Source organism: Durio zibethinus, chromosome 10 (assembly GCF_047325235.1).
Source record: "Durio zibethinus cultivar Kanyao isolate XHJ-2024 chromosome 10, ASM4732523v1, whole genome shotgun sequence".
In the NCBI taxonomy this organism is placed as follows: domain Eukaryota; kingdom Viridiplantae; phylum Streptophyta; class Magnoliopsida; order Malvales; family Malvaceae; genus Durio; species Durio zibethinus.
Window position 1 is genome coordinate 5047270 of NC_143171.1, and position 56793 is coordinate 5104062.

The window sequence follows — 56793 nt, forward strand, 5'->3', positions numbered from 1 at the left end:
AGTGTGATTGGTCACCCAAAAGTTTATCCTTTTAATAAAACTATAAAAACGAATTTAAAGTTTAAAAAAAAAAGATAAATTTTGATCTACAAAAAATCAGGTTGGGTTCGAGAGTCGGTTACATGTAGGGAAGGATTAGCACCCCACAACGCCCATAAATTGCTACCATTTAATTACGCGCTATTTTCGATGTTGGATAAAAATGGTTTTAATTTGAAATTTAACAATAATTCCCTTCATTTGGAAAAATAAAATTTTACTAAAATTTTTATTTAAAAATATTGAAAAAATCTTTAAGTTAAAAAATTATCTTAAAATTCTCTAACATCTAGGCAGAATTTAAAATAACTTTTTTTGCTTAAGATTTAACACAATAATCCTTAAAATGAAATAACAATCTTTATAGAAGATAAATGTTAGTGACTTTTCAACATTTAGGCAGAGTACCACAAATTATTTTCTTTGGAATGTTATTTTTATTTTATTTTATAATATCACAATTTTTTTAAAAAAAGTATTATTTATTTTTTAATTATAAAATATTTTATCATCAAATAGTAAATAAAAATTAAAGACAGAATAATGCAAATAATTACCAATGATAACACGTAAATGTATGTATGCCAATGAATGTTATATAGGATGAGATGCAATTTTAAAGTTGGATTCTTAAGTATAATGAGACCACCACAACTCTCCAACATCTAGGCAGAGTTTAGGTGTGACTGTTTATACTTAAGATCCGAATTTACTGTTATACTTTTTATTTATTAATCTTATTATTAATGCAAATTAAGAAATTATGTGAAAAGACTTAACGAAGTAAAATTTCCTAAATATCCCATCATCTAAGCGGCATTCGAAAACAAATTACTTCAAATTAAATTTTCACATATGTCTTTAAAATTTTTAGGATTTTGGATTTTATGGGGGTTTTAAAAACCTAAGATTTTGAAAATTAAGAATTAGTGTTTAATGTTTCGTTTTTAAGAAAATACAAACATCTCTAAAAATCTCCAACATCTAGGCGGATTTTCGAAGCAAGTTTGATTTTAATGATTTTTGAAAATTAATTAAAAATTTCTTATATTTTTTTTATGAAAATTTATTAATAATAATTTTTCAATATCTAGGCGAAATTATTTCTTTAAAAAAATATTTTTTATTCCCTCCAACATCTAAGGAGGAAAAACAATAATAATAATTATTTTTTTGAGCATTTTTAATATATATTTTTAATTATTACTTGTTTTTAATTTTATTATTATTAAAAAATAATTAGATATTTATCCTAATAAATTTAAACATTTTATCATGCATAAATATAAAAACTTAAAATAACAAAAATAATAGTATATATATAAAAAAAATTAGAAAAATTAAAAAAAAATTTTTTTACCTAAATCGAATCGGTCAACGATTCGGTCAACGCTGATCTGGGTCGGTCTGATCAGTTCGACGGTTCAATCAGCGGTTCGACAATCCAGTGGTTTATGATTCGATCCGGTTCAAACCGATTCAATTGGATTGATCAACAGCTGTTAGAAGAGCTGATCCACGGGTCAGGTTGTGTGGATCCTGGGTTGGATCCGGGTCAACGCCCGAATCCTCCTTGGCCTAAAACGACGTTGTTTTGCTCCTCAGTCTTTTATATATAACTGAAAATTTTTTTTTGTTCATTCTTTTTTTGTTTTAGAAAAAAAATGAGGGAGAGCTCTAGGGACAACTCTAGAGTTCTTTCACCGTCTGATTACCGGATCGCCGTGCCGACCGTCGTCTGAGTCATCGTCGGTGGTCGCTGTCAGCGGTCGTCGATGACTGAAAAATGCCAAATATTCTCAGAAGCGCTCTTCAATGCGCTCTTCCTATATCTAACCTTCTTTTTGTCGAAAACAACCCCGATCAGCGTAGATCAGGGTTCAAAGTTTCTATTTCCCTTTTTTTTTCTTTTTTTTTGTTTTGTTTTGTTACAACAAGACTGACGTGATTTTTTTTTTGCTTTCGCAAGTAGCTTTGGCGCTGGGTTCCTCCCTGCGGGGAGGACTGTTTGTCTTTGTTTCTTGTTTCTGTTTTTGCGTTTCTGTTTAGGTATGGGTTTGGTATGGTGTTTTAGGTTGTTGAAGGAAAAGGCTTGGAGGTTTTGAGGGTCTGTTCGAAGGCTTTTCGAGAGGAGTCTGTTCCTTGTCTAAGAGTTTTCGAAAAAAAGAGGGTCCGAAGGTTTTTTTTTTTTTAGAGGGGGGTCCGATAGAGAGATCAAGGGGAAGAAGTTGAGGTTTTTTAAGGAGTTCAACAGGGGAATAGGTGGTGGCTATAGGCTGGTGAGCGTGGGTAGTTAGTGGTGACTGCAAGGTGGCTGGTCCCAGGCATCAGCCGCCGTACTTTCTGTCATTTTCTGTTTCTCTCTTTTTTATTTTTTTTTATTTTTTATATAATTAATAATTATTTTTTAAAAATATATATTTATTATTGTTATTATTATTATTATTAATAGTAGACCTGGACAAAACCGATGTCTACATAAATAAACATATTAGTTTTTTAGAGCTTAATTAAAAGTTTAACTTCCCTTTAGCAATCTAAAAATTCATATGGTGCAAATAAAATTCAAGAGTTATTAATTAACTAATCATAATACTTAATAGCATATAATCACTATATGCAAAATATTTCCTTGAAAGTTTTGGAGTGAACCCATTTTGATTCTTCAAAAAAAAAAAAAAAGCTAATTTTGAGCTATATTAAAGCATTAATAGTCCTGAATGCATCAAAAAGATTTAAAGAAATGTGTTCTTAAAATAGTTTTTAAAAAAATCTACTTAAGTTTGGATGAATTCTAATATTTATCCTATTTTGCTTTGAATTCAATATAGAATAATGAGTGGCTAAAGTTGGAATCGTCCATATTAGCTGACAAAGATGGTCAAAAACCATCGAAACTTAAATATATGTCTATCTAATTAAAGAATTGGCTTCTTCATATTTTTGATTGGACAAAGTTACCGGCACACTCACGTCTCTGGCTGAATCTTTCAAACAATTGGTTGCCCGTAATCTAATCAAATCTAATGAATAATTCCATTTAAGATTCTTTTTTTTAGAAAATAAGAACTTTATTTTTGTCGTTAAACCAGAACCTTATGGACATAAAATAAATGTTTTAACTGATCGCAATGTTGAAAATTTTTTCTATAATTTAAGTATGGCTTTATAGTTGTATGGCATTAAGTGTAACATTAAGGAAAAAGTTTAATCTTTGGTGGTACTTTAATCATGCCACAACATAATGCATGCATCCATCTTCTTCTTAAAACTTGCTTTGGTGGGCGCAGCCATTTCTTTTCTTTGCTTTTCTTTTGTTAAAGCACTTAATTACTCAATCAACACCATGACTGATTAATATTTAGATGGATAAAATACTATATATTTGCAAATGAAAGTGCTAAGCTTATGATTATACAAATATAATCTTAATTTAATTATATGATCTTTCCCCCTTCTTTACTCCCAACTGAAACTTGGCCACTATTCCTTATCAGAATCAAGTAAAAGGCATATTTGATAGGATCTAAGCAACATTGCTTCCAACTTTGATGAATTGATGCATGCCTTTTGCTTTTCTAGTTTGGAATTAGAGAAGTATTACTTAGTTAAACAAATGAAAGTAATTAATGCAAGTAGAGAAGGAAAAAATGCGGATAAGGAGGAATTATTGATGACCATTTTTGAGGTTTTCCTTTGAGTTTATAACCTGCAAAAGGATTAGGAGCACATACAAATGTGTGATGGCTTTGGTTGAGTACCACGGTTGATGATGGACCATGACGGACAAAGCCAAAACAATGAAAAAAGGGCAGTGGGGGACTTGACCCTTTTCCATTCAACTAGCAAAAATTAGTGGATTTTGAGCTAACCAACAGCTTCATTTTGTTCTAATAAAGTATACAAAAAATTGAAAAAGCATCAATGATTTGCCCTTCAATGCTCAGTTGAAAACACAAAAGAAAACAAAAATCTCTCAGGAATTTTTGTTATGAAAAGAAAAAAGGTTTCAATGTTCATCATCATCGTCAATGGCTTGAGCCCTTAGCCCTCCAATAATACGGGCTTTTGTCAATGTGGTGGAGCCCCATGTCCCCTGTCCTCTGGCGTGCGGTTAGGTTAGGGGTCATTGTCTTTTTAAGAGTCTTGGTAGCTTAATTAGGCTAACCAGTTTTTTCAGATTAAGCTGTGTTTGACATAAAATCCAAAATTTCACACTCAAACAAGTCATAATAATTCAGATAAGAATCAACTTCTGGATAGAATAATGGTTCATGTTTTCCTTAGCAAAACCAGCTTCTATCTATTCACTCTTACATTGATTTCCACCTTTATAATTTTATTTTCATTTTGGCAAAAATTGATTTGATACACTAGCTATAATAATTCTATTTGTTTAGAGTCCTATGTCATAGCAGAAATTGAGTTTCTTTGACCTACACAACAGCAACTGTGGATCAAACTTATCCTATATGTCAATATCATCCCCCAATCCAATCCTAAGAAACTAGAAAAAAGTAACCACAAATGATATTTTCTTTCCCTTTTCCTTAATCTTTTGAGCTTTCTTGCCAACCAAACAAAGAAAAACAGAATTTATAACAAATCAAGCAAAGCACCAAATAGTTCCTAACTAAGTAGCAATAGTTGTTCAAACTTGGCTTATTGGATGGTAAGTCTGGTCTTGGGGATGTGAACAGAAGGAAAGATTTTTCAGTTCCCATTCACGGCAATGTCAAATTGTCATGGGGGAATGTACGGCCTATGTCTATCTGTTATGGTGGTTCTTTCTTGTCTGCTTGTGGCCGATGGGTATTTTATTTTGTATTTATTTGGGCACTTTGTTTTCAAAATTTTCTCCCTGGTTTGATAATGACCAATAACTGTTGAACTGTAATTATTTAATTTGTTTCATCAATTTTTGAATTTCTTATTCAATGGTGTTGTTGGGACCCTGCTTGGACTTGGTCTTTAAGTTGTAAGATGGTGGAGAAATCTGAGGTTGAGGGACCCTAATTGACTACACTAGGCAACACCTACTGGCTACCATCAATCAAGTTGCCAAGAAAATTAAGAACGCAAAAGGGAATTGGGATTTGAAATCTTGCATTTTGTCCCGCAACCAACTAAAGTCAGGCAAGAGATTCGAGATAACTTAATAGCGTTCTTCGTGTTTCTTCCAAGGTTTAAAACGAGAATGTAAATGTTATTGACGGTGACAAATATGACATTCCAACATTTTATATAATGATAAATGCATATATATATATTTGTGTTTAAAAATTTCAATTTTAATTTAATTGATTATATAATTATTTTTAAAATATAAATTTTAATGTCTAAATTTAAATTTTAACACAATTTTTTTCAGATGATATAATGTGTAATCTTAATTTTTCATCTCTTTTTCCTATAGACTGCTCCTGTCCAAAATTTACATCCAATTTGGTCTCATTCTGACCAAATTTTTAACAAGAAATATAATTATTGAAGAAATTTACTCAAATTAAGACTAAATCTTATCCCAAATCACTCAAAACAGAAGTTTAAAAAGAATAAACAAAATCGAAAAGCAGTCGATAATACAAATAGCTGTCATCCCAACAGTCTAAATGGCTACAACCTAGCTCTAATTAATTTTCCTTTGTTTTCTTAAAGGGTAAAAGAAAAGCACAGCTAGTGACAAAACTTATAATTCACCTAACACTTAGATTGGGGAGGTAATTGGCTAGGAATTGTTGTCGCCTAGGTTGATTCTTCAAGTTGATTGGATCGTCATTGAATAACGACAACAAGTTCAAAGGAACAGTTTGATGACATTGGTGAGTCAATAACAGTGAAATAGGAGCTTAATGCAAATTGGAATAAAGAAAATGGTATATTAGAATATTATTGTAAAAATGATTGCAAAGATTACGAGTCTTTGGGCAGGTCATTTCCCACTACAATCCCACATTTGAAAACTAATTATTACATGAAAATATGCTAACAATTTGATAATTAATGTGACTTTTAAGTGAAACCCAAGGTTTAAACTAATTATTTCATAAAATTAATTTTAAAATATAACATTTAATAAATTTGAGATTTAAAATTTAGTAGATGTATTTTTTTTTATTTTTAAATTATAATATATTTTGTAAGAAAATGTGATCTTAAGTGGGATTTTGTGATCTTTGTAATTCCAAGTCTCCATGCCTTTGGTTGTCTGCTTGCCGATTACATTAAGCCAAACAAAAAGTTGGAAGGTTATATGATTAAATTTCTTTAATGTAGAAATAGTAGACTTTCTCTAATCTCATAAAAGTTAGCTTCTCATCCTTAAAATGTAAGTTTAAGACTATCAAATGGAGCGAAAATCACAAAACTTTAATGTTGAAATATTTCTTTTGAAAACTATATATTATTTTGTAATTGAAAACTAAATTTTTAATTACTCCACCTTTCACCAAGTGTAGTCGTACCATATGCCAAAATTGATATATATATTTTTTTATTACTTAAAAGTTATCAAAATTTAAACTCAAATAACTGAAATAAGAATTTATCACTTTACTAATAGATTTTGTAGTCATTGATGCTAAAATTGAAAATTTCAAACACATTTTCTAAAATTGATAAACCAAACTTTGATTAGAATGTTGATATGTAACTAATACTAGTAGAATACATGGAGAGTCCTCAATATCGGTATATATAATCTTCCTAACCATTGCCTATTGATATATTTTATGGTAATGATCTTGTAATTTTACAATGCTTAAAAAATGAAGAAAATTAGCTCCAATTATGCAAGAAAAAAAATGTTAATTCCCAGCAGACGCAAGCACTGAGGTTGTGAAGATTTGCCCTTGAAAGCATTCATTTTTCATTTAGGCCTCACATGGCATATATTTGGGTTTAATCACATGGACTGGCCCATTTTGATGGAACCCAAACAAAATAAAATCCAATTGGAACCGTAACCATTTTTCCATGGAAATCTGGTTAGATTTCTCCTAGGTCCATTTGGCCCAGCAATTAATTGTAAATAACACGTGTCTTCAAACAACAACCTCCCGACAGAAGGCAATCAGCTGGATATGGCGGCGCCGCTATCCACACGCTTATATCTTCTGTCAACCATATCGAAACTATCGAACACTCCCCAACAACATTGTCACAATCGCCACTTCCATCAGCTGTCTCTCGTTGCTATCGTAACCAATGGATGAACAACGACAACCAGAACCAAAAAAGCGCGTGGTGGTCTGCGGCGGAGGCGTAATCGGTGTTTGCACTGCTTATTTCCTCGCCAAAAAAGGCGCCGCCGTCATTCTCGTTGAACAAACCTCTATAGCCTGTGCCGCATCCGGAAAAGCAGGCGGATTTCTCGCTCTAGACTGGTGCGACGGTGGCCCTGTCGCGTCACTCGCACGCGCTAGCTATAATCTCCACCGTTCACTCTCCGAAGAACTCAACGGCCCCGAATCGTACGGCTATCGTCCCCTCAACACTCTCACTCTTACAATAACCGAATCACAGTCTTCTTCTCCTTCCAGATCCAGGTTGTTGGGTGACTGCACAATCCCAGCTTGGGTTGATGGACCGGCACATCAGCCTAGAACAATTGGGTCGACCCAAACGACAGCCCAAGTACATCCTCAATTATTCACAAGAACACTGTTAAATGCGGCTGTCGAGAAATATGGTGTCGAGGTGGTGATTGGGAAATTGCAGTATGTGCGTGTTGAGGAGGGGAGAGTTGGATCGGTGGTACTTGAAGGGAGACGAGTTATTGAGTGTGACTCGGTTGTTTTGGCACTTGGGCCATGGAGTGGAAAGTTCGAGATGTTAGCTTCACTGTTCAGAGTTTACGGGATTAAGGTGCATAGTATTGTTTTGGAGCCCAAAGAGCCTGGTGCTATAACGCCCCATGCCCTTTTTCTCAGCTATCATCCGCAGGGTGGTAAAGCCATCGACCCTGATGTGTTCCCTCGTCCAACTGGTACCTTCGACTGTAAATTTCTGATTTTGAACTCTTGTTGGTAATTTAGAACGTGCATCCCCCGTATGGGATAGAAAGTAATTATTGGTAAATATATTTAATTTTTATATTAATTTTATTTATATTTTGAATAATTATATTTTAACAAAAATAATAAATAATTATTTTATTACAAATAATTATATTCATTTGAATATAGATAAATGATTGTTATATAAATCATAATTATATAAATGATTATAATCATTTAAATAAAAATTTATATATATTAATTTATTATAAATAAATCTTCAATATGGTTATATTTACTACTTAATAAATTTAAAATTTTATTATATCATAAAAGTATAATTATTTTTAAAAAAATATTTTTCATGCCTTGAAACAAAAGTTTTTTTTTTTTTTATTCCCTTAATTATTTTTCAAACACTTGTAATTGAGCGTATTTTTAGTTATAAAAGTGTGAATTGGATTGTCAGGGGAGGTTTATATATGCGGGATGTATACGGAGGAAGAGGTGCCAGATGATCCAGAGCTAATAGTAGGCAACCCAGAATCAATACAGATGCTAAAGAGAGTGGCTAGAAATGTTTCGAGCCATCTGGCTGATGGAGAGGCGCAAGTGAAGGCAGAGCAAGCATGTTTCTTGCCATATACTGATGATAATGTGCCAGTGATAGGAGAACTTCCGGGCGTCAAAGGGTGTTATGTGGCCACTGGTCATAGTTATTGGGGAATACTCAACGGTCCAGCAACTGGTGTTGCTGTGGCTGAGCTTGTGCTTGATGGACGTGCTACCATTGTTGAACTTACTCGGTTTAGTCCTGCTAGATTTGTCGGGCGTAGAAAGGTTGAAGTTTAAGATGTACTTGTATAACATTTTTCCATCGAAGGACGCTTTACCAATAAGTGTTTGTTGGTAATTTAAAATATGCTGTATCTTACATTAAATAAAAAAAATTTAATTATTAATGAATAAAATTAATTTTTATATTAATTTTATTAATATTTTAAATATTTATGTTTAAATAAAAATAATTATTGTATGATAAATGATCATAATTATTTGAATATAAATAAAATATTATTCATAAAAGTTATGATTATAAAAAAAAATTTATAATCGTTTAAATAGAAATTTATTTTTATTCATTTATTATAAATAATTTTTTTAATATAATTATTTTTACTATTTTTACTTGAAGAATTTTGAGATTTTGTTATATCATAAAAGCATAATTGTCTTTAAAAAAAATTTTCACACCTTAAAATAAAATTGTTTTATTATTTATATTCTTTTATTTAATTTTTCTAACAATTTAAAGATAATTATGAAATTCATAGTTTGCATGAAAAAGATACAAGAAAAAAAATCGACAAAGTTGACAAAATTGACTTTTAAAACAAGCATAGAAAGCTTTAAATAATTCAAACAGTTTCTTAGTGAAATAAATTATAAGGTAAGTTTCTTTTTATTATCTTTCTAATTTTTATCTTTTACCAAAAGAATTAATGATTAATAATTCATAAGAGATCTTGAGTCTTATGAAATTTTATTATTTTTTTAATTTTTTGATTCTGATTTAAATTATTTAATTTATGATTCATGATTTTATAGTATGTTATATGTGGATTTTCTTGATCATAATATTACATGATCATGAGCATAAAATAGAGGTGGAGTACTTGCTAACTTTGGTTATGAATCTTTTATTACCTTTTTATATTTTGTCAATCATTAAACTTTATTGTATTTTTTAGGTTTATTGCTAATAACTTTTTTGTATATCAATTAATCAAGTAGTGGGGGCAAATAAAACTTTAAGGAAAGTGACATTGTTACACGCCTTAAAGCTTTTCTTCAATATCTCATGATTTTTCTAGACCCCAATTTCTAACAATCTTAATGTTTTATTTTCACAAGTTTATGAGAACTTTTGATTAAAGGTTGTTGATAAAAGCAAAGGACATAATTATGATTTATCAACGGAATTTAATCAAAATGAGAGACGTGGCTTGAATATAGCATTTAGATGTGGCATGGAAATGAATTTTTTATCAACTTAAGCCTCTTGTTATTCATCTTTTTTTACAAGCCAAGGAATGAAAAGTTTACTGCTAAATAAACCAGGTATGTAATTTATGATTCTATATCACTGGGAAAAGAAATTAGAAATAAAAAAAGGGGAAAAAGTCTCAAAGATTAACACAAAACAATAATTTTATACTTACGTTGGACAATACAGTGGTTTATAAAATTGAGTTGTGTGAATCACAAAGAAAAAGTTTAAGGTATAACTCCATTTGTATTTGATAGCCAAAACAAATAAGACAAATAAACTCAATAATTTGGAATATAAATGTTCTTATTGTATAACTAAGATTGATGAAATTGGCTTACAAAAGATAAGAGATTAAATAGATGTTTGTTTAAAAAGAAAATATCAAACTATTGTAAATATGAGATTTATAAATGTCTGAGTTCTGAAAAATTATTCCCGTTGATAATACTATTTATAAATTGTTTGAATTTATAATGTAATAAGTTAATGCAAGTTTATTATATGCAATGAATATATAATTTCATGAAGAATTGTGACTAATGTACTGTAAAATAAATTAAGTATATATATATTTATTGTATCCCCATATTTTTTAAATTTTATGTTAGTATCTCTAACTAAAATTTGGCTAATAATTTAGGCTAATTAGATGATTGATTAAAATAAAATGCATGTCATTAAAAATATTGAAACATTTGTCGATATTAGCATTTTGAAGGATGCTCATCAATGCCTAATTAGCCATGTTTATAAATTAGAAAAGAACATGCAAACTTAATGTTTCAAAGGCACCAATTCATGCATGTGTTTAATTTCATTTTGTGATGGCATGGAGAATATTGGTATAGTTTACCATATATTACAAAAATGAAATGAATGGGATGAAATTTTCTTTCTTACACATATAAAAAAGATATGGACTATGGAGATAGAATGCCATCATCCAATTAATACATTATTGGTTAAAGATAATGAAGACATTTTTACTTCTTGTACCTGAAAAAATAGCCTTTGCCAAGTGTTAAAATGAAATGTGCACGAGTTTCTATGATTTTCAATAATTTCATGACAATGACAATGATGTAGTTGGTTATATACCATATTAGCATATGAGCTTAAATAATAATATTCGCTTGTGAAAGCTTAAAGCCTTGGAGTTTGCCAATCAATGATTTAACTAATACAAATTTATTATGAGTTTTTGCATGAAATATGAATAGAACTCATATTATAATTATTGTTTATGCTATTTTATAAAAATGATTCTTTGGATTCATGTTTTATTACTTATGTTGATATGGTGATCTAGATATGAACATATTGATCACAAAATAATTGTAAAAGTATTTGAAATTGAAGTTAAATATACTATGGACTCTTATTGTACATAGACATATTGGTCTTATGAGTAAAGTTTGAATTTATTATATATCCAAAAATGTTATGACCAATTAAAAGTGGTAAATAATATAGATACATACTTAGGCTGCACAATGATAGAGAAATAAAGTTCTCATAAAAATTTGAAATTAAGTTTAGAGGTTTCGATAGCCATGAACTTAGAATTGGCTATTGGACAATTAATATATGCATTTTAAAACTCATGAGAACTTTACTAGCAAATCTACATGATTCGTAGGTATGATAAGGATTATTATGATTGGCTTAGAATGGCCATAAGCCAAAACTGATGCCATAATCTTGATCATATTGTGGTAATATTTTGTTATGTATATAGTTTAATTCATGGATTATACAAATGACTTTTCATCTATGATTTTATTAAAAGTTTTGAAATATAACAAAAATTTTGAAGTATATTTACTTTATATGCTATTAGTGATTCAAAAATCTTATGAATATGAAAACTTTTATAATAGTAAAAAGAATGTTATTTAATTTATTTGGGTGATAAAAATGATTTTGTTCATGGTAATAAAAAATTATTAATAGTATCAATTATGAAATAGATTCATATAAGTATTTATGAATTGACATAAAAAATCTTAAAATGAGACTATAGACCCATGATTATATTTAAAATCTACTTATTGATGTAAATTATTGAATTAAAATATAAAAGTTTTAGAATTTTTATGAAAAAGAAATATTAAGATATAGAATATTTGCTAGTTATCTTTCACTAATAATGGATTTAAATACCTCATACTTTAAAAAAAAAAAAAACTATAAAATAGTGAAAAGATAAATAAAATAACAATTTGATTAAATATATATGATATCTTGATAATTAAATGGGATATTCTTTAATAAAAGAATGCATATTTGCACATGGTGGGGATGATAAGAATAAAAAAAATAAAAATACTATCATAGTATTGTAAGATTTTAGTATAATTTTATGCGTAAATGATACGAACTAATAAGTTTAGTACACTTATTAAAGTAAAATCATAAAAAGCTCTTTAAAAAAATCTAAAGTAATAAAGATATAATGGAAACTTTACCTATATAAACATAAAAGTGGTGTCGCTTCAATAAGAAGAATTGGGATATCTTTTGTAAATGTTTATAAATAGGATAAGCATATGATCATAATATTGCTAAAGCGGTTACAAATCTCTTATAGAAAAATAAATAAGTATTATGAGTGTTATATTTTCAATTATAACATTAAGAGTTGTGATTTAATTTACAAACACAATCAATTTCGTTATAATTCTAAGATATATTCGATAATTGAAGGTTTAAATCGAAATATACATTTTTACATTTATAATATTTATTTGTGTGGAAGGTTAAAGATTAAGCACCAACATTCCAAACTAGTGAGAGATTGTTGGTAGTTTAAAATGTGGTGCATTCCACATTGAATAGAAATATTTAATTATTGATGAATAAAATTAAATTTTATATTAATTTTATTCATATTTTAAATAATTGTGTTTAAATAAAAATAATTATCATACGATAAATGATCATAATTATTTGAATATAAATAGATTATTATTCTAAAAGTAATGATTATATAAAATGTTATAACCATTTGAATAAAAAATTATATCTATTCATTAATTATAAATAAATATTTTAATATAACCATTTTTATTACTTTTATTTGGAGAGTTTTGAGATTTTGTTATATTTTAAAGGAATAATTACTTTTAAAAAAGTATTTTTTACTCTTTAAAAAATAAATTTTTTAATTATTTTTTTTAACAATATTTTGTAAGTAAGATGAGTATCGGGAAATTTCACCTCTAACTACTTGATGCTTGACACAATGATACTGGAAACAGCCTCGTTTGCTCCAACTACTTCGAAATAAATATATACTGATGTACAAATTTGTTCGTGATAGAATCACTCGCAAGTAATCGATTTTGTTTTCTAAATTTATTCCAATAAGTTAGTTTTTTCTTTTTCTTTTTTTTTTGAAAATAAAGGCCAAGAAAAACGCTACTTTGCTCAGGCAGCAGCCTCACTAACAGCCTTACAAAAAGCAAAAGGCAATGATAGAAGTAAACTTTAATTGTCTTAACATAAGATGGTATTGTTGAAGAAAACTGGAAGCCATAATCCTCGTCCAAGCATTAATGATCATTGGGAGAGGAGAGACTGAGATTTGCAGTTTTCTGTTCTTGTAAGGGTTCAAGGGCCGATGGGTCACCCTTTCATCGACATTCGACCACCAATTAATTTGCATGGTTATAGGTGATTTGCCTAGTTCAAGGCCCAAGAAGCAAAGGTTAGGCGCAAGGAAGAACAAATTGGGTAATGGACCCGCTTTCATCCACCTATTTCCATGGTTAAATTGGTTTTTTAGATTGACCTGGAAAAAGAGGCCCATTTCTAAGGAATGAAAAACCATCAACACGGTCTAGGAATTCAGGGGCATGTGTGGAACCACGTGCCCACACGAAGATCAAGGCAACACTTACGGTCTCCTACCGACTTAGAAGTTCAACTTTCCACAAGCATTTTCTTCTCTTCCAAGTTTTGTATGCTTCCCATTCATCAAGGCAAGAGTCAGTTCTCTCTTGTATCAAACAAAAAATTTCAAACCCCATTTAATACATTTTGGAATGTTCAACGCCAAACATCTGTTGGGTTATATTAAATGTCCTTCATGTTCGAGTTGCAAAAAGAATCAGTTGGAGGTTTTGGAACATTAGATTGTATTAATGGCATTCACATTACAGTCTCACAGGATCAACTTTATTCCCCCAATGAAATGGTATTATGAACCCCAAGCAATCTCACTTCATTAAAAATTAGATTTTCTAATAATTTAATCTCATGTTTCCTTATCTCAATCTAGGACATAACTCAAGACAAAAAAACTGCTGAAAATCTAACCAAGGCGTTGACAGGCTGCCTGAAAAAAGGTTGGGTAATGAGTTTATGGGAGAAACTGTTAAACCTCGTCGGATGACCCGGCTGTATTTTAAGGCTCATTATTTGAAGTCAGATCAGACCAGGCCGTGACTTCCTATTCACGGGGCTAAATGCGTCTCCCATTAGTCAAAAGATTAAACAGTTCATGTCCCTCTTTGTCTCTCTTTGTGTTAGTATGATTGTACACTCAAAAAAGAGTGATTAATAATAAGTGGCTAACCATGTGGGATTACAGGTTAGATTTAACTTTTCTAACGGGACTTGATTTGGCTTTTTGGCAATGACAAAAAGCAGGGCGCCATTGTCCCACCAACGGCAGAAGATTGCAGGAATTTGGCAACCTAGTCATAGTCTCTCGAATATCAACCAAGGAAAAGCTCAATTATTTGTTGCACGCATTTATTAAGTCGTCCTGGAAATTTTTTGTGCAAACCTTATTTTATCAAGAAATTTATGCCCGACAAAATTTTAAGGCCAACCAAATTTCACCTAAAAGGAACACATTGGCTGTTTTTATATCCCATCACTATATCAATCATCAGGTTATGTGAGAGGAGTATCAGCAGAATTAGAAAAATATATACCACCATGAAATTTCCAAACCATCTTTTCTTCCATGCTTTTTTTGCAAAGAAAACCATCGACGAAAAAAGTAAGTGTAGATAATAAAATTTTGATTTTAAAATTATTAAAAATATATTTTAAAATAATATATAAATTAATTAAATTAAAGTTCGAATTTTCTTTCACGTTTCTTTTAGATTAAAGTAATATTACTGGGGTGGCGTGACTTAATGACACTTGAGCAAAAAGGCATGAAAATATTGCTCCGCCAATAATCTTCTCTCTGATATAATTACAAAATTTCAGCCTTTGATATTCTCCTAAATCTCCCGAGTCTTAACTTTGAACTTGTAATTATCAAGCCAGGTTAAATTCTAGTTAGATAGTGGTTGGCTGTCGAAGGAATGGTTTTTTTTCCTACCTTTTTTTGGTACTTTCCAAGGAAACTGTAAGAAGATAAATACGGCAAGAATTGAGTTGGCATGACTCGCACTCACACAATGCAAGCAAGTACAGTACATATTTATCAGGTAAATTTTTCTAAGTCGTTTCAACTGAAAGTAGTAGCCACTAGCTACCATTTTCTTGTTAGAAATATTTTAATATAGGGACAATAACATCAACTTCTTGGTTGTTGTATTCTGGCCATCAAAAATAATCCTTTTCATTGTTCACAAACAGGCAGTTAAGATTCTGATAATGGTAGTGCTTTAAGCCAAAATTTTCTATTATCCTGTTTATAAATTATCTACAAGGATAGGGTGGTTTGCAACTGCTAAATTTGTTGAAAAAAGAGGTAGGTTTTTTAAATTAAATGATCGACACTAAAAAAAAATTAATTTTGAATAATTGCATATAAATTGCTTTATTTTTATTAAATTCAATCAATTTTTTAATAGACTTACAAGGTAATTAATATGAGTAAAAAATTCAACTAATTAAAGAATATGAAGCATAAAAATAAAACAGTTAACAAATAATGAGAAAAGTAAAGAAATAGTGGCTAATATTAAGAATCACCCAATCATCTTCAATAAATAACTATCAATTATATCTTAAGAACCAGGACATTGAGTCCAAACATGAACTAAATTTTGGATCACTTTTCAACATTCCTCTTTATTCAAAATCATATACTCTTAGATGTAATCTAAAATAAAAAAATTTTTCTCTTGAAAGCGTTTTGGTGAGAAGATCTGCTAGCTGTTCATCCGTTTCACAATACTCCATTTTAATTATGCCATCTACAACTAAGTCACGAATAAAATAAAAGCAAATGTCGATGTGTTTTGTTTTCTCATGAAATGTCATATTCTTTGTCATAGCAATTGTTGACTTATTGTCACAAAAAAGTTTAATTGCTTTATCTTGAACCTGACAAAGATCTACAAGAAGTCTATTAATCTAAATTGCTTGATAAGTTACTAAAGTTGCTACTATATACTCAACTTATAAAGATGATAAAGCTATTGTAGCTTTTTTTTTTAACTTCATGTGATGGCACTTGATCAAAGAGTGAAAACACTTGTTGAAATACTTTTTCTATCATCCAACGAATATGCCTAATAGCTATTTGTAAATCCATATAATCTAAAGTTTGTAATTTGCTAATACAAAATCCCAAAATCACTAGTTCTAGCGATATAGCGTAAGACTCTTTTTGTTGCTTCAAGATGATGTTTTATGGGACTTTGCATAAACCTGGAGATTACACCAACAGAAAATGCAATATTTGGTCTAGTATGGGCTAGATAAATCAAACCTCCTATTAAGCTTTTAAAAGTCATTACATCAGCCTTTTTAAACCATCTTTAAGTTGTAACTTTGAACATGAGTGTGGCAGCTGGACTGTAATTAAGCAAATTAAATCTTTTGAGTAAATCCATTACATACAAATGAAAATTCCATCAACACCTTGCTGCACCTCAAGCGCCAAAAAATAATGCAACAAACTCTTGTCTGACATCTTAAATTTTTTCATCATGTTAGATTTAAATTTAGCAATAAGCGAATCACATGAGCTCATATAAATAATATCATCAACATAAAAGTAAACAATTATAAGATCATCTCTTCCTTGCTTTTTCACATAAAGAGTAGGCTCATTCTCACTTCTTATGAAGCCATCGTGACAAAAATAGCTATCAATCTTACTATACCATGTTGTGATGCTTGTTTTAGCTCGTAAAGTACCTTTTTTAGCTTATACACCTTTGTCTTCTTACTTTTGATCACAAATTTTTCAGGTTGACTGACATACATCTCTTCTTTCAAGTCTCCATTTAAAAAGACAGATTTAACATCAAATTGATAAGTAAGCCAATGAAGTTGTACAGCCAATGCTAAAATAATTCTCACAGTTTCAAAATCAAGCAATCGGAGAAAAAGTTTTTTCAAAATCAATACCTTGTTGCTGCGAGTATCTTTTTGTCACCAACCAAGCTTTGTTCTTTTGTATGGTTCCATCAACATAGTACTTCATTTTGAACACTAATTTGAGGCTAATTGTATTTTTGCTTTTAGGTAGATCTATCATCTCTTATGTTTCATTTTTTTGGATTGCCATCATCTCTTATTATATTGCATTATGCCATTTTTCTTGGTTTATTGCTTCTTCAAAAGTTGTAAGATCTAAAACAAAGAGAGCAAATTGACCAGTTTCATAAATATCCTTCAAAGATCTAAATTTTTTTGGAGGTATTTCATTTGATAATTCTTCCAAAGAAGGTGAACTGCTATGTCATGAAGTTGGAAGTAAATAGTGTAATAAGGAAGCCGGTGAATAAGAACTAATTGAAGAGGTTATGGGAGTTGATTCAGCACATTCATTTACTACGTTCTCACTTGGATTCTCACTTTCACTTAAAATTAGAATTTGAGTTGTCTCATTTATACCATTTCACTTTCAACTTGTATCTTCATTAAAGATCACATTTTTGCTAATAATCATCTTGCCACTAAGAGGATTATATAAATAATATACTTTGGATTGAGTGCAATATCCCACAAAAATACATTTTTAAATTTCTTCTCAAGTTTGTGACGAACCTGAGAATTAATTAAAGCATATGCAACACAACCAAAAATTTTTAACTGACTTACCGTCGACCTTGTATCTTTCCAAGCTTTATAAGGTATTTGGTTGAATATTGCTTTTGTAGGAGAAAAATTCAGCAAGTAAACAATAGTTGCCACAGCTTCAGTCTAAAAATGATTCGATAATTCTTTTGCTTGCTATAAGCTTCTAGCCATTTTCACAATAGTATAATTTTTTCTTTCAACTACATCGTTGCCATTTTTCTCACAAAAAAGATTAAACTCAATAGATAAAAGTTATCCTCCTCGATCAATGCGAAGAGTCTTTATGAAAGCTTCATTTTGTTTCTCCACAAGAGCTTTGAATTTTTTGAAACTCTTAAAAGTCTTTGACTTGTCAGTTAGAAAATAAACCCAACTCATTCGACTACAATCATCAATGAAAAGTAAAAAATACTTATTCCTATGAAGTGATATAGTTCTCATAGGCCCACATAGATTGGCATGTATCAATTTATGGCATTCAAAGCTCTTCATGACTATCCATTTGGAAATAACTTTCTTACTTGTTTCCTATAAATACACCTTTCATATAAATTAAAAGATCCAATTTGAAGCAATCTAAGAATCATACATTTCTTACTTAGTAACTGCAAACCTTTGATCTTGAGATGTTTTTATAGTAGATGTCACAATTTCAATTAATCTAACAATAAGAAAACTTACTTTTTCACATTAAAAATTTTAAGTGAAAACGTATTATTTTCTGTCATATGCACATTCACCATAGGTTGACTAAATTTATCTTTAATCATATATACTCCATTTTCAAACACAATTGCACATCTACCAACCGTTAGTTATCCAATACTCAATAAACTATTCGCCAAATTAAGAAAAAAAAAGATATCAAAAAGTAATTTTATTTTATTATTGCTTGCCTCCACTGCAACTGTATCTTTTCCTTTAACTTGCATTTACTTGTTATCCCTAAATCTGACTTGCAATTGTTGTGACTTGTCAAGTTCCTTAAACAATGATTTATTGGAGGTCATATGATTTGAGCACTCATTATCCATAAACTAAACATCATTTGAAACTTTATTAGTAGAAAAATAAGCCATGATTAACTTACTTTTTTTGCTTTTTTCCTCTGCATAGCTCATTTGGTTCCAACAATTTACCTTTGCATGCCTAAATTTCTTGCAATTGTAACATTGGACAGCGCTCATATTCCCTTTTTGCTTACCAACAGACTATCTCTCTTGTCCATTAGAATTGCCTCTTCTTTTACCTTTGCCATGTCTTTTTCCACGAAAGCCTCATCTGCCATGTCCTCTACCAACAGACACTTTCTTTTTAAGTTTTTTCAATTTCATTTGAAATGCCTTCTCATCAGTCTTCTCTTGTGATCTATTCAGTCTTGCCTCATGAGCTTACAAAGAATCAATTCATTCATCAAAAAAAAAAAATAGACAAATCTTTAGACTCTTTTATTGTAGCAAATCAAACTTTGGAGTTAGGCTTCATAAAACTTTGGAAACAATAGTCTTGTTAGTAATCTTTTCACCATAAGATCTCAATTATTCTAGAAAGAAAATCTTGCATTATTTTCTTATTTGTCATCATTAAAGTTTCAAACTCATGTTAGAAAATTTGGAGTTTCATAGCAACAACCTTTGAAGAGTCTTAAAACTCTTTCTGTAAGGTTTTTCAAACTTCATTTGAAGTGTTAGCTATAATAATCCTATAAAAAATCTTATGAACTGTTTGTTGAATGATAAATAGTATTTTGGAATCTTTCTTCTTGTTGTCCTTCAATCATCTTTCATCGTTATCATTCTCATCATATCCAGTTTCTACAAAATTTTAAAGATCTTGAAATTTGAAAAGTATTTATAGATGCTTCAAGAATGTTTTTCATCTAACACAAGAATGAGAACATGGGCTACATTTAAATTGCCATTAACTGTCATTGTTGACAATTCAACGAATACAAAAAATAGGTAAAGATATTAAGCCTCTGATACCAAAATTATTAGGAAATAAGGTAGGTTTTCTGAATTATATCAACAACACAAAAGTAAAAACCAATTTTGGATAATTGCACCTAAATTGCTATATTTTAATTAAATTCAATCAATCTTTTAATAGGTTTATAAGATAACTAAGACGAGTAAAAAACTAACTAAAGAAAATGAAGCATAAAAATAAAACAACTAACAGATAATGGGAAAAGTGAAAAAATAATGACTGAATATTAAAAATCACCCAATCACATATAATACCTAACTACCAATTATATCTTACGAATTAGGATATTAAACCTAAACGTGAACTAAACTTTTCAACATAAATAGCATGTTTGGAAATTGATAGATTCTTTGGTTTCGTGTCTATGAAGGGAGGAAGAAACACGATCCGCCTAATTGAGATTTGAGAGGTGGTGAAGAAAAATGTAAAAGCTGTTTAATTGAAGCAACTTTAGGAATGGAGAATTCTTTTGACTCCAAAACGGATGACTTTAAAGCCACTTATTTTTTTTTATAAGAAAAAATTTAAGAGTAGATAAAATGTTTAATCTCTTAGGTCAAGATAAATTGTACTGTACCTGACAGTCTAAGATAGATAATTATAAGTCGTGCATTTGAGATGACTTTAATAAGTGACCATCAACAAGACTCGAATTCAAAACTTCTTTATCTAAGAAAACGAATCTAACCGATTAAACTAACCATTTATTTTTTTAACCTAGCATTGAAGTTTTCCATTTTTCCTTTGTATTTTAGGATTCTATTTTGGTATTTTTCTGGAAATTTCACCCAAAGTATAGATGAAAAAGATGGAAAGTTATACTGTAGAAGAAATGATGCCAATTACTGCCAAACGTTATCCTGTTGCTTTCCTTTTTTTTTTACCTGATGGTTGATGTTCATTAGCAAGCTGTCAAAATCTTTGACCAAAGCGCCAGGTGGATCCGATGGACCTTTTCAATAGTTTCTTTTCATCTTAAAAAAAAAAAAAAAAAAACAGCCATGAGCAAATTCCCACACTCGCAAGCCTCTCTACTGTATTGTTGACATTACAGGCTTTTTAACCATAAAAGAAAAAGTTCAATGCTTTAGAGCATTTCCATCCATTTCCTTTATGTATTTTTATTCACTTTCAATGGAAGAAAAGAGGAATTATGAAAAAAAAGGAAGAAAAAAGGCCCTGCATTATTAATAGAGAGGTACTGGAAAGTAAAAGAGTTACCTAATCTTGTTTATGCATTGCAAAGTAAGTGGAGCACACCAAGCAAGGCAGGCACAAAAATCTTTTTAATCTTGTATTTATTAACACCTTAACGTATTCATCTACCTTTTTTTATTTGTTTAATTTTATTATAACGAGATGGGTAAAGGTGCCACAGACAATTTTAAAAAGAAAAAGAGAGAGGGAGATGATGATGGATGACATAATGCATTCCCATGTGTGAACGAGATTAGAACTCTAGATCTTAAAATTCTGGGATAGAGCATCCACCTGCAAAGGAGAGCAAAATCCAAGCTTCCCCATTGTCATCAAACTCAAATCTGGCTTGGTGCCAATAAATTAGACAATGGCAAATCTACACCCTAAGCTGGAATCTGACAAAAGGTTGAGAAAAGAGAGCTATGGAACGCCTGATCAACTTGTCTACTACTGCCAAAACAAGGACAAGTTGGAAAGGAATCATAGCTGGTTATTGGTCGAAATGTTATTCCATGTTATATGGACTACAAAAGCATGGGGTTCTGAAAAAATAGACAGCAGATCAACATGCCTGTTAGGCTTAGAAATTTCGTGGATGGATGGATTAAATCGTTCATTTAAAGTAACTTTTAATTATTAGATAATCCCTTGCAGATAAAACACTGGTTGTTATCAAGTAAATAGCTTACAAACATTGATCTTACACATGACACTTTCATTTTGATTGTCATTTTCAACCTTTATCATTTTCCTTGTTTTCTTGCATTCTTGCTTCCCGTTATCCCTTCCTTTTTTTTTTTTTTTTTTTTTTCTGGTCTCAGATTCTCACAATATCACATCTTTAATTGAAAAACAGTAGGAATAGAAACAGATCATTTAAACATTGTACGACCTGCAGTTAAGTGAAGCAAGTCATTGTTGGGGCCCTGGTCAAATCAATTTCTTCAGGAATTTTCATCTTTAAGGATATATAGGAGATGTAAATATATGATTTTATTATGCCAAGCGCTCACCACCAGCAAGTCAATATTTTGAAACGGTGGAGTAATGAATGAAGACCTATGATTGTCATAAATCCAATAATGACGCTCTGATGAGATAATATCAAGGACCCCTCCACAATAATGTTGCCCTAGATATTATGGTCATTAATGCACCAAGTTTGATTAAGTTCCCTCCTTATTTTTCTTTTCAGGCCCGTTTGTTTACATTCCAAAGCACAACAGTTTTTATACCTGATTGGAAACACACATAGTACATCTTAGAAACAATCATGTAAATTTGACTAAACCAGAAAAATAATGCAAGTATGACCTATTGAGAGAATATATACTCATTCCCTTTTCTTTGTAGTTGTACCCATAAAAAAAGATAAAGAACATGATTCCTCTTTCAGTGCAACTGTGGGGAAAAAGTAATTAAACCTTTTGACATTTTTCATATACATTACTTTGTCGATACATATCTATCAGCAATTGGTTTATTATAAAATTGTAATTTAACCTATCCAAAAAATACATGCAAATATGTAGATTTGCTGATTTCTATTTTAAGATAATGCTTGCTACCCATCTAATAGCCATTGACAATAAAGAAGTAAAGCACTTGCCAATCTTCCTGCAGGCAAATTACCAAAAGCCATTAATCTATTTCAGTGACATATTTACAGCATCTAGTATAACCAGGACAGAAAAACATTAAAGAAACAGAAAGTTTCATTAAAGTCAATTTAAGAGATAGCACTGCAACTTTCAACTTCGTCTAGATGTCTTATAGCAACGATGCTATTCTGTTCTGATCCTGTAGCCTGTAGGTGATTTTATTCATTTATTTATTTAATGAATGTGATTAGGAGCAAGAGAAAGAGGGAGAGAGGGGAATATATTTATAAAATCAACTGTGAGAGCATTTAAGCATTTGTAGCAAACCTTAAATTAAATATCAGCAGAGAGATGCGTACCAGAACATTTTTGGTGATGAAAAGTTTGTTTGGTTGAGCTGTGTATTTCTTAGCTCTCTTCTTATGATTTATTAATTATTTTTTTAACCAACTTTCATCACATGGTCTCTGCACCTTCATTAACATAAATGATAAATATCAGTTACTTCTCTTATTCATTTCTTTCTCATTCCCTCTCTCTCTTTTCTCTCCTTTTCCTCTCTCTTCTCTCTTTGTTTCTAATTTCATAGAAGAAATGTGGGATCAGTTTGACAAATCATGAGTTCCTTCTCCAGAGTTGAACTCCATTTATGGTGGAGAATTCTTGTTATTCTTGAGGTTCTTGCGGTTCAAGCTTTGGGGCTAAATACAGATGGAGTTCTCTTGCTTTCTTTCAGGTACTTGATTGTCAGTGATCCTCTAAACGTGCTACAGAGCTGGAACTCCAGCGACCAGACGCCTTGTTCTTGGAATGGAGTAACTTGTGGAGCACCAGGCAACTCTAATGACTACTCTCGAGTTACAGGCCTGTCTCTTCCGAATTGTCAGCTTCTTGGTTCAATTCCATCCGATCTGGGCATGATTCAATACCTTGAAAATCTTGATCTATCCAACAATGCTCTTAACGGTTCTCTTCCTGTTTCTATTTTCAACGCAACCCAGCTTCAGTTTCTTGATTTGTCAAACAACTTGATCTCTGGTGGAATACCAGAAACAATAGGACGGTTACAAAACCTCCAATTCCTTAACCTTTCAGACAATGCATTGGCGGGAACTATACCTGACACTCTCACTACCATCCGGAATCTAACTGTTGTTTCTTTGACGAATAATTACTTTTCTGGCAATCTTCCGACTGGGTTCCAATCTGTTCAAGTTTTAGATCTGTCTTCCAATCTTCTCGAGGGGTCTTTGCCTCCAAATTTTGGAGGCAACAATCTTAGGTACTTGAACGTTTCTTACAACAGGCTTTCCGGTGAAATTCCACCAGAATTCGCGGAGAAAATTCCTGGTAACGCTATTATTGATCTTTCCTTCAATAATCTTACAGGAGAAATCCCAGATTCTGTTGTTTTTAAGAATCAAGAATCCAAATCTTTTTTCGGAAATCCTGATCTATGTGGTGAAGTAACCAGGCGTGATTGTCCAATTCCTTCTTCAGCTTCATCTTCTTCTAACGTCTCTCCACCAACTTCTCCTCCAGCAATCGCTGCAATCCCCAAGACAATGGACACCGACAAGCCTGAACCATCTTCTGGAGCTAAAAAACCAGGACGAAACAAGCTCAAACCAGGAACAATAATAGGAATTGTAGTCGGAGATATAGCAGGAATTGGGTTTGTCATCATGGTTTTCTTTTTCGTCTTCAAGTTAAAGAGGAAAAAGAGAGTCGAGACTACAATGAAGCAAGAAGCTAATACAGTCAAAGACAATTGGTCTATAACATCTTCATCGTCAGAATCAAGAGGGTTTACAAGATGGTCATGTTTGAGAAAGAGAGGAGAGTACGAAGAAGAATCTGACACCACTTCTGACACTGAAGAAGATCAAAGCCGGAGCAAAAGTCATGATAATCAACGCCAGCAAGAGCAGGAACATGACAAAAAAGGGACATTGGTGACCGTTGATGGGGAAAAGCAGCTTGAGCTAGAGACGCTGCTTAAAGCCTCGGCATACATTTTAGGTGCTACGGGGTCTAGTATAATGTACAAGGCAGTGCTTGAAGATGGGACCTCCTTGGCGGTTCGAAGGATTGGTGAGAATAGTGTGGATCGCTTCAGGGATTTCGAGACCCAGGTTCGAGTCATTGCTAAACTGGTGCACCCCAATTTGGTCAGGATTCGTGGGTTCTATTGGGGAGTGGATGAAAAGCTTATTATCTATGATTTTGTACCAAATGGCAGCCTCGCCAACGCTCGTTACAGTGAGTCCTTTTCGTTTCATCCTTTTTTCTTCCCTTGTTTCCCTTTCTTCTTCCAATTTTCCACACTTACCAAGTGAAACGAATGCGCACATTAGCAAAAATAGCATTGGGTATTTGTTAAATTGCGCTGCAGAACTGAAGTCATGACGGTGGAGTAGGTGTAACTGAAACCTTGTTGTTTAATGTATGGAGAGTCAACTGTCAGGGGAAGGGTTCGTTTTTGCTAATTTCCAATCGTTTACGCCACGGCGTTGACAGCGATTTGCGTTCTCATAATTACAAAACAGCTCACTTCCTACTGAAAACGACTCATCTTTGTTATCTTAGTGGCTTATCCTTGCGTTTGCACTTTGCAGGCTTAACACCAAATTAAGTTTTGGCTTTTGTTCCAATTTCTTTTTCAGGAAAAGTAGGCTCTTCACCTTGTCATCTTCCCTGGGAGGCTCGGCTAAAGATTGCTAAAGGTGTAGCCCGTGGGCTAGTATATCTCCATGAGAAGAAGCATGTGCATGCCAATTTGAAGCCCAGCAATATCCTGTTAGGCTCTGACATGGAACCAAAGATCGGAGATTTTGGGCTCGAAAAGCTGGTAACAGGTGACACCAGTTCTAAAGTTGGAGTGTCTGCTCGAAATTTTGGTAGCAAGAGGTCAACGGCATCAAGAGATAGCTTCCAAGATCTAGCAGGACCCAGCCCAAGTCCAAGCCCGAGCTCGTTTGGTGTCTCGCCTTACCACGCCCCGGAGTCACTTAGGAGCCTCAAGCCCAATCCAAAGTGGGATGTGTATGCATTTGGGGTGATTTTGCTTGAGCTTCTAACAGGGAAAGTTATAGTTGTGGATGAGTTGGGACAGGGAAATGGGATTGTGGTTGAAGATAAAAACAAGGCAATGAGGATGGCTGATACAGTAATTCGTGCTGATTTTGAGGGCAAAGAGGATGCCTTACTGGCTTGCTTGAAGTTAGGGTACAATTGTGCATCTCCAATCCCACAAAAGAGACCTCCAATGAAAGAAGCCTTACAAATTCTTGAGAAAATCCCATCTTCAACTTCATCTTCATCACACAATTATGCATATTGATAAACATTGGACAAAAATTGGAGACTACCTTTTTAGAGAGAAGTGTATGTAATGATTGATTAATAGGTTTTCTTTTCTTCTAACTTTTGTTCAAAGTTTGTGTTGAGTTGGAAATTGCATAACATCATGGGTTGGATCATCTTTGTGTGACACTAATATTTATTGCTAATTTTTAAAGACTTTCACATGTTTTTTTACTTTTTTTGGTTTCAAATATTCAGCCTCAATAAAAGAAGAAAAACAACTTGAACAATATGGCATTCAAACGTTGTGTCATAACATATAGATCTATAAATCTATAGTTAGATTTAACAAATGGAGTGGCCACTAATTTTTTTTATTTAGGTGTGATTGGTCACCTAATAAATTTATTCTCTTAAGGAGCTCTGAAGCTTAACGAATGGTCTCTAAAAGAATAAGTTTGGGTCTACTAACCAAAATAAGGTTCGAAAGTTTAGTTACATGTGAGGAAGGTTATAGCACCCCCACATGCCCATCTGAATGATGGTACCATATTATTTTAAATTTATCCTAAGGTCTTGATTCTAATGGTTTCAAATTTTTATGTTGAAATATTGAAAATAATTTTAAAGATTCTTTCATCAATCTGGTAGAATTCTAAAAACTATTTTTTCACCTCATAAGTATTCAAGGATCCCATGTGTTTCCTTGAAGAAACTCCATCATAGGAAAAAGGTTTATTTACTATTCTTTTTTTTCAAAAATATATCTAATTATTTCATCATTTGGGTCAAATTAGAAAAAAAATTTTGAATTTCTAAATTTTCTACCATTTTGACCTATTTAGAAAATTTTTTTCCCTTTTTTTCTTTTTTTTTTTTGGAAGGAAAATAATATGACAATTATTTTTATTGAAATTTCATTTAAATTCTTCCACCATTTAGGATAAATTTTAAAAAAAATTTCACCTAGAGATTTCTTAAAAAAATTACCATTTAAAAATTTTAAGAATCTCATCATTAGATAATTATCAAATATTTTCAACTAAATTTGGAAAAGAATACAATTACTTTTACTTAAATTTCATTCAAATTCTTCCATCATTTGGGAAAATTTTAAAGAAATTTCTCACCTAGAGATTTCTTAGAAAATTACCATTTGAAATTTTTAAGAATCTCATCATTGAGTAATTTGTATTTAATTCCAAAACTTTTTTTATTAATTTTTTATTTTTTTGTTTGAAAATAAGTATTAATTATTGTTATTAAAATTTTATCTAAATTGTTATACCATTTGAGACAAATTTAAAAAAAATTTCTCACCTAAAAATTTTATAGAAATTTACTATTAAAATTTCTATAAATTTCATCATTGGATAATTATTATTTATTCTAAAATATATTTTATATATTTTTATATTTTTTATTAAATTTAATCATGCAAAAATCCTAAAAAAATAAACACATAAATAAATAAATAAAATAATAAAAATACCTTTAAAAATACCAAAAACAAAATAGCTTGGCTAGAACGGCTTGAAATAGCTCGATTATAAACACACAAAGAGGCTGGAACGACGCGACTAAGGGCATGGCTCGTGACTTGGCTTGGTTGGAGTCAAAAGTTGGAGATGGGTCAAAAGCGAGTCAATGTTTCGGGTCGGATCACCCGAATAAAAGATGTACAGATCTTAGATCTTCTTAAATGCCAAAACGACGTCGTTTTGGTATGGCTATAAAAGCCTAAGTTTCAACCTTTTCCCTTAGATTTCTTATTTCTCCTCTTTTTTTCTCTCTCTCTAGAAACTAAAGAACTCCAGTTGAATCTTCACTGGATTTTGAAAAAAATCATCAGAATCTTGGTCGGTTCATCAAACGTTCATAAAAAAAATCAACTGGTGCCAAAATTTGCAATAAGATTCTGAGAAGCTTGTCGAAAATTCAACTGACTTAAAAAAACTCACCAAAAAATTCAATCGGCACTGATAAATTCACCAAAAATTGGAAATTTTTACTAGAATCTAGGAATTTTTCTGATCTAGAAATTTTTTTGATTTTTCCAAAAAAATTCCTTTTTTTCCTAAACCTTAAAAAAATCTTCGAAAACCTTTTTTTTTTATTGCTTTCTGCTTGTTATGTTTCTCTCCTTTTTTTTGTGTCTCTATGTGATCTTTTATGTGTGTTTTTTATCTCGTGGGAGCATTTATTTATAGGGTTCTGATTTAGAACCCTATACCTGAACATAATTTCATTCCCTTTTAATTTCAACTTCAATATTTAAAACCAATTTAAATTTCTCACACATAGTCCTGCACAAATTCAACTTGCCAAAGTTTTTTTTTGTTTTTTTCATTTATTATTTATTTAATCAATAGAAACCAGATTGAGTAGAACCCCAAACAAATTGGGGTATCTATAATTATCTCTCTTTACTTATTTTTTGTGAAATAGGAATTGTGTAAAGACGTAGACAACCTAATCAACTTGACACAATTTTTTTAACATACCCAGACTTCATCTAAATAGAGGCTCAACAACGTTGCAAAATAAAAAGCTCATCTAATTAGAGGAACAATAACTTTGAAAAATAAATGCTCCTCTAAACAGAGGCACCACAAATTTTCAAAAATAAATATTCCTCTAAACAGAGGCACCACAACTTGAAAAAAATAAAAAGCTCATCTAAACAAAGCCACCGTAACTTTGAAAAAAAATAAAAAGCTCCTCTAAATAGAAGCACTACAACTTTGAAAAATAAAATACTCCTCTAAATAGAGGTACAATGACTTTAAAAAATAAAATGTTCATCTAAATAAAAGCACAACGATTTTGAAAAATAAAAGGCTCCTCTAAACAGAGGCACAATAACTTTGAAAAATAAAAGACTTCTCTAAATAGAGGCTTAACGACTTTGAAAAATAAAAAGCTTTTCAACAATCATGTCCGAAAAAATCATAAATCAAGTCTGATGAAATTTGTAATGGAAACTCAAAGATTCACAATTTGAGTTTGAAATTTAAAGGTTCAGATTCGCAAGAACCTTTCAGCTTCGCAAGCATTCACTAAAATTTGATTCTCAAAATTTTAGTTTCACAAAAATTCAAATTTACAAGATTTCTAGATTCGTATTTGTAAATTACAAGACTCACATCCAACATTTAAAGATTCTTATTTGAATTTTGGAGATTCTCATCCAAAAATTCAAAGCTTTTCATTCGAGTTCAAATGTTCACATTTGACAAATTTGAGATTCACATCCAAAAAGTTTAAACTTTTTCATTTGAATTTTGGAGATTCACATCCAAAAGTTCAAAGCTTCTCTCATTCAAGTTCAAAAGTTCACATTCAATAAAACTTAGAGTTTCACATCTAAAATCTCAAATGTTCTCATTTAAGTTCTTCTTAAAGATTCTCAGTTGAAAAAACTTAAAGATTCTCAAAGATTTTCATTTGAAAAACTCAAATATTCTTATTTGAAAACGTCGTAAAGAACTCATTTGAAATTCAAAGGTTCTCATTGGAAAACTAAAAAACTCAAAGATTCTCATTCAAAAACTCAAAAATTCTCATTTGAGAATTTGCAATATTGTCTTAAAAAACTTTATCCAAATCCAAAATTTCTTTTTCAGATGACTTTCAAACTTTTACCAAAGTTAAAATGTTGTATGTAATAAATGCCATGATCAATGATACAAATACTTTTTCAATGATGCAAATGCACTAATCTAGATTCTCACAATGCCATATTCTCAACCATGATTCAAATGTTTACTACATAATGCAAAAGCATAGCCAAACCAAAGTTTCAAATATTCTTCAAATAATAATACAGACATGATGCATGTAATACGGATATCCATGTCATGAAATTAATTATGGTAATATGGTTCTCAAGATTCCACCATCCCTCATCTTTCTTTTTCAACTTCTTAGCACTAACCATTTAGAACAAGTTTCGTCAATTGATACTTGACAACAATTTATAGGCCTTTTAGCACTAGCAATTTCAGAACAAATTTCATCTATCGATCCATATTATTCTCACCTAATCACAACTCATAGGCTTCTAAACAATAGTAATTTCAGAATAAATTCTATCAATTGATCCATATTATATTCGTCACTCGATTACCATTCACAGACATCTTAACATTAACCATTCTAGAATGAATTCTGTCATTTGATCTACATTATGTTCATCACTTGATCACTATTGACAGGTTTTTCAGCACTAGCCATTCCAAAATGAATTTCGTCCATTGATCCTCATCATTTGATCACCTCTCATACATTATGTCGATCAATCCATCACCACATTTATTACTTGATCACATTATGTGTCCTTTCAAGTCATCTTTTCAAGTTTTTACATTCTTCAATTTTTTTACCCCCTATCATATTGGATTTTTTTTCAAAAGAATGCAAGAATCTTTTATACACATTGTCATTCATTCATCATCATTTTAAATCATGACAAATATAATGCAATCACACATTCTTTTCATTTACTTTGGGGATAAGAAAGTATAAGGTGAATTGAGATAAATGTAATCAATAAAAAGTGAGTCTGGTACAAAATAAATGGGCAAAAGAACAAATTCAAATCATATCATTAGGAATGGTATTAAATGGTATCTTAATGTCCAAATAATGAATACTTAGACAATTCACAATATTAATCTAAAATTCATTTTCAAAAACTCATTCCATTAACTTTTGAGATCAATTTTAAGCTCATTGAACTTTACCCCAGCTTTGAGGGATCTTCAAATGTCTTGATCTTTCATACATGTGAACTGTCTATCCAACTCTCAACTCAAAGATTTTTTACCCAAATTGTCCTTTCAGGTTTTGAATTTGACTATTCATTTTCTCTCTTTTATCATCTTTTTTTTTCATTTTTTCCTTTTTCATTTTTTTCCATCCATTAGCGATATCAATCTCTAAAACAATGTAGTATAATTTTGTTGTTTCATACAAGCATGCCTTAGCTCAACATATGATCATTCAATTCGAGTATTCACACTTAATCCAAATGAATTTTTAAAAGTTGTAATGTAGGTCATGGTGAGGGGTCATAAAAGAAATAGATAAAATAGGCTCAAAACATATGTTTAAAAGGTTCAAAACCAAAGGATCATTTCTCATTATTTAATGTAACTTGACATTTTGCTCAACATCATTTCATTATTTTTTCCTTTTTCATTCACATTTCTCACAAAAAGTCTCTCATTACTTTACCCCAAATCATGTATGACATTCATTTTTTTTTTATTTTGCTTTTCTTTCTTTTTTTTCTTTCTATCTTTGAGACCTTTTATGATCTTTTGTCTCTTTTTTTTTTTTTAAATTACCCTCAATGTAGAGGGTGATTCTTGGTCAGGGTTTGTTAGAAAAAAAAATCATAATATGCTCAAAGGGATAGCAATGAATGATTTTTTAAATGGTAAAAGAAAGATGATCATTTTTCATCTTAAATATGAATGCTTTCATTGAAGATCATTTATTGAACAAAAATAAGCTCATGTATCTTTATAAATTATTACATATCTTCAAGACATATCTATTTTATCTCTGTTAGCAGCTTGCTTCCTATGCTTAAATGGTCTTCATAGATCAATGTAAATGAGTTTTTAAAATTAAATCTTAGAATTATTATTATCATTGTCTAAACATTCACCATTTGAAATTTGAGAATAGGAATAAAAAAAGATAAAAAATAACAAAGCATGAAACAATGGTTGAATGAAAGATAAAATGTAATGAAATGCATCAACTTGTCTTTTATTGAAATGATAACAAATGAAATCCTATTGCATAAAAGAAATCCTAACATTACTCTAAAAAAAATCTTAAAATAACAAACAACTTCCAATCAGCCTTAACATCTTTTTTCTTTTCAAAATTTATGCCCTCATACGATCTAGTGAATGATTATTCTTAACATCTAGCTCCCTGATTCATTGCAGCTCTACAGGCCTTATCGGATCAATGTGTTCTTGATTCTCACTTAAAGTATTGATATTGTGATTAGGTAATGGATTGCCACTAACATTAGGTGTTGTTGCTCCTCTTTGATCAAAATTTATCATTCCATTCTTGATCAACCATTGCACCTTATGCTTTAGAGTATTGTAATTTTCAGTAGAATGGCCAACAATTCTATAATGGTACTCACAGTGGGTTGTAGGATCATACCATTTGGGATATGGTAGCTTGAGTGGTTCTAAATAGCTAAAGGCAATCAAGTGGTTGTTGTAGAGCACTTGGTATAACTTCGATAAGTCATGAGAATTGGATCAAATATGAGCTTTTTTTCGAGTAGTTTATTGCTCTCGTGAACCACTTGTTGGGTTCACATGATGAATCTGAGATTTTATAAGTGGTTGAATGTTAAGGCTGTATATGAAAGACTGAGGGCTAAAAATGAGTTGGTATGTTGATGGATAAAATAGCAATGGGGCTAGCTGGTATGGCCAGGATAAGGTATTATTCACAACAGGATAGTATAGAAAGTAATCTTATGATGGATAAGGTTGATAACCTCTGAACTGTCTATCAAAGCTCACGACTTGAGTTTCAACCTTTTTCTTCTCTTATGCCTCCTGGTTTCCCATCTTTTCAACTTACCATTTTTAATGACATTCATAATGATTTTGTTTGAGATCACCATATAAGCAAAATTTTTTGTTACATTCCCTATCATCTTTTCATAATAAAAAGATTTCAAAGTGCTGACAAATAATATCATAGTCTCTTTCTCAGTCATAGGAGGTTGCACTTGAGAAACAATATCCCTTTACCTCTAGGTATACTCTTTAAATGATTCAGTCACTTTTTTTTTCATATTTTGTAAAGAAAAGTGATCTAAGGCTAAGTCTATGATATGTCAATACTGACTAATGAAGTCATGAGCCATATCACTCCAAGATCAAATATGGGTCATATCCAACTAGATATATCATTTTACAGTAAAACTTGTAAGGCTATCTTGGAATACATGCATCAATAACTTCTCATTATTAGCATGGGCAGCCATTTTTTGACAGTACATAGTAATGTGAGTTTTTGGACACTTTGTATCATCATACTTCTCAAACTCTGACACTTTGAATTTTGAAGGAATAATCATATCAGGGACCAGACAGAGAGTCCAGCAGCATCCACTGAACCATAAAAATTAATTTCTTTCACTGCTCTCAACCTTTCCTCTAGTAAGTTCATCTTCTGTTCAACTTTTGAGGCTTTTAAAGTCTTTTTTTTTTAGGTTTTAGCTTTTTTTTCTCTTCTAAATCATCTAAATTAGGGATTAGTATTAGTTTTAGTGCTTTCTCGATAAAGATAAAATTTACATAACTTTGATACTATCTTAGATTTAAAACTAATGGCATTTCAAGATATGTGTACCCTATAAGATAGGTAAACTACTATGGTGGTAGACTTTATGCGGGTTAAGGTTGATGTAACGTAAAATTAAGAGGGTACAATGGGTCATCCATCTTTTGTGATGGATAGTCTTGTTGGCTAGTACTTTCTTCTATACCTTTTCCCTTGTTTAACTTGTTCAAAGCCTCTAAAATCTTATTCAACTCCCATTCTAACTTTTCTTGGGCTTTCTCTATTCTCTCAAGATAATTAAAGTTTTCTTGTTCCATCTGTCTAGCTTGAGCTCTTGTATGGTATTGATGAGTTGAGTATGTGAGATTCTTTGTTGGTAAAGCTATTCTTTAACCTTAAATACCATAATTATAATAAAAAATGTTATACTTTATGCATGATATGTTGATGCATAAATGAAATGTACATTTTCATGGATGAAATCTAATATGATGCAAATGCACAATATTACATATGACAATGAAAATGATGCATGACATGCAAATGCACAAAGTCAAACAATCAAAATGGTTAAATAAACACAAATTATTCCTTATCATGTCCTAGTTTCGGGGTATATCTATCACTTGGTAGGAAATGCTCTATCTTAGGGCTAGCCTCTTAAGTGTACATTATATGTAAGGTTAAGTAATTTTGACCACTAAAGGTTCTCAAATTGTTCTTTACATCATTGTCCATCATAGACTAGTAAAGTAGACCAATCTTTACCCATCACAGGCTACTAACGAAAATAATTCAATTTGAGTGAGAGTATTTTGCTAGCCATTATGAAGATTATCATCTCACAAAAGCGTAAGTACTTTACTCCTTCTTAAGAGGAAAAAAGCTTGGATATAAAACTCATGTAATACAAATGCATGTGATAGTGTGTGTGAAGGAACATATAAGTTTCATGTCCCAAAAAATAAAAGACAAAAAAGATAAAAATGTTAGTAAACAAATAACATAAATCATTACAATTTAAAACCATTAGACCCAAGAATAGGATAAATTCAAAATTATGGCTTGACTCTCTATGACTGTCTTCAGTGGAGTCATCAAACTGTTATAACAAATAGATCCATAAATCTATAGCTAGACTTAACAAATGGAGTCGTCACTAATCTTTTTTATCTAAGTGTGATTGTCACTTAAGAAACTTATCCTCTTAAAAAGCTCTTAAGCTTGACGAAAGCTTCCTAAAAGAATCGGTTTGGGTCTACTAACTAAAACAGGGTTCAAGAGTTTAGTTACATGTGGGGAAGGTTATAGCACCCCCTCACATGCCCATCCGAAGGATGGTACCATATTATTTTAAATTTATCCTAAGGTCTTAATTCTAATGATTTCAAATTTTTATGTTCAAATATTGAAAATAATTCTTAAGATTTTTCCATCAATCTGGTAGAATTCTCAAAAATATTTTTTTACCTCATGAGTATTCAAGAATCTCATTTGTTTCCTTAAAGAAACTCCGTCGTAGGAAAAATGTTTATTCATTATTCTTTTTTTTAAAAATATATCTAATTGTTTCACTATTTGGGCCAAATTAAAAATATTTTTCTTTTTTGAATTTTTAAATTATCCACCATTTGGGCTTATTTAGAATTTTTTATTTTTTCCCTTTTTTTTTTGGAAAGAAAATAATATGATAATTATTTTTATTGAAATTTCATTTAAATTTTTTCACCATTTGGGACAAATTTAAAGAAATTTCTTACCTATAAATTTTTTAGAAAAATTATCATTTGAAATTTTTAAGAATCTCATCATTAGATAATTATCAAATATTTTCAACCAAATTTGAAAAAGAATACAATTACTTTTATTGAAATTTTATTTAAATTCTTTCACTATTTGGGACAAATTTAAAGAAATTTCTTACCTAGAGATTTCTTAAAAAATTACCATTTGAAATTTCTAAGAATCCCATCCTTGGGTATTTGTATTTAATTCCAAAACTTTTTTTATTAATTTTTTATTTTTTATTTTTTCTTTTTTTGTTTGAAAATAAATATTAATTAATATTATTGAAATTTTATCTAAATTATTCCACAATTTGAAACAAATTTAGAAAAAATTTCTCACTTAGGAATTTTATAGAAATTTATCATTTGAAATTTTTATAAATTTCATCATTAGATAATTATTATTTATTCTAAAAAAATTATATATATATATTATATTTTTTATTAAATTTAATTATGCAAAAATACTAAAAAAATAAACACATAAATAAATAAAATACTAAAAAAACCTTAAAAAAATACCAAAAACAAAATAGCTCGACTGAAACGGCTCAGAACGGCTTAGTGCAGACATAGAAAAAGGTTAGAACAGCGTGGCTCGAGGGCACAACTCGTGACTCAGCTCAGCTGGAGTCAAAAGTGGGTCAACGCTTCAGGTCGGGTCACCCAAATAAAAAACGTCCAGATTCTAAATCTTCTTAAATGCCAAAACGGTGTCGTTTTGGTAAGGCTATAAAAGCCTAAGTTTCAGCATTTTCCCTCAGATTTCTCATTCCCTCTCTCTCTCTTCTCCATTTTTCTCTCCCTCTCTCTTTAGAAACTGAAAAACTTCGATTGAATCTTTATCAGATTCTGAGTAGGTTCGTCGGACGTTCATCGAAAAATCAACTGGTGCCAAAATTTGTAATCGGATTATGAGAAGCCTGTTAGAAAGTTCAACCGACGTCAAAAAATTCATCGAAAAATTTAACCAACATCGAAAAATTCATCGAAAATTGAAAATTTTCTTCGAAATCTGAAAATTTTTCAATTTTTTTCGAAAAAATTCTTTTTTTTTTCCTAAACACCATAAAAGTCTTCGAAAAAAAATTTTTTATTGCTTTCTGCTTGCTGTGTTTCTCTTTTTTTTTTGTGTTTCTATGTGATCTTTTTTGTGTGCTTTTGATCTCTGTGGGAGCATCTATTTATAGGGTTTTGATTTAAAACCTTATACCCGAACAGAATTTCATTCCCTTTTAATTTCACTTTCAATCTTTAAACTCAATTTAAATTCCTCACACACAATTTTAAACCCGCCAGAGTTTTTTTTTTCATTTTTTTTATTTATCATTTATTTAATCAATAAAAACCAGATTGAGTAGAACTCGGATTAGAGTGTTTACACATCGCACATGCAAAAGCATATTTTTACATTAAGAATAATTCAAATAGGTAATATTTGTTTCCAAATGCATTGCCAATGTGTAGTTTTTATATTTCTTATCCTTTCACAAGAGCTGTGTTTTTTTGGTCCCAAATAGCAATGGAATTTAGGGCAACCCAGTTTTCAGTATTGGTGAAAATGCATGCATGGACCATCAACCATAAAATATATAATAATACAGTTACAGCCTCAACCAATGGCTATTCTGCAAAAGCTGGATGGACCCAATATTTTGCATTCATGAATTAATGTTGTAATAATAATCTATGGACCTATATAGTTTTTTTTTTTTTTATTTACAAAGCCAGGACTTATAACTGCCCCTAGAAATTGACATTAAAAATTTTATTAATGATGCTTCCATTCAAGTTCCAACTAGGATCAAGCTATACTCTAATCATAATACATGCCTAAATAACGTTGTTGTTTTTTTTAGGGCTTATTAATGTAGGTAATGGATTAGACCCTACTTTATATTTTGATTTCTCGAATTTCATCTGTGCGAAAATTTTATTTTATAATTTTATATACGATTGTTTGATTTAGTTATATATACTCTTCGTGTATAACTCTAAATTAGTTGAAAACTAAATACAAGGAGGAAGCCATATAAAAGCAAATTCCGACCATTAATTTATTACAAAGACATTATAATATGTAATTAAATATTAAATAGTAGCTTTAAATTTTCATTCTAAATTTGGTGTAATCATTAACAAGTTTTCATATAAGAGTTAATAAATATATTATTTTAACAGTGAAGAAGTTCTTTCTTTTTTCATAAAATAAAAGCCAATTTATATTCAATAACAAAAAAAAAATTTCAAGTACAACCTTTAATAAATACAAGTTAATGTATACTAATAGAGAATATTTTAAATTTATTTAAAATTATTAATAATATTTAATTAACTATTATTTTAATGATATTAAAATTGTTTCTAAATGCAAATTCAAATAATAACTCAAAAGAAAAAATTTACAAAAAAGATATTGGCCCAATTAGTTTGGGCTACATGGCCCAATTAGTTTGGGCTTGAGGCTTAATTAAGTAAGCCATAGTGGGCCGGCGCCTCCCATGCGTGTCTAGGCCACCTGGCCATCAGTTTTTGAATTGATAAATATCCCGCTTTTCCCTTATTTTAAAAACCCTTCAAACGTTCTTGCTCTGACACCCATAGCCGTTGAAAAAAAAAAAAAAAGGCGAAAAGGCCAACGCTTGATTTTCACCGACACAGCCAAGGCAAGCCAAAACCCACAAAGAAGAAGAAAAAGAAAGCAATTGCGACGAATACCGGAATGATGGATGGGACTTATTTCGTCGGTAGATCTGAGATTCTTGCTTGGATCAACTCCACTCTCCATCTTAGTCTCTCTAAAGTCGAAGAGGTTTCTTTCTTCTAATTTTTTTAGTTTTGATTTAATATAAAAGTAGAATTTTATGGGTTTGTTTTCCCGATCCGGTGCGTTTTCAGGCATGTTCCGGTGCCGTTCATTGCCAGCTAATGGATGCGGTTCATCCAGGAATAGTGCCGATGCACAAAGTCAACTTCGATGCCAAAAACGAATACGAGATGATCCAAAATTACAAAGTCCTCCAAGACGTCTTTAACAAACTCAAAATCGCCAAGGTTTTAATTTCAATTTTAATCTAATTTTGTTAATATTTCTTTTGTTCTTTGTGCTTTTGAATTTTGAATTTTGATTTAATTTTTTTGGCGGTTTTAGCATATTGAGGTGAGCAAGCTGGTGAAAGGTAGGCCGCTTGATAATCTGGAGTTCATCCAATGGATGAAAAGATACTGTGATTCGGTCAATGGTGGCGTTCTTCATAAGTAAATTTCTTTTAAACCCTAAATTTTCATTTTAATCAGTTCGATTCTCTCAATTAATTTTAGGTTTTCACAATTGAATTTCATGAAATTGATAGTATTATTTTATTTTTTAAATTTTAGTCAAGGGTTTCTCTTCCTGGTGTTTTTCTCCTTCGTTAAAGCTTTACATTTTCCTAGTAGCTGTTTATGAGTGGGTTTTTGCTGTTGGCATATTTAGTTACAATCCAGTGGAAAGAAGAGAGACTTGTAAAGGAGGAAAAGAAGCAGGCAAGAAATCAGCACCACAGCAATCCTCAACCAAGGGTTCAACTGCTGCTCCTAGACCTCCATCTTCCCATGCTCGAAGGAACAACAATGATGTTTCATCATCCGTGAACCCTTCCAGTCAATCAGCAAAGATTTCATTCAAACCATCGATAGCAACGGCTGCTTATGATGAAAAGGTACTTTATATTCAACGAATGAATTGATAGTATTATTGGTTTAGGAGTGTTCAGAAGAATCTAATGTCTTCTCCTGCACAATGTAGATAACAGAATTGAAGCTGTCTGTGGATAGTCTTGAGAAAGAGAGGGATTTCTACTTTGGAAAGTTGAGAGACATTGAGATTCTCTGCCAGAGTCCTGAAATTGAAGATTCACCGGTATTTTCTCCTTTGACAGTCAGATTTAGAATGGGAAAATGTTATTAGTAGTAAAAACGGTGGTTAAAATTGATTGTTTTAATCTATTACGACATGTTACTGCAGATTGTTGCAGCTATCCAAAGGATTTTATATGCTACAGATGGTGATGCATCAGTGGTGACTGAAGCTCAAGCCATGGTGTCTCTTCACCCCAAGGAAGCAGAGGCCTTGAGTCCAATTGCTGAGGTATCAGAAGAAAAAGCCAGTTCTGAAACCCAGAAGAGGAAAAACATTTTGAACATTGATGTTGATGCTGCTGGAATTACAACATTGTCTCCAAGGCAAAGGCTCTCCGATGCTTCTGATGTCCACTGCAGTTGGTCACCTCTTATGACTTACTGATCAGCAAGCAGCTGTAGACTTTTAAGTTCTGCTTGACAATACAGTTTTGTCAAATTTCCTTTGCCATATATATCTGCAGTTCTGTCTGTTGTTTCAATTATAGTCCAACCAATAGTGTTTAGCATAGGACATAATGGTCGTCACCTGAATTATTATCAATGTCTGTTCAGATTGCGTTGTGTATTTGGAAGACATGCTACTATATGTTTCCTTTCTGCTTCAGGAGGACAAACTTTATGATATAAAACATTTGCAGTTCACAATATGATTAAATATGATTTTGATGAACAACAGGTTAGCCTTTGGTCATATCCTTGCCAGTAACCCAGTTGGCCCAGCAGGTGACTGCTTAATTCAATGGACAAAAGTTGTGACAAGAGAAAGAAATCAAAGAGGATAGCTGGGGTGATAAAAGGAGAAAGAAATATATTGACAAGAAGAATATGTTAATGTGGGAAATTTGCAAGAACTTGCAAAAACAGAATAGTCTTGGATATGAGATATAAGAGGTTGACATGTGTTGGGTTCCCTTGATGTTAGGACCTCTTCTTCCGGCTGGAAAATGGTGTTGGAGACCAAGCATTCAACAGCCATGTCTCAATATAAATAGTAAATAAGGGATAGGGAGGTTTACTATTTATAGCATCTAATATATATTCTCCATCACTTATTAAAATCAAAATGAAAAATCTAAATTAAGAACTGTGACATTCAATATGAACATGCAATCCAGGAAGGTAATGTTTATTCATTTTCAGCTTCTCAATAATGTTGATCTTCTTGAATTGAGATTAAAAATTTTTGCTTTGAATAGGAGAGTGAGACCACCAATGCACAAGGTGAAGTTGAAAGAAAGGTGGAAACAGTGGACCATTCTTCATCAGCAGGGAAGGGCCAAGAGAAGAAGAGTGTGCAGGTGATTCACGTACATCCACAAAGCAACCAGAAGACCAGCGGGGGTGTCCTGACTGGTGCTGCTGCTGCTGCGGCCTTGACCCTGGAATCTGCAAAGGATGCAATATCTCGAAAGTAATGGAACGGTGCTCCACTAAAAATGACCTTATTGTCTTCATCTCTTAGAATTTTTATTTTTTGGGGATTATGTAATTTGTATAGGTGTTTTGTCTTGTAAGTACACTATGTGCTTAATTGTTGTCAAACACACAATGCGTTGTCTCCTTGATTAGAGATTGGTTACCATGACCTTTACATTGTTATGACAGCAACATCGGTCTTTTAGAAATGGCAGAATATTGATTTTCTACTTTTATAGCTATTCCTTTGCATTAGGGGTTTGAAAGTAAAAACAGGGCATAAGGAAAAGCTATTAAAAGTTCAGACTTGTCGATTTTTGCACTCTCAGTCTGCTTTTCCTAAAGGGAAATAAATAGATTTGTCAATACTTTCAGGTAAGGTGAGATCATAATCTCAACTCTGGCCAGATTTGTAAGTAGTTTCACCAAGTAAAAGAAAACAAAACATCCTTTGCATCTTCCTGGTGTGGTATCATAATTACAAAACAATGACAGCAGAACGTCCTTTACATTGTCAATGGACAAAGTCCGGTATAATTCTCCACTACCTGAAGATGTTATTGGGATAAGCACAGAAACAAAAAATTCCTTTGCTTTTACAGTTAACCGACCTCAGAATCCGTTTTCATTGGTGGATCCCATTATTCCATCTACATTCTCTTCTCTTTTCAACTTGGAAATTGAATTACAGCAATCTCCATTCTAAACAATCAATGGTTACAACTTCAAAGTTCATGCTCAAAATACAATTATCTGTTTGCACCTCAACCGAAAGCAAAACAAAGTTAGTTCCATTTATTCTTCACCAATAGTCTTCCGAATCCTATTCTTTTTTCCTTTATGCCTCAGTATAGTTCTATCATTGCTTTTATAGCATCCACTATCCAAGCATATATTTCCCTTCAGTTTACCTCTTATCCCTCACCATCTAGAGTCACAACTTGTTTCTGCTCCAATTTTTCCAGGTCTGGGAACCAAGTTTTCATTGAAACAGGTTACGGTTTTCTTGGTATTTATCAGTGTTTTCTCTTCTTCTTCTTTTCGTTCTAGCCCGTTCTTTCATTTCAGTTAAAAATTAGCTTAAAGCAGTTGCAGCAATGGGAATGGCAATATCTAGATTGGTGAGGATGCTTTTTGCAAAGAAAGAAATGAGGATATTGATGGTGGGACTTGATGCTGCTGGCAAAACAACCATCCTCTACAAGTTGAAACTTGGAGAGATTGTTACTACCATTCCAACCATTGGTATTAACCCTCCAATAACTCTCTACTTGCCCCATCTGTCCATCTACCTTTAAACTACTTGAACACTGAGTTTTAATTGAATTTTTATTAGATTTATAAATCCAAATTCCACCTGTTATTAGGTGCCTGTAATATATGTGTTTCTTTCCCAGGCAAGTGTGGTTGATCATCTATTTGTCATGCAATTTTCCAAATTAATTTCGCGAAAGTTCCTGAAATTTCAATTGATCTCTTTTTCACGTGGTTGATCATTCGTTCAAGCATGAGAATTGAGAAAACCTCATCAAATAATCTTGTTTCCAACAGAAACTGAAAGTACAGATTACTAACTGGGATTTTTGCTAATCCAGGATTTAATGTTGAAACTGTTGAGTACAAAAATGTTAGCTTCACTGTGTGGGATGTTGGAGGACAAGATAAGGTAATAAGCAATCCCATCTCCCTATCAGCCAATACCTTACAATTAAAGAGTAACTATTTTATACTTTGCTTTATAGATACGACCCCTATGGAGACACTACTTTCAGAACACTCAGGGCCTGATTTTTGTGGTGGATAGTAATGACAGAGAAAGAACATCAGAAGCCAGAGATGAGCTTCACAGGATGCTAAGCGAGGTCGATAATTTCTATCAACTATGTGAATTCATTTACAAGTTTGTTCTTTCTGGGGCTAGTTGTATTAGAAAATCCTGATGGAATGTCATTCAGAGTATCAATCTCACCAAGCTTGCATTAAATTTCTCACTTAAATTTGAGAATGTTGTAATCTGTTGTGTGCTGTTTAGATTTGAAGTGTGCCACAGGCTCAATTCTTTTGGGTCCTTCTTTTTGCAGGATGAACTACGCGATGCAACCCTACTTGTCTTCGCTAACAAGCAAGATCTTCCAAATGCCATGACTGTTTCTGAAATCACTGATAAACTTGGCTTGCATTCACTTCGCCAACGCCGTTGGTAAATTATAATGTTAAATAACTCAATAGTCTATGCTTTATACTTATATTTCACCAACTAACGGAGCCCAAATTTTGCTCATTTTTACCCTCAAACTATGAAGAAAATTAGAACCTGACAACATTTAAAAAGACAAAGGTAGTGCTAAAAGCTGATATTAGAATTTTTACTTTTCTCTAGTAATTGGCATTTTTGGAAACTGCTATAGGTACATCCAGGCTACTTGTGCCACCTCCGGCCAAGGACTTTACGAAGGTCTTGATTGGCTATCCAGCAATATCTCTAGCAAGGCAAGATCAACCAAGCTTCTTTCATTAAACTAATCAACTTCAATGACCTAATTAAATCGATTTTCTTTCTTTTGCTTACAGGCATAATCCAGCCAGCCCTTCTTTCAATATAGAAAGTCATCTACTCCCAAAGAAAGCCTTGAAAATACCGGGAATGAAGAACGTGTAACTAAATTTTCATTATTAAGTAGATTTTGAACCACTTTTATGATTAAGAGACTCTAATACATATGTATGATACACCATAAAGAAATGTTTGTGGGTGGATCGATAAAGTAGATTCAGTAGTGGATAACTCTCATTTTGTACTATCAACCATCGAAATAAATATAAGAATACTTAATTTGTTGTCAGTTTTACATTTTAGTATTCATGAATAGCTAACAGTTTCGGAGGGTATATAAGGTCAACATTCCAAAGTCATAAAAGTATTTGGTACTAGCCAGAGAAGAGAATTACATGTTGTTGTTATAAAAAAAATGTTAAACGTCTGGATTTGAAGTATGTGTTCAATCCATTCAGGGATTTCTGGCATTTTGGTCAGAGTCTGTAACATTTTACAAAAAAGCAAGTAAATGGATCCAAATCCTGGAAAGGATTACCTGATGTAGTTTGAGAGCCATGAGCCATCTCAAGGTTAAAAAGGGGCTAAGCATGGTGGGTTTCATGAGATCATGTTAAAAGTCTGGATTTTATGTGTTCCACCAGCTCAAGGGCTTAGGTTAAGCTGCACAAAACTCCATTATAAGCAACCTCCATTTTTCTCTATGAATTTATTACTTCATATTATGCCCTTACGGCTGTTTAATCTATGAGCTACGCAATGGAAAGTAACTTTCTCGGGTTTTTTTTTCCCTCTAGTACTTTTACCTATGTATTCTTACTGTAGATTTTCTACCCCTTTAATTTAATCAGCTTAGGCTAATCATTAAACTGATAAGAAGTACTTCTTTACTGAATGTCAGATTTTTTTTTACATGGTGGAAAATTTTCTTCATTTTTCTGGCATACCGCATATGGAGCTTTGACCACTGTTTGGTTGTCTAGCAACCTGAAGGAGACACACAGAATTCAGTATTTTCAAGCTATGTCAAATGAAGTTCATGAATCCAGCTTTGCAAAATTATACGTTTTATGGTGTTTTCCATGTTAGGTGGATGTGGGGGAACTCTGTTTCAAGTTTATAAGACTTTTGGCTGAAATTTGATGACTATGTAAGGTCCTGGTGCCATCAATTTCTGCGTTTTTTTTTTTTTTTCCGTTAGGTGCGATCACTGTTCATAAAGTTTATGAATGTCAAAAAAAAAATCAAGTCTGCAATGTTACTTCTGAGCCAGAAATGCCTTCTCTACAGTTTGCAAATTTTTTTATTCAGCAAGGCTTAGAAAAAACTGTCAATTCAGTAGGATAATGAGCTGAAGATCTTTTAGAAGCTGTCGATATAAACAGTTAATGTGCTTCTACAATGCTGTCTAAATGAATATATACATATTCTTTATTCTAACAAGATATTAGTGGCTGAGAACTTGGCTGTTACCTGGAGTCGGCTTCAGAGCTGAAAGTTTTGAGTTCGAACCTTGGTTGTAGCTTAAAGGACAACAAAAAAAATCGAATTCCTGTTCAAACAACTTGGCTATGATGTAGATAGGCATAAACTTCTCAAAGCAAGGACGGGATTGATTAGAACCTAAAGATGTCCATCACAGAAAGCAAAATGTCGGCAAATATAACTCATAAATTCTTACCAAACTACAGAAAATGTGTTAGTTGTTTTGAAATTATGCCTATGGTTGTACATTTTGTCTGTTTTCTTTTAAGAAAATTCAGTGACTTGAGCTGCCACATTTATAAAGCAGTAATAACCTCTACCTAGTTTAGAACAATATCTCAAATTCAAGCGCTATTGAACTCTTTTTTCATAAGTTTGAAGGGTCAATCTGTTGCAGCAGGTAAAAGTGAAACTTTAATTATTTCGGGACATAAGTCCTTGTTTTAGCAGAGATGAGGTTTGCTTGCTGTACTTGATGAGTCCTCTGGCAATCCTTAAAAGACGCTGCCATTTCTAGCTTTGAAAACAATCATCTAGTCCATCAATGTTAGTTGTTCCCCTGGCACTTGGATGATCTGGAAAGATCAATTTGAAAATGTTTTTATTGACTTTTGACTTATATCCATTTGCCTTGTTTAACAACTGGAATGACTGGAAACAATTATCTAAATTTCTTTCTTATCAATTTCAACCGTCTGACTTTCTATTCTCAGATTTAACACCTAGAAGAAACAATGGAGTACTAAACTCTTTTCTTTTTTTTTTTGACAATATCCCCTTAAAATAATTTAATGGCAAGCTTTTCCTGCCTGTTTTCAACTACTCCTCAACTCTGGTCTTTCACATGCGTATTACTCCACTGCTCTATCATTTCCTTCTTTAACTTGTTGTGGATCCAATCCTCCCCTCCTTCCCTCTTTCTTTTTCCTTTTCCTTCATACCATCATTGTCAAACCAGAAGGACAAAATATAGTTACCATAAAGGATAAACAAATAGCTTTTCCATTTTTTTTAAGCTTTTCTTTCCATTATGTATTTGAAAAATCAATTATAGCGACCAAATCTCATTGCTTGAATTGTGATTCGTAAAGTTTAAAAACTCCAAAGACAGTATATAAAAAAAAATGAACCCTAACAAGAACTAATCTACTTATCAACTTAGTTAACCCTATGACATCTAAACGTTGCTTGATTTTATCAGTTAATATATGAGAAACTTGGTGAGATAGAACAAATTTGACTATCAGATACTTGGGAAATTTTCTCTATGGCTTTGTCAGTTTAATCAGGGATGATCTTTTTACAAGGAAGAAGCTTAAACCCTTGAAATCATTGTCCTAGAAGTTGGAAGTACCGTAATCTTTGCCTGTGAACATAAACATGATGTGATTCAGTCATGAGATGGCACATCATCGATGCTTGCATATCGGGACAGTACCAAAAGGACCAAAATTGCAGAGCCTTCCCATCAGCACTTACGACAATAGCCATACATCATGTTCAAGTTGTATTCACATATATAATAGTATAACATAATTTCTGGTTTCTGAAACTCAATCATGAAGTTCTTACATAAATGTAGCACCTAAACTTGGAACCGAGCCATGCACATTGCAGCATAATCTATTATTAACAAAGGAAATATAGGTTTTTTTTCTTTTAATGCCTTGAATTATATATACCCTTCTACCCTTTAGCCTTCAAGGTTTAAGGTTCAAGGCCATGGCCTCTAAAATTATAATTCTAGAGCTACCTTGAATCAGAAACTACAAAGTCTCTAAAGAGACATCCCAGCGATTAAAGCTTAAAAGTTCAAAGATTTCGAGTTCAAGTACTGAGATGTACGAGATAAAATTTATAGAATGAAAGAAGATTACCTTCTATTGTCTTCTATTGTGTAGTAATATCAAATATAGCAAAAAAGAAAATGCGATTGGTGAGCAGAGAACATGAAATGGACATCATAGGACAAGATAGGGAAAAGGGGAAAGAACTTTTTTTTCCCCTTATGAAATCAAAATAATATATTGGAACAATAACGAAAATCTGCTTGACTGCAAAAGAAAATGTTTTGGAAGTAATTATAATATATGTCGAGAGTTATTAATAGTGGGGTCAACTCCATAGCTGTTCCAATTAACAATTCTCCAATGGGAAAAGAAAATGAATTCCTCTAACAAAGTATGACCAGAAATTGAAGGCGGTGATAAATGCAAGACTGTCGTAAAAAAAAGCCAATGAAGGACCACAAACAAGCACAGAGACATTCTGAAAAATGAAAAGATGGCACATCTATTTATTGATTCATTGCCCCACCCTTCTCCATATCTCCACTTTCTTCACCCACAAGCTTTTCAAGTTTGCTTGGCTTGAAGTACCAAGCTGCACCATAAGAACCTATTTTCATTGTCCTTTCTTGCACTTGGGACGCAAATTACCCTCAACGCTTTCTGATGGCTGATGCTAATGTTCGAAGTCAAAATGATACCGGAAAACAGTTCATTCTTCCTAACCTAGCTATTTGATGTTTGCCAAAAGATTCTTTATGCATATGAGATATGACAACACTTATGAAACATGGGAAATCAACATAGTGAATTACCTCCAAATGTAGTTTGAATATGATTTAGCTCACGGAAATTTTTTAGTAGTGTGATAACATAATCATTGCCAAAATGCTATGCATAACCAATTTGATTACCGCGAGGACAATTATGAATAACATGATTTTAGCACTGCTGCCATCTGGAACTTTAGAACAGATTTACTAAACATTAGTGCATTCAAAGTTGTTCTTAAATCATAATGTCTATGTCTTGAGCTTTTACATATAATTATGTATTGAGCTAGCTCTTTCTTCAGTATTTAATATCAGCAAATCCAAGAACATACCACCACAAACTTCAGAATGACAAACGAAGAAAGTTGTTCAAATGAAAAGGTCCCAAGAGACACAAACAGGGAAAAAGCAGTCACAATAGATAATAAGGCCATATGACAGCTATTGTTTTCGCCAATAAAAGATATCAAAATCATTAAGAAAAAAGATGGTTATGGACTTAATGGTTATGGACTTAAAAGGCTAAATCTTTGGCAGAGCACAACTTGTCATAATGCAAAACTTAAGGTTAATAGGGTCCGACTGTTCAAACATAAAAGATTCCTTGATTACACCAACAAATATCAATACCTATGAGTACAATTATATTATAAGTTCATCACAAAAGAAATTTGTTTATTACTTTGAAAACTAGCGGAATTTCTGCTATATAGTAAGTAGTATTATTTTAGGCAGAGAAAAATCACTCCTGAGAAGGCACGAAAATTGCCTGCAAGTGGAAATTTGGTTGTTGTTCTCTAGGGACTTATGCTGTTCTGTTTGACCTTGTTGAAAGAACTCTCCGATTTTAAAATAGTAAATCTAGGGGGATCCAGTATCCCAAATTCCGAATTGATCATTATTTGTCTATCTCGTTTTAATAAAACAGTAAAAATGTACAAGCATTCATCTACCGAAAATGCACATAAGTCAACAATTTGTTCTTTCAAGACACAGTTTGACTTTGGTTGCCTACCTTGATCTTAGTTCTACTTTCACCTGAATTATAAGATAAATGACCAAAAATAATATGGATGTATGCAGATAAGGAGGCTGCCCGGGACATATGTTCATTCACAACCATACATTAGAAGAATAAGAAACCATAGCACAATGTGGCACCCATGTCAAGTTGCCAATCCCAGGAAAAAAAACCATCCGTCTGTTCTCATTGGCAAACTCCCAACTGACCTTTAAAGTTGAATCAAAGTGGAATTTAGCAGATATGAATCCACATCTGATCCATGTTAGCAAATTTGGCCATAAAGGCAACAATAAGTTATGAAACACATATTGATTGCACATTAAGAACAAATACTGCCAATAATATGCAAATGAGGAACTGCAGAATAACATGTTTAATAGTACTAGTTATTATGAGAAGGAAAGATTAACGAGGGCTACTAAGCACATCCACAAACATACGATTTAGTGAAGGTAGCCGCATTTGCTGTTCCTGAGCTCTACTCCTTTTGAGCAGTGGTTGTGGTGATGATGAGACCGAAGATGCCACAGCCCACGAATCATCTGAGCTATCACAGCTAAGAGATGCATCAATGACACCATTAGGGCTGCTTGGTATGGATCTATGCTTCCGTTTGTGGCATTGGTTTCCTTTGTACTGGCTTTCCAATAACTCTAAGATGATCTTGTAGCACGCATTTACTTTATCCTGTTGAAACAAAACCACAATTAACTAATGGACAATCAACTTCCCATGTAGTTATGAAAAGCAAGAGGTAATATAATTTAAAAACAGAGCACCCTATAATTGTATACAAACCTCACATATCTTGAGTATTCCAATAAGCTGTTTCTGATATTCAAGATAACGGCAAGGTTCGACCTCTTTAATAACATGCAGCATTGTTGCAGCAGCTAAGATAGAAGGAGTATAAAGCATGAACCTCGAATCTGGATCAAAATTGAATTGGAAATCTAAGATTAGAATTCAAGAAGAATAGTAAAAAATGCACATTTTCTTCTTAATACAAGAAGTCTGAAAAAAAAATATAAAGCTTTTTTATTAGCAATGAAAACAAAAGCTGTTTTGACTACTTACCAGTAATGAGAAAGAGAAGCAAACGCTCACACCTACGAAGGAACTCCCAATGCAAATGGGTCCTCAATCCAAGCCTCCTTGTAATGTGATCAAAGAAGGAAATTGCTGTCACGGGATTCATCCTCCATTGCAGAGTTGACAACACCAAAAGCTCCATTCTTTGTATGGTCTTTGAATCAAACACATACTTTGATTCCTCCACCTAAAGAAAGAAAAAAGAATCACAAAAATCCAGCTTTAATAACTCAATAACAAGTTCAGAAACTCAAATTTTACAAACAAACAAACAAACTTGGACTACATTCTTGCTTGCATTAGACACATACTTGAAGGTCTAAAAGAAGTGGCACTTGAGTTTCCCCGACCTTGGCAGCCAAAGACAAACAAGCGACAGCAGCTAATTGCCCCATCCATGGCTTGTCTTTTTGAAACTTTAAGCTTGAAATGAACCTATCAAAGTAATTCACAGCGAGAACTATGGTCAAAGCATTGAACCCATAGTGTGCCTTAACCTTGAAAATCCACTCCAAAGCTTCTTTACGAGCCAAAACTAAAGACTCATCTGAGTAAACATCAATGCAACCAAGATGGGTTTCTTTCTCTTTAGACATTAAAGAGAGTAACTCATCATCTTCCCAGAACAAGTCATGTTGAAAAAAAAATAAAGGTAAAAATGTCTCCTTTTTCACAGTTTCACCACAAACTTCACTTCCATTTTCTTCAAAACTATAATCTCCTAATCCTTCTTCTTCACATAACAGCCCATCAAGAATCAATGGTGGGCTTTGAAACTGTTGAGTCTCTTCTGCTTGCAGAGCCATAGCTTTCAAATAAGAAAATGAATTCTCCTTTCATTATAATAATAATTCAATAAAAAACATAATCAATCTCATTTTCACTCTTACATCAACTTCCCCTACTCTTGTTACTGGGTATATTACCCTGCAAGTAAGAGGAGGATGAAGATAGAGAAATTTAAATATAATAATAAAAAAAAAGATAGAAAGAGAAAGACAAATGAAGTAATTGCTTGCTGGGTTTTATCTGAGAAACCTTTCACGCTTGACCCCTTTTTACCCTCTTCCATTTTTTTCCTTTTCTTTATTTCCTTTTCTTTTCTTTTCTTTTCTTTTTTTCCTTTTTTAATATTATAATAAAAGAATTGAGTTACTTGGGGGGAAGCTGGTTGCAGATTTGGCGCCCAGTAAAACTATTTAGGACAGCAGAGCATATTCCTCGAGTTTTTCCATGAAAATGAAAATCTATTTATGATAAATAAATTTATAAAAAAAAAAAAAGAAAAAGAAAGTATCTGTGCACGCTGCTGGTTAAAGCTTTTTATAAAGACAGAAAAAAGAAAAGGAAACCCCTGAATCTGATACGTATTTGATTTGAGCCCATACGTATTGGGAATTTCTCGTACATCACCTCGACAGACAGCGTATCATGATTTCGCCAGTTCTGTAACTTTGTTCCAAAACCACTCTCACACCAATTCTCTTGAAGGACACACACTTTTAACATCAGGTGGATTTCAAGGGGCAGTTGCTGAAAGTGAGGCCACGCGCTGATTATTGAGGGGTTTTTTAAATTTACCGGGGGCATAAAAGCGTTGACCGCTTAAAACAGGGATTTGTCATGTTGGGAGTTCAAAAGGCTCGATTTTTTTTTAATTTAAACTAAAATAAAAATTTTGGTTAGATTTTATTGTTTTATTTAATAAAATTTTTACATATTTAAATAATTAATAATCTTTAATTTATATTTTATATCTAAATAAATCATTAATTTTTAATTTATACTTAAATGAATTTTTAAAATAAATTAATTTTTTATTTGAAACAAAGATTTATTTAAATAATAAATTAAATGATAAAATTTTATTTACGTATGATAAAAATGTAAAAATTTAATTAAAAATAATTTAAGGATTTTTCTACTTTTAACCTTTAATTTAGTAATAGTTTTGTTTGTCGGTCATACGAAAGAATTTGAGTGGTTATGTTTGAAATGTCAACCTCGGCATCGTGGTCTAAATTTGATTGGACACGTGGACGAGCTAAATTTGTGTTTCGGCCAGTGGATTTCATATAAACAGTTGGAAGTTAGGTCGGAGATTATTTTTAAACGTTGATGGTATGATTTGACATTGGAAAAATGTTTATCGTTGCATATAAATTTTAAAAATTTTTAGGGTGATATTTGAATTATTATTTATTAAGTAAAATGTTATTATTTTTAATGTGATAAGTGGTGAAAAAATTAAGAATTAATTTTAAATTATAGTGTTTGATTTGATTTTTTTAATTTGGATTAAACTTAAATATTAAATATATATTAAATTCAAATTAAATTTTGGATCGAAATGTAAAAATTTGAAAAAAATAAATTAAATTATAAATTTTATTAGTTTTATATATTTTTTAAATTTTTATAAAATAAAAATAATTATTTTATATATAAATTTATTTAAATATATTAATTTTATATTAAAATAATATATAAAATACAAAATAAATTTTTAAAAAATCAATAAACCAAACCAATAGAATTCGGTTTGAATCAATTTTAAAGGAACGTCGATTTAAATTTGAATTGAATTTTAAAAATTTATAATATCATGTATTAACTAAAAAAATCAAACCAAATATAATTCAATCTAAATTATTATTATCTTAATACGTAATGAATAAATAATTCTTTATATATTATATTAATTAACATATTTATAATTTAAATATTATATTAAAATATTTTAAAATTTAATTATTATAATAAATATTTAACTATAATTTAAAATTTATTCATAATAATATCTTTATTTAAAATATTAACTGATGTTGATTCAAGCAACAAAAGAATTTGTTAGTTTTGCACAACTCAAATCCGAATTTCTCATAGGCACATAAAAGATAATTTTTTATAAATTTATTAAGTTTGATGTAAATAAATTTAAAAATATATTGGTGGAAAATTTAAGTTTTTAAAATTTTTTACTGCTCAACCATTAAAGATGATAGTATTTAAAATAATTTTATGATTTTCTTTTTTTTTTATGTTACGGATGTTTCTATGATGGTTTATATATATATATATATGCATAATAAATTTTATTTTTGTGAGAACAAAAAATCTCGCATGAAATCAAGCCATCTCTTTTTGAGAAGTACGTAGTATAAAGCTGGAACAAAGTATGGTCACACTGCAATTGAATGGAACATCAAATCAAATAACCTTATAGACAATTTACATGATATTAATCCGATTACATACATGTTATATTCATTATCCTATTTGAAATTGTTTCATGTAATGCACATTTGTTAATGAATTATTCTTTGATAAACTAAAGCAAGCCATGCATCCATCTATATGTTATGCACCTTACTATTAAACAATTATTATAAATCTCATTTTTTTGGTTTCAAATTTTGAAACTTTTGTATTTGTCTTATAATAAGATGAGTTAATGTTATAAATGACTCTTAATTATATTAAAATGTTTAATGTGGTATATGAATTTTAAAAATTTCTAATTTAATTCGTTGAATTATGAATTTATTAAATAATATGATATTTTAAAAATTATTTGTGCGTTATATATCGTTATTTAAATCTAATCAAAATAATGGTACATATTATATTAATTAACAAATTTATAATTTACATATCATATTAAAAATTTTTTAAATTTAGATATACATTGAATATGTAATTAATGTTCAAAAACTATTCATAATATTAATCTTAATGAAAGAAAAATTAAAATCTAATTTTTGAACAATAAAAACAATCAATAACATATATTAAAACAATCGCTTTAAAAATTACTATAATATCTCTTTATTTGTTTGATATGTTATTAATACGTCCAAATCCATTGTAATGCCCTTCTACCATATTTATAGAAATGCCTCTCTTCTCATAATTAGTCATAATCACTATAATACACTTTATCATAATTATAAAAATGTCATTCTACCATAATTAGCAATTTATTATAATCAATCTCTTAATATAATTACGAAAATACTCTTCTTATCATAATTAATCATAATTATTAAAATACATTTTTCATCATAATTATAAAATTGCTCTTACTATTATAATTGATAAAAAATTATTATAATATTTCTTATTCCATAATTACATAAATGCTTTTATGAGCACTTAATAAGAAGTTGATACGTGATATTTTGTTTCAAAATTATTATAATATTTTTATTAAGTTATATATTAAAAATTTTAAAATAATATAAAATTAAATACATATTAAATTATTAAAACACTATTGCTATTGTTTTGTATAAATTTGACATTTGGTATTTTATTTGAAAAAGATTATAATATCTCTATTAAATTATATATAAAATCTTAACATAATATAAAATCAATTACATATGAAATTACTAAAATACACTTATAATCACTTTATGAAAAATTGACATGTGCTATTTTACGAAAACTACTAAAATACACCTATGAAGTTACATATTAAATTAACTATATAAAACTTAACTACATATTAATTTATTATAATAAAAAAAATAAAAAATAAAGCTATAAAAATAAATATATAAAGACATAACAAAAATTAAATTATTTTTTATCTTATTTTAAATATATTTACAAACTGTATTTATAAATTACAATAAATTAAAACTCATATATTTAATGAAATGATTAATAAAAATACAACGTTCAAATATAATATAAAGAATTAATAAAAAAAACTATAGTTGTAATATGTGAAATGTTATGTATAATAATTTAAATATTTTTATTTATTTTATTATTTATTATTTTTATTAAAATAATATAACATATTTAAAATAATAAAATTTTTAACTGAAAAATAATTTATTCCAAGTAGTTACTTCTAGTAGATTAATTATTTATTACCAGAAAAAGAAGATCTCTTGACGTGTAAATCACGAGACGATTATGCCATCGGTAATAGTTAACTAATAGGCAGAAGGTACAGAAAAGCGACAACTCACAAGAGAAAGAAGACAAGGCGCACATCGAAACAGACGAGCCCAAACCAGGCAAGGGCAGGGGCAGGGCCAGGGCGGCAAAGCCCCCAAGAGCCAGGCCAAGATGGCGAAACTCTTTTAAATTCTCTAATAATTATTGGTACGTTGCCATCATGTCTGCCAGAAAACACGCCCTTTCTGCTTCTTTCATTTGGTAGCCCTTCCCTATCATTTTTAGGACAAATGCTAATAACCGCTTTCTCAAATTCTTCTTACCAATCTCAAATTATTGCTACATTTTTTTTTTTTACCTAAATGTCCTTTTTCACATTAGAGGTTCATAAATAAATGCCGTTGGACAGAAGAATATTACTATAATAAGATTATTCATGAATTATTAGTTTTTTTTTTTACAAAATTAAGAACAATATGCCTTAAGAACAGTTTTTTTCTTGACCCGGGTAATAAGATTTCCAAAACCCAGTTTGATTTATTTATTTATTTACTAAATATCAATTGTTTTGCGTGGGGTATTGAAATTTCCTGGTGAGAAAAGTTGGGAAAATAATGAATAAATGCCAAGCATAACTACTGTACCTAAAGCTAAAATTAAATTTATATAGAGACAATAATGAAATATGGGTGAGCTAGTTGAATAGTATTTCCATTGCATTATTTCGATTAGGCTTTATGTAATTTTAAGCAAGAAATTTTCATTTCTTACCCTTTTCAAAAGTAGAGTGCACTAATTGCAGTTGTGTTTGTGAAGGGAAAGTTAAAAAAAAAAAAGAACTCTTCCTTCAGTTTCCAATTGCGTCTTGGAAGGTACAAATTAATTATTATTATTTATTTATGTGTGTGATTTAAAATTATCATTAATGTTTTAATTAGTGTAATTTAATTATTATATTTTTAATTTTGAAACAAATTTATCATCATACTTCAAATTATGAATCAATAAAAAAAATTCATAAGAAACTTTAATAGAAACTGTATTATAGTTAAAAAAAATGGTAGGAAAAAGAATCCGAACCAACTAAAAATTTATGATATGGTATTGTATGCAATAGAAAATTTATTATGAAATAAAAAATAAAAAGAAAATACCTGATTATGTGATATTATATTTAGTAAAAAATATTATGATAATAGAAGAAAACAAATAAAATAAAATTTTAAATAGAGTGGATGAAACCAATAATTTCTTACATCAATGTTTTTATTTTGAAAATTTTCTCTAACTTGACCGGTAATTCAATTATGACTCATCAAAATCAAAATAATTTTCATCATTGTCCTCCGTTCTACAATCCTTAACATCATTATTGTCATTATCAACACTATTTTTCAATAGGATGATTATCGATCTTTGAGATTTTGCATGTAAAGATGGATGCCAAAAGTTGAAATGACACCTTTATCCATCTCTTAAACAGTTGTAGTAGTAGTAGCTTGCTTCATTGAAAGTGGGAAAAGTGCTTGTAATTATGAGTTACTTCAACTATATGCCTGGCTCAATATCTTGATTAAGGTTGGTAGTGAGCTTGAATCATTATTAGTGGTAGATTCAAATTTTTTTGGAATATTTATTTATAATAATATGAAAATTTATTAATTTTATTAACTAAAATAATGTTTAAAAAAATTTTGAAGATGTTTAAATTTTTTTCTTTTAAAATTTTGAGAGTGTACATGAATACTCTATTTTAAGAAAAATTTTGAAGATGTTTAAATTTTTTTCTTTTAAAATTTTGAGAGTGTACATGAATACTCTATTTTAAGGCATAGATCCTCTTATCAACGCTCGATTTGGTTTACTCATTATAAGTTTTTGATACATTTTTTTCATGCAGAAAGCTAATCCAAAAAGCATGGCCTCAGGAGTGCCAGTTAACAATCTTTGAACATTTTGCATGAATAAATCATGCATGAGTGAAATGAATTTCCCAACTGCATGTTAGAAAACTAATACATTAAACTTGAAAACTTGAACCGATCAATAGTTAGATCAGCTCAACCAACATATTGAAATCACTTATTCGTTTAAGGAATTCATATAATTATTTTTTAAAAGTTAACATCTAGTAAGTATAAAATTAAAAATTCTAACTTTTCTTTTTATTTTCATTCTTAAATTTTCTTTGAACCCAAAAAAATTTTTTTTTTTAAATTGAATGCAATGATAAAAGGGTAGGTTTCTTAATTATTTATTTTAAATGCTATTGACTTTCATGCTGAAGGTCCACATAAAATATTCCTCTATCTGTTTGACAATTTTTTTATCAGATATTGGCCTAAACTTTTGCATAATCAACCCTCAAATTCTAAACCCTAAACTTAATAAAAGCTCTACATTAAAACAAAATCAGCCTACAAACGCAAAATTTTCTGAGATTGTCCTTATATTTTTTTGCCGAGCACTCCTGAATCTTGCCAGTGTATGAAGATATGAAAAGCAGAAGCAATCCGCATAAAAATCGACAAATA

The 56793-nt window shown here is 31.0% G+C and overlaps 6 protein-coding genes across 13 annotated transcripts; 5 read left to right on the forward strand and 1 right to left on the reverse strand.

The window, feature by feature from the left end:
- The first annotated feature begins 7115 nt into the window (after window positions 1-7115).
- LOC111293061 (D-amino-acid oxidase-like) lies at window positions 7116-9023 on the forward strand. Of its 2 annotated transcripts, none has more exons than XM_022885776.2 (2): window positions 7116-8038; window positions 8506-9023. In XM_022885776.2, the coding sequence occupies exons 1-2, from the start codon at window positions 7246-7248 to the stop codon at window positions 8886-8888; spliced, it is 1176 nt and encodes a 391-aa protein (XP_022741511.1). In that variant the 5' UTR covers window positions 7116-7245; the 3' UTR covers window positions 8889-9023. The 2 variants fall into 2 exon arrangements, with proteins under 2 accessions (XP_022741511.1, XP_022741512.1); XM_022885777.2 differs by having other exon boundaries at window positions 7118-8026.
- Window positions 9024-23058: 14035 nt separating this feature from the next.
- On the forward strand, window positions 23059-26348 carry LOC111292381 (putative LRR receptor-like serine/threonine-protein kinase At4g37250). Its single transcript, XM_022884747.2, has 2 exons — window positions 23059-25145; window positions 25550-26348. The coding sequence occupies exons 1-2, from the start codon at window positions 23501-23503 to the stop codon at window positions 26224-26226; spliced, it is 2322 nt and encodes a 773-aa protein (XP_022740482.2). The 5' UTR covers window positions 23059-23500; the 3' UTR covers window positions 26227-26348.
- Window positions 26349-37898: 11550 nt separating this feature from the next.
- On the forward strand, window positions 37899-39861 carry LOC111293247 (microtubule-associated protein RP/EB family member 1C-like). Its single transcript, XM_022886054.2, has 6 exons — window positions 37899-38123; window positions 38210-38365; window positions 38463-38569; window positions 38787-39012; window positions 39099-39212; window positions 39318-39861. The coding sequence occupies exons 1-6, from the start codon at window positions 38034-38036 to the stop codon at window positions 39594-39596; spliced, it is 972 nt and encodes a 323-aa protein (XP_022741789.2). The 5' UTR covers window positions 37899-38033; the 3' UTR covers window positions 39597-39861.
- A 146-nt stretch (window positions 39862-40007) lies between these two features.
- LOC149516372 (uncharacterized) lies at window positions 40008-41086 on the forward strand. The gene is made up of 2 exons (XM_089766534.1): window positions 40008-40333; window positions 40411-41086. The coding sequence occupies exons 1-2, from the start codon at window positions 40313-40315 to the stop codon at window positions 40627-40629; spliced, it is 240 nt and encodes a 79-aa protein (XP_089622660.1). The 5' UTR covers window positions 40008-40312; the 3' UTR covers window positions 40630-41086.
- Window positions 41087-41529: 443 nt separating this feature from the next.
- Window positions 41530-43473, forward strand: LOC111293019 (ADP-ribosylation factor 1-like). 7 transcript variants are annotated; one of them, XM_022885704.2, is made up of 7 exons: window positions 41532-41639; window positions 41720-41875; window positions 42226-42296; window positions 42373-42492; window positions 42712-42830; window positions 43039-43120; window positions 43202-43473. In XM_022885704.2, exons 2-7 carry the CDS (start codon window positions 41728-41730, stop codon window positions 43205-43207), a joined length of 546 nt encoding a protein of 181 aa, XP_022741439.2. In that variant the 5' UTR covers window positions 41532-41639; window positions 41720-41727; the 3' UTR covers window positions 43208-43473. The 7 variants fall into 7 exon arrangements, with proteins under 7 accessions (XP_022741440.2, XP_089622656.1, XP_022741442.2 ...); XM_022885706.2 differs by having other exon boundaries at window positions 41535-41624; window positions 41726-41875; XM_022885705.2 differs by lacking the exon at window positions 43202-43473 and having other exon boundaries at window positions 41530-41624; window positions 43039-43195.
- A 4927-nt stretch (window positions 43474-48400) lies between these two features.
- Window positions 48401-50759, reverse strand: LOC111292458 (cyclin-D3-3-like). Its single transcript, XM_022884860.2, has 4 exons — window positions 49657-50759; window positions 49331-49532; window positions 49052-49182; window positions 48401-48940 (listed from the first exon to the last, which is right to left on the reverse strand). The coding sequence occupies exons 1-4, from the start codon at window positions 50149-50151 to the stop codon at window positions 48659-48661; spliced, it is 1110 nt and encodes a 369-aa protein (XP_022740595.1). The 5' UTR covers window positions 50152-50759; the 3' UTR covers window positions 48401-48658.
- Between the last annotated feature and the right edge of the window lie 6034 nt (window positions 50760-56793).

Bases quoted from the DNA above. Each gene is read 5' to 3' on its own strand.
- LOC111293061 (XM_022885776.2), top strand. From the start codon at position 7,246: ATGGATGAACAACGACAACCAGAACCAAAAAAGCGCGTGGTGGTCTGC. The intron at 8,039-8,505 runs GTAAATTTCTGA...TTGGATTGTCAG, and splicing joins TCCAACTGGTACCTTCGACT to GGGAGGTTTATATATGCGGG.
- LOC111292381 (XM_022884747.2), top strand. From the start codon at position 23,501: ATGAGTTCCTTCTCCAGAGTTGAACTCCATTTATGGTGGAGAATTCTT. The intron at 25,146-25,549 runs GTGAGTCCTTTT...TTTCTTTTTCAG, and splicing joins CCTCGCCAACGCTCGTTACA to GAAAAGTAGGCTCTTCACCT.
- LOC111293247 (XM_022886054.2), top strand. From the start codon at position 38,034: ATGATGGATGGGACTTATTTCGTCGGTAGATCTGAGATTCTTGCTTGG. The intron at 39,013-39,098 runs GTACTTTATATT...TGCACAATGTAG, and splicing joins CGGCTGCTTATGATGAAAAG to ATAACAGAATTGAAGCTGTC. The intron at 39,213-39,317 runs GTATTTTCTCCT...ATGTTACTGCAG, and splicing joins CTGAAATTGAAGATTCACCG to ATTGTTGCAGCTATCCAAAG.
- LOC149516372 (XM_089766534.1), top strand. From the start codon at position 40,313: ATGAACATGCAATCCAGGAAG. The intron at 40,334-40,410 runs GTAATGTTTATT...TGCTTTGAATAG, and splicing joins TGAACATGCAATCCAGGAAG to GAGAGTGAGACCACCAATGC.
- LOC111293019 (XM_022885705.2), top strand. From the start codon at position 41,728: ATGGGAATGGCAATATCTAGATTGGTGAGGATGCTTTTTGCAAAGAAA. The intron at 42,493-42,711 runs GTCGATAATTTC...TTCTTTTTGCAG, and splicing joins TTCACAGGATGCTAAGCGAG to GATGAACTACGCGATGCAAC. The intron at 42,831-43,038 runs GTAAATTATAAT...AAACTGCTATAG, and splicing joins TCACTTCGCCAACGCCGTTG to GTACATCCAGGCTACTTGTG.
- LOC111292458 (XM_022884860.2), bottom strand. From the start codon at position 50,151: ATGGCTCTGCAAGCAGAAGAGACTCAACAGTTTCAAAGCCCACCATTG. The intron at 49,183-49,330 runs GTAAGTAGTCAA...ATTTTGATCCAG, and splicing joins GCTTCTCTTTCTCATTACTG to ATTCGAGGTTCATGCTTTAT. The intron at 48,941-49,051 runs GTTTGTATACAA...TTGTTTCAACAG, and splicing joins GAATACTCAAGATATGTGAG to GATAAAGTAAATGCGTGCTA.